Source organism: Mustela nivalis (genome assembly GCF_964662115.1).
Source record: "Mustela nivalis genome assembly, chromosome: 2".
Classification (NCBI taxonomy): Eukaryota; Metazoa; Chordata; class Mammalia; order Carnivora; family Mustelidae; genus Mustela; species Mustela nivalis.
The window spans coordinates 186948693-187018626 of record NC_139021.1 but is presented as its reverse complement, the minus strand read 5'-3'; the positions used below and the strand labels follow the sequence as shown (position 1 = coordinate 187018626).

General features: G+C 52.9%; 5 protein-coding genes across 9 annotated transcripts in view; 2 read left to right on the top strand and 3 right to left on the bottom strand.

The window, feature by feature from the left end:
- Positions 1-20191: 20191 nt before the first annotated feature.
- On the bottom strand, positions 20192-21127 carry LOC309860519 (olfactory receptor 287-like; the record flags this gene model as incomplete). Its single annotated transcript, XM_082722730.1, has 1 exon — positions 20192-21127. The coding sequence occupies one exon, from the start codon at positions 21125-21127 to the stop codon at positions 20192-20194; it is 936 nt and encodes a 311-aa protein (XP_082578856.1).
- A 22329-nt stretch (positions 21128-43456) lies between these two features.
- Positions 43457-46720, top strand: LOC309858936 (olfactory receptor 226-like). Its single transcript, XM_082719259.1, has 2 exons — positions 43457-43909; positions 45136-46720. The coding sequence occupies exon 2, from the start codon at positions 45171-45173 to the stop codon at positions 46086-46088; it is 918 nt and encodes a 305-aa protein (XP_082575385.1). The 5' UTR covers positions 43457-43909; positions 45136-45170; the 3' UTR covers positions 46089-46720.
- Positions 46721-48685: 1965 nt separating this feature from the next.
- On the top strand, positions 48686-52715 carry SPRN (shadow of prion protein). Its single transcript, XM_082721603.1, has 2 exons — positions 48686-48910; positions 49780-52715. The coding sequence occupies exon 2, from the start codon at positions 49795-49797 to the stop codon at positions 50236-50238; it is 444 nt and encodes a 147-aa protein (XP_082577729.1). The 5' UTR covers positions 48686-48910; positions 49780-49794; the 3' UTR covers positions 50239-52715.
- On the bottom strand, positions 52708-67790 carry MTG1 (mitochondrial ribosome associated GTPase 1). Of its 3 annotated transcripts, none has more exons than XM_082721595.1 (11): positions 67556-67790; positions 66376-66440; positions 63700-63804; positions 61445-61525; positions 60870-60926; positions 60440-60530; positions 59032-59093; positions 58392-58488; positions 58070-58151; positions 53750-53862; positions 52708-53364 (listed from the first exon to the last, which is right to left on the bottom strand). In XM_082721595.1, the coding sequence occupies exons 1-11, from the start codon at positions 67665-67667 to the stop codon at positions 53231-53233; spliced, it is 999 nt and encodes a 332-aa protein (XP_082577721.1). In that variant the 5' UTR covers positions 67668-67790; the 3' UTR covers positions 52708-53230. The 3 variants fall into 3 exon arrangements, with proteins under 3 accessions (XP_082577721.1, XP_082577722.1, XP_082577720.1); XM_082721596.1 differs by having other exon boundaries at positions 63516-63804; positions 67556-67773; XM_082721594.1 differs by having other exon boundaries at positions 63694-63804; positions 67556-67760.
- Positions 67791-69896: 2106 nt separating this feature from the next.
- PAOX (polyamine oxidase) overlaps positions 69897-69934 on the bottom strand; it is a 10102-nt gene continuing 10064 nt past the window's right edge. For all 3 annotated transcript variants that reach the window (XM_082721584.1, XM_082721585.1, XM_082721586.1), the window contains one exon: positions 69897-69934. This exon is cut by the window's right edge and continues 359 nt beyond it. The gene's annotated coding sequence lies outside the window, so the exon portion shown is untranslated.

The window sequence follows — 69934 nt, the reverse complement described above, 5'->3', positions numbered from 1 at the left end:
TTCCTTCTCAAGACTGCCATAGCTGTTTGGGGTCTTCCATGCTTCCACATACATTTCAGGGCTACCCCGATGCCGATTCCAAAGACACCACAAGGAAAGAAAAACGCAGGCCAGGATCCCTAGTGAACATAGATGGGAAAACCCTCAACAAAATACTAACCAGCGAAACTCGGTGGCACACGCGGCAGTTCAGACACCAAGACGGAGGGATGGATCCCGTGCAAACACCAGTAAGCCTGAGGCGCCGTGGGCCCAGAAGGAACCACAGAAGTCCTCTCAGCAGCCACCTGCCCTCATCCAGCCCTTCAGAGCTCTGGGTCACAGACGTCTTCAGGACCAGAGAGAGCGGGGCCATCCCCAAGCCCAGGCGAGAGCCCAGCCAGCCCACAGCTATCCTCAGACGCCTCAGGGAGGACTGTGCGGCCACAGCCTCCGGAGGGGCAAGAGAGGGCTTTTGTGTGATCATGGTCTTAAGCCACTGAGGCTTTTAGTCCTGCGTCATCTTTCTTATGGTAAAATCACTCCTGTGAAGCCTGGAACCTGAGGCATGGTGGTGGCCACCAGCGCCCCCAGGCAGACCCACTTCCTTGGGCTAAACGGCCCCGCGGCACTCAGGCTTGCCTCTCCTGGTGATCCACTCCGTAGGCCTGCAGTCCGCACGCCCCTTCACTCCACACATGTGTCTGAGTTCCATCAGGTGTGTATGGTCACCTCTTTCGGCCTGCTCCTGGACGCTGACCCACAGCGTGAATGTCCTCTATGGGACAGACCCGGGGTCACACTCCGTTTGGGACTATCATGAACGACGCTGCTATGAACACACTTAGAATGTCTCCGTGTGGACATGCCGTCCCACTTCTCCTGAGTCACCTCCAGGCGACAGAACTGCTGGGTCACCTGGCAAGTGTATGAGGTGGTCACTCTGTAAGATACTGCTCTGCTGGTTTCTAGACAAGCTGCTGAAGTCCGAGGTGGCTCGTGTGCAGGGCCACTGGAGGACTAAGTGACCGCCACGTCATATGGACGGTATAGAAGCCGGTATCAAAGCAGCAGGAGACAAGCAGGGTTCCCCCCCCCACCTCTCGGGACCCAGCTAGCTGGCGCACCTGTGGCCTGGGGTCCCAGCCACATCGGCGACCCAGCAGCCCAGGGCTCACGGTCTGCTCGCCGAGTAAAGGCGTACTGCACACACACAGGCGCCCTGTTCACATCAGCAGGAATGAATCAGTGACCGTGATCACAGAGACTAAGGTAGAATCATACAGGATGCTTTATGCCAAAAGGAATATTTTCTGAAAGAATTGTACTCAGAGCAGCTCAGTGGTCCTCAGACTAGAAATCGTGGTGGACAGCACCCGCCGCCGCGCCGGAGCACAGAGAGCTCAACAGCTGGTCCGCCCGTGAGCGTCCCACAGAAGACACTCTTGGCCACCGCCATGGTGGCTGCTTCCCTTCCTGGCTGCCAGGCTGAGTGGTTTCACTCAAGAGGGGGAAGGAAGGTGAGCAGAGGCCCACAGTCACGGGTCTGCCATGCGCTCACCCCGTGACCATCAGTCTCTTCAACCAAAGGGGAGTTCTTTCTTTTTTAAAAATTGTTATTGTGTTATGTAAGTCACCATAAAATACATCATTAGTCTCTGATGCAGTGTTCCGAGATTCACTGTTTATGCACCTCACCCCCAGTTCCATGCAACAGGTGCCCTCCTTAGTACCCACCACCAAAGGGGATTCTGTCCCCACTGTGTGCTGCCCATGGGACAAATGAGGGGTGCCCAGTCCCCACTGTGCCACAGGGCAAGTGTGGCGGTCACTCCCACCGTGCACATGGGCATGATGGCAGAGCCACTGCAGGGAGGACCCGTCCCGCTCCCGGCCAAGGCTGTGCTGCCTCAAGTGAACAGTGACGTGCAGCCTCTGGCAGAGAGACACCCGCAGCAGTGCTCTGACCCCACATTGCCTCAGATTTAAGAAAACTTGTGAGCCAACCATGTGCCCTTCAAACAGGGAGGCTTCAGGGGATGTGCTGGGGACAGAGGTGCCGGCCTGGTCAACCACCTCCAAGGTGACACAGGGGTGCACAGCTAGGCTTCCGCAGAAGCGTCTGAACGTAGCCCTGTGGTCCAGTGCGGTAAACGGGTCCCACGGAGGCCCTATCCTGCTCTCTCAAATCCAAGATCAAGAGAGACATGACTCACATCTCCATGGCAAATGAGCATGAAGAAATGCCCAACTTCCTAGTCACCAGGAAATGTAAATTGAAACCATAATGGGATACATCTTCCAGGATGGCTAAAACGAAGACAGACAACACTAAGTGCTAACAAGGTTGCAGAGCACCCCACAGTCCAGAAAGACTGTGGTTGGGACACCAGGGTGACTCAGTCCGTTAAGCATCCACCTCTTCATTTTGGCTCAAGTCATGATTTCGGAGTCATGAGATCGACCCCCACCCTGGGCTCTGCACTCAGCGTGGAGGCTGCTTGAGGTTTTCTCTCCCCACTTCTTCCGCCCCTTCTGCCACTCGTGCTTGCGTGTGTGCTCTCTCTTGCTTTCTAAAATAAATGCATGAATAAATACCTAAAAAGAAAGAAAGCCTGTTGCCTGGTAAAATTGAACAGACACAGACCTATGGCCCAGCAATCCCACTCTTGGATTTATACCCAAAAGAAACGCATGCATATTCTCCCCAAAAGACATGTATGAGAATCGTCAGAGCAGCCTTACTTACAATGACCGAAAGACAGAACCAGCCCAGATGTCCCTCAACAGCCGAGTGGATGAGTCGCGAGAATTCATGAACTGCTGTCGCATACGACATCGTGAGACACGAGAGGACCTAGAGTGAAACACCAAGCACACGAGAGCACATTCTGTGTGATTCCACTTACATACATACTAGAAACAAGCGAAACTAATCTGTGGTGGCAGGTGGTCAGGACCACGGTTACCTTTGGGAGCTGCGGGAGGAAGGGCGTGTGGGGCTGTGGGGTTCTGGCACATCTGGTTCTAGACTGGGCGTTGGTTTCTTTGATGTGTGCCGTTGAAAGAAACCCACCGAACCGTCCACTTCAAATGTGGGCATTTCCGTGTACTCATTGTGTGATTCACAAAAGTCTGCACACCGATGTAAGGCACACTTAATAATACTATGTTTTACGTTTGAGAATTACTATATGTTGGCTAACGAACATAATGAATAATTAATTAATTAAAAAGCAAATTGCTGGGGCACCTGGGTGGTTCAGTGGGTTAAGCCGCTGCCTTCGGCTCAGGTCATGATCCCAGAGTCCTGGGATCGAGTCCCGTGTCGGGCTCTCTGCTCAGCAGGGAGCCTGCTTCCTCCTCTCTCTCTGTCTGCCTCTCCATCTACTTGTGATTTCTCTCTGTCAAATAAATAAATAAAATCTTTAAAAAAAAAAAAAAGAAAATTGCTAAGAGAGTAGATCTTAAAAGTTCTAATCATAAGGGAAAAATTGTAACTATGTGTGGTGACAGACGTCAATTAAATTTATTGTGATCATTTCTCAGTCTATACGGATGTAAGTCATTATGCTGGATGCCTGAAACTAATACAATGTTATGTGTCAATTATATCTCAATATAAAAAATAAACAAACACAAGGACTGTCAAATTTTTGTGTTGTCACATACTTGCTCACAATATATAGCCTACTACAAATCAAAAAAAGTTGACACACCACAAAAAGTCTAATCCCTTTGAAATATAGATAGTGAGAGAATACAGAAATGGTTGAAAACCAACACACTACAAAATGAGAGGTCCAGCAGCCATTTGCCGGCCAGGCTGTGTTCCGGCCACAGGCGGAGGACAGTGGGCCCCCAACGTGATCTGCAGCACACCAGTGTTTACATGTCACGGTCATGCCGTGTGAGGCTCTGGTGCAGCCCACAGACCCCGTCGGAACTGTGCAGGGTCACCAGGCTCCTTGCAGGAAAATTCCACGGAAACCAGGGAATCCAAGATCTGCTGAGGCCAGGAAGCAGTCAGCACACCTCATCTCCCATGGCCCCCCAGTCCCGCTCAAACTCCAGAAGGTGGAAACCTCATGCAGGAGTTTCCCATTCAGCGCCGTCCTGCTCCTGCCTCCTGGCTCCAGCTCCCGTGCGGCCGTCACCACAGCTCTCAGGAGCTTGCCAGCCACATACATAATTGCTTGTTGAAACTAATTGACTCCTCTGAGCTGAGCTCCTCTGAGTGAGTCTGCTGTGGTTCATAACTGGGAGAGACGTCATCACCCCCACGAGGACGCCCTGGAGTCCCGGGTCCAGACTCTCCCTGAGCCTAACGAGCCAGAACCCCCCAGCCTTCTCGTCGCCTGGGGCCTGGCAAGGCACCTCCCCCGGGCGGCTGCTCAGCCTGCCGAAGCCCTGCCTGACCTCCTTTTAATGATTCCCCTGGGAAGGGAGCACTTTGGTCTCCCAGCTCGTAAAACTTCTCCCACCAAAGTTGCCTGCAGTCTTTGTAAACTATCAATTTGATTGGGTGCCATGAGGTTTATGAATTATTCCCCAATTGCCCAAAGAACACAAACTTTTTGTCAGAAACAGGGCTCAAACTAAAATACGTTCCCTTGGGTGAAGTGGGTCAGGGAAGGGCCAGAGGCTGAGCAGGGGCTCAGCTGCAGGAGCTGAGTGGTGTTGGAGAATAGCCCAGGAGGGGCAGAGCCGTCACCACACCTCTGCTCCTTGCAGGTGGAAAACATGCCAAGCCGCTACCTGAAGATGCCTGGCAACTCATAGCCACCAGGAGGCCGAAGTTCCAAAGCATGAAAACCAGCTATGGGCAGAGACTCGGGTGTGTCCGGGGTCCTTGCTTCCAGGGAGGGCCTGGCATCTCCCGGCCCAGCAGGTGCCTCCTGGCCAGCACCCACCTGGGAAGGAAGCTGTGGCCAAACGCCAAGCTCCAGCACCTGCCGAGCTGTTTGCTACGAGTCCCTATTGAGAGTGAGCACAGGATTCCCATGTCTGCAGATCCAGGGTAAACAGGCTACCGCATTTCCACCTGGTCTTCAAGGAATTACTGAAATAGTCCAAAGGTCTCAACTATCTAACCTTCAACCTAGGCCTGGAGCAATGCAGGACACCCCACACAGCCCCTCATTCGATGTCCATTCTCACCCAATAGGAGGTCTCTCCAGCACTCATCTTCTCTTATTCCCGTGACACCGAAATTGCGCTCAGGACTAGACATCACCATCAACAGTGACACTATCTCTGTAGGTTCACTCCACTTCCTCCTCCAGCTGTTGCCACTTCCTGGCCCCTTGATGGGGTATCAATGTGTCCTCTCTGCTCACCCTCTTCCAAGACTCTGTCCCGACCACCTCAGCAAAACTGTTCTGTCACAGTCATGTGGCCTCTGCCATGGTGAAGCGAGCTGAGGATAGGAAGGCGCCATCAGCAGCAGCTGGCTCTCCACCTTCCTGGCGCCTGCCCTTCCCAGTCTCCTGCGCTGGTGCCATCCTGTTCCTGATCTCTTAGCATCAGAGGGCTCGGGCTCATCATCCCCCTTCTCTTTTCTCTCTCTAGCTCTTCCTTTGAGGTCTTAACCAGTCTTGTGACTTCCACAGCAACATTCTCAAGTAAGTGCCACTGCCTAGGTTCTCCCTAACGTCCAGACCTGTGTCCAGCAGCTCACTGACCGACTCCACTCAGATGTCTCCTCACCTCACAGATGTAATGTGTCCAAAGTAGAACCCTTAAATCCCTCCCAACAAAACTTGCTCTATCTATAGCTTTTTCCATCTCTATTAATGGAATCCATCTTCTAGTTGCTCAGGCCAAAACCCTGAGTCATTCTTGCTCCTTCTTTTTTCCTCATATCCCACAGCTGTCCTATTGGATCTACTCTGAGAATGTATCTAGACCCCACTGGCTTCTTCCTTCACGGCTGCCATCACCACCACCTCACACTTGGATTATTGCAATGGCCTCCCAACTGGGCTCCCTGTCGCTACACTGTAGTGTCTCCTCAACACAGCTGCTAAGGGGTCCTTCCAAATGTGAGATGGAGCTCATCACCCCTCCACTCATAATACTTAAAGGTTCCCAACCCTTTCAGATCACAGTTAAGGTCCTCATCAGGACCTGCAAGGCTTTACATAACCTGGGTCTCCTCCACCCTGACGTCATCTTCTCCTGCCATATCTTCCTATCACCTCACTCCAGACACACAAGCTCCACAGCTGTTTCTCAAACACCCCGGAAACGCTCCTTCCCTGTAGAAGAGGAAAGGGTGGAAGAAGAAGGGAAGGACTCAAAACAATGGAAGAGGAGAGCATGGGTGGGTGGACAGATGGATCAACAGGTGGGGGGATGGGTGAAAGGATGAATGTGTGAATGGATGGTGGACATATAGCTGGTGGACAAGTGGGCAGGTGGATGAATGGACGGATGGATGGATGGTAGACGGATGAGTGGATGGAAATAAGGTGGATGGATGGATGGATGGGTAGAAAGTGAGTCATCAGGCTGGTAAATGAGCAGATGAGAGGGTTGATGGTACAGACACAAATAAGAGCCACTGGCCTCTGCCCTCAAGGAGCTCCCAGGAGGAATCAACACTGATAAATAAACACTGTGACTTCCTTTTGCCAGGAAAAGGTGGCTTGAGATGGAGTCAGGAGTCACCCAAAAAGCTTAGAAGAGAGTGGGCTTTAAGCACAGGCTCAGAGACAGCCATCCTAACCAGATGATTCCAGGTCCACAAGACAAGGAGTCCCAACTCAAGACCTGGGTCACCAAGTTGCACTTGGGTAGGGAGTTCCTCAAAAGCCAGTGGAGTTCTGCAGCCACAGGTCAAACCTCAGGGTAGCCTAGAGGCAGGAGGCATGCCATGAGTATGAGTAGCCCTGATGTGGATGAGGAGCAGCTGACCCTGAGGCTTTGGGTCTGCCTTGGGTGCCCAGACAATGGACATGGGGCTCCTGGGAGCACATAGAAGACCACCCAGGAGCTGAACTCTAGAAATGAACATTGAACCTGCACAAGAGGAAATGGTGTCCCTGAGAGTGGGAACAGCACAACAAGAACACAGATCAATGAGAAAATACAAACCAGAGAGGAGCCAGATCTCAGAACAGCCACACCACCATCTGTGTGTCCATACTGACATGGCCAAGGTGATAAGAGAGGATGGGTTTTCAGAATGTTTGGAGCCACCCACCAGCACCCAACCAGTGACCCAAGAACCATCTGGGTCATCCCCTCCTCAGTCTACTTCAGATATGTCCCCACCCCTCAGATCTCCGTCCCAAATGCTTGCACCCAGCCTCACATTGCCACCACACCTTAATGTTCCTCTGATGATGCTGGAGTACCAGTCTGTCCCCAGACCAAGCTTAGAGCAATTTCTAAAATTCAGGTTCCTTTGGACATCACTCACTTCTCCCTCCAGACACAGGAAGCTTCCAGGTGGAGCTGTGAGTTCTGCCCACATTCAGATGCTGCTGGCCAGTCCCCAATGTCATTTGGTCTTCCTGCTGTGATCCCATCACATGGCACTGCAATGGTGCCTGCACCCTATTTGTGGTGAAGTTGGGCACAGACACATGCGGAGGTCATTGGGACGCTCTCAGGACCTACTGGTCATCTGTGCTCCCCCTCCAGCCTCAGCTTGAGTGTCACACTCCCTAGTGTCCCCAGCTGAGATTGGAGTCCCCATGGCAACTTAGCCTTGTCAGTCTTGGTCACCTTCCACAGTCTGTCCTAATGGCCGACAAATCTGTCTCAAAGGGCAAGAGCTGACCTAATGTGTTTCTGGTGTCTCCCCCAGACCCAATCAGCACCTGGAACAGCAAGACACCAAAACATTTTATGAGATAGTGGAGAGTCCCATGCTCCATGGTTGCGGCTATGAGGACTGGAAGTTCAGACGAAGAAACCAGTGTGAGAGAAGAGAGTTACATTTTTGACCTGTGGAATCTGAAATCCAACTGGACATTCCACCAGGTAGCTGGACAAGTAACTCCACAGAAGGGACACTTGGGGACAATCGGTGAACAGAAAGAAGCTGAAAAACCACTAGGGTCAGTGGTAACACTTGAGGAGACAGGTCAGAAGATAAACCCTGCAATATAACTAGACCTCAGAGGCACAGTCTGAACAGGCGAGGTGTGTGTGGGTGCATACAAGGATTCATGCACCAGACAGGACCTGGATGGCCTCTCTCCTCACAAGGGCTTGTCCATCCCTGGGGGTGGAGAGATGAGGGACAGAATAAAGGGGACCCAGGCCTTGGGCAACATGACAACTCACCAGAAAAGCCTTTAGCTGTCTGTGTGGGCTCAGTGGGCATCCAAGATTGGCAGATCAGGGGAAGAGATTCTCCTCTGGGCTTGGCAGAGCTGCAGACAGCGGTGCACCAGGAAAGAGGCGAGGAGAAGCACCAAAGGGAAGGTTTCACTTTCCCCTGTGTTTTCAGTTGTTTGAACTTTAACTAAGTTTGTTTGTTTTCTGGAGGAAGGAGGGATAGTAAGCTAGGTGATGAAGCCTCATGGGGAAGGTCTGGGTGCAACTTTGCAGACTGGCTGGCTGTGCTGGCCTCTGCCTGGTCTTACCTTATGTGCAAAACAAGACGGTAAACTTGCCTGGCCTACTTTTCAGAGAAGCTGTGGGCATGAAATTATCTATAAAATGTAATGACCAGACCACACGTAAGGGGTAACTGCTGCTTACATTCACCAGGTCAGCAGCATAGGAAACAGACCTTCTTATACTGTGGGGTATAAACTGGCACAGCCTCCTGAGGCAACTAGGCAGTAATTTGTCAAAGAATCAAGCAGGAGTCCAAAGAGGCTTGTTCAGGCACATTCTTTGCAGTATTGTCTTATATACCTGGAAATAAGGGGAAAATACTGAGATCCACTAAGTGCCAATTAGTAGGAAGTTGGTGAAACAAATGATGGTATTGATTTACTAGAAAGACAACTAATTAAAAAATAAGACTTAGAACTGTTATTTGTTGATATGAAAATACATATATTCATATATTAAATGGAAATTAAGGTTTCAAACTTTGATATCTTGTGATAATATTTTTATAAGAGTGAGAATATACTTAGAAAAGCATTTCAAATGTGGTTATTTCTTAACTGCCCTTGAGCATATATGCTTTACTAATAAGGGAAAAAAGTAAGGTTATTTGTCCCCTTAAAAAAGTTCATATATCAGGGCGCCTGGGTGGCTCAGTGGATTCAGTCTCTGCCTTCGGCTCAGGTCATGATCTCAGAGTCCTGGGATCAAGCCCCGCATCAGGCTCTCTGCTCAGCAGGAAGCGCCTCTCTCTCCCTCTCTCTCTCTCTCTGCCTGCTTCTCTGCCTACTTATGATCTGTCAAATAAATAAATAAAATCTTTTTTTAAAAAGTTCATATATCTATTAAAGAAAGTGAACCACTAATTAATAACCTTCAAAAAGAAAAAGCTCCAGACCCAGATGGTTTCACTGTTAAGTTCTACCAAACATTTAAGAAGGAAAAAATACTAGCTCTCTAAAGCTCTTCCAGAAACTAGAAGCAGAGGGAGTACTTCCTAACTCATTCTATAAATCGAACATTACCCTAATACCAAAACCAGACAAAGACATTACAGGAAAGAAAAACTATAGATTAAATCTCTTGTGAACACAGATATAAAAATCCTCAAAAATAAAATCCAATAAATCCAACAATTTATTTCAAAAAAATCATACACCACAATCAAGTGGGATTTGTTCCAGGTATATAAGATGAGACCTGTGAAAATCAATTAATGTAATCCATTGCATCTAAGGGCTAAGAAGAAAAATCACATGATCATATCAATAGATACAGAAAAATCATTTGAGAAAATCCAACACCCATTCATGATGAAAACTCAGCAAACTGGGAATGGATAAACTTGATTTTTTTTATTTTCATATTCACTTATTTATTTATTACTTAAATATTCACAAAATATTCACAAGAAGATCTGAAATGGTATTAAAAATTAATAATTAAATTATATTTGTGTATATATAGCATTTATATGTATCATCAGTATTCCAATAACCCAGGAATATTTTTTACGAACTCAAGTCTACATACCCCTGAATTTTTATTCTATGTATACATATGCTTATATATGATATCAAAAAGGCATTTTAAAAATGCAGCCTATTTTAATATTTCCTGATACTCACATTTGCTTATAGCTTTCAAGGTGTGAAACCTTTTATAAAAGTACTTTCAAACTTGATTTTTTAAAAAGTCTACAAAACTTGAGCACCTGCATGGCTCAGTGGGTTAAGCCTCTGCCTTCGGCTCAGGCCATGATCTCAGGGTTCTGGGACCGAGCCTCACATTGGGCTCTCTGCTCAGCAGGGAGCCTGCTTCCTCCTCTCTACCTCTGCCTGCTGCTCTGCCTACTTGTGATCTCTCTCTGTGTGTCAAATAAATAAATAAAATCTTTTTTTGAAAAAAGTCTACAAAACTTGATAAACTTGATAAAGAATAATTTATTTTTAAAAAACCTACAGCTAATGTCTGATGAGAAACTAGATGCTTTCCCTCCTGAGACTGGGAAAAGGCAAGGATAGCCCATCTTGCTACTTACATTCAACATCTCACTGGAAGACTGAGCTAATGTAATAAGACAAGAAAAGGAAATAAAAGTATACACATTGAAAGGGAAGAAAGAAAATTCAAGTTCTCAGATGACATGATTGTCTATGTAGAAAATCCCCCCCAAAAATACAAAGAAACTCCTGTAACATAAGTAATTCCAACAAGGGTACAAAATGTAAGTTCAATGTACAAGTCAGTTGCTTTTATATATTACCAATATCTCAGCAATAAAAAAATAGAATTTAAAACACAATAGCATTTACATTGGCAAAAATTAAATATTAGGTATAAATCAAACAAAATACATGTAAGTTCTACATGAGAAAAGAATAGAAAACTCCAAAGAAAGAAATCAAAGAAAATCTAAATAAACGGAAAGATGTTCCATGCTGGTGCATAGGAAGACTCAGTATTGTTAAGATGTCAATTCATCCCAATTTTATTTATAAATTCAAAGCAATCCCAATCAAAATTCCACCAAGTTAACTTGCAGATATCAACAAACTGATTCTAAAATTTAGCCCTCACAAAAAGGACAAAGTGAGAAGACTGAGACTACGTTACGTCACTTACTGTAAAGTTACAGTCATCAAGCCAGCTTAGCACTGGTGACAGAACAGACTAATTGATCAGTGAAACAGAACAAATCCATGTGAGCACAGGCAACTAATTATTGACAAAGAAGCAAAGACAATACAATGGAGAAAGGAACACTTAAAACTCAACAGTAAGAAAACATCCAGTCAAAAAATGGGCAGAAGACATGAACAGAAACTTCTCCAAAGAAGACATACAAATGGCTAAAAGGCACATGATAAAATGCTCTTTCTTTTTCCCTTTTTTAAAAATTTAAGTTCAATTTAAATAGCATATCGTGTATTGTTCATTTCAGGGGTAGAATTTAGTGATTCATCAATTGCATAGAACACCCAGTGCTCAGTCCATCACGTGCTACTTAATGCCCATCCCCCAGTCACCCCATTCTCCCACCCCCCTCCTTCCAGCAACACTCAGTTTGTTTCCTATGATTAAGAGTGTCTTATGGTTTGCCTCCCTCTCTGACGTTGTCTTATTTTTCCTTCCCTTCCCCTATATTCATCTGGTTTGTTTCTTAAATTGAAAGGACATTCTCTTCATCAAATGCTGCTGGAACACCTGGATGTCCACATGCAAAAAAAAAAAAAAAATTTAGATAGTGACCTTACAACTTTTATCCAAAAAATTAACCCAAAACAAATCCTAGAACTAAATGTAAAGTGCAAAACTACAGAACTTCCGGATGGTAACATAAGAGAAAATCAAGGTGGCCTTGGGTTTGATGATGACTTTTTTAGGCACAACACCAAAAACAAAACCCATGAGAGAAAAAGTCGGCAAGTTGGACTTCATTAAAATTAAAATCTCTGCAAAAGACACATATCAGATAAAAGACTTGTATCCAAACTATTAAAAGGACACTTAAAACTCAACAGTAAGGGACGCCTGGGTGGCTCAGTTGGTTGGACGACTGCCTTCGGCTCAGGTCATGATCCTGGAGTCCTGGGATCGAGTCCCGCATCGGGCTCCCAGCTCCATGGGGAGTCTGCTTCTCTCTCTGACCTTCTCCTCGTTAATGCTCTCTCTCCCTGTCTCTCTCTCGAGTAAATAAATAAAATCTTTAAAAAAAAAAAAAAAACTCAACAGTAAGAAAACATCCAGTCAAAAAATGGGCAGAAGACATGAACAGAAACTTCTCCAAAGAAGACATACAAATGGCTAAAAGACACATGATAAAATGTTCAATGTCACCTGCCATTAGGGAGATACAAATCAAAACCACAATGAGATACCACCTTACGCCAGTTAGTACGGCCAAAATTAACAAAGCAGGAAACAACCAATGTTGGTGAGGATGTGGAGAAAGGGGAATCCTCTTGCCCTGTTGGTAGGAATGCAAGCTGGTACAATCACTCTGGAAAACAGTGTGGAGATTCCTCAAGATGATAAAAATAGAGCTTCCCTATGACCCAGCAATTGCACTTCTAGGTTTGTACACCAAAGATACAGATGTAGTGAAAAGAAGGGTCACATGCACCCCAACGTTCATAGCAACAACATCCACAATAGCCAAACTATGGAAAGAGTTGAGATGTCCATCGACAGATGTTGGATAAAGAAGATGTGGTCCAGGGCGCCTGGGGGGCTCAGTAGGTTAAAGCCTCTGCCTTTGGCTCAGGTCGTGATCCCATGGTCTTGGGATTGAGCCGCGCATCGGGCTCTCTGCTCATCAGGGAGCCTGCTTCCCCCTCTCTCTATATCTGCCTCTCTGCCTATTTGTGATCTCTGTCTGTCAATAAATAAATAAAATCTTTAAAAAAAAGAAGAAGAAGATGTGGTCCATATACACAATGGAATATTACTCCGCCATCAGAAAGGATGAATACCCAACTTTTGCATCAACATGGACGGGACTGGGGAAGATTCTGCTGAGTGAAATAAGTCAAGCAGAGAAAGACAATCATCATATGCTTTTATTCACATGTGGAGCATAAGGATTAGTGTGGAGGACTGCAGGAGAAGGGAGGGAACATTGAAGGGGGGGAAATCAGACAAACCGTGAAATACTCTGGACTCCGAGAAACTATCTGAAGGTTTCAGAGGGGAGGGGGGAGGGGAGGGGGTGACGGGGTGACAGGCATTAAAGAGAACACGTGATGTGAAGAGCACTGGATGTTATATGCAAGTAATGAAATACTGAACACTACATCAAAAAGTAATGAGGTACACACCATTAGCCACATCAGTGGCTAACTGAACACAATTTAAAAAATGAAAAAATAACAATAAAAATATAAATTGGCTATTAAAAAAATAAAACAAGAACCCAATTGAAAATGAGCAGACACCCCACCAAAGAAGAGACACAGATGGAAAATAAGCATATGAAAATGCTTATTAAGGACTGCTAATTAAAACAACTATGAGAGTACTGGCATAAAAACAGACACATAGACCAGTGGAACAGAATAGAGAGCCCAGATATGGACCCTCAACTCTATGGGCAAATAATCTTCAACAAAACAGGAAAAAATATACAGTGGAAAAAAGACAGTCTCTTCAATAAATGGTGCTGGGAAAACTGGGCAGCTATATGTAGAAGAAAAAACTGACCATTCTCTTACACCATACACAAAGATAAACTCAAAATGGATAAAAGACCTCAACATGAGACAGGAATCCATCAGAATCCTAGAGGAGAACATAGGCAGTAATCTCTTCGATATCAGCCACAGCAACTTCTTTCAAGATATGTCTCCAAAGGCAAAGGAAACAAAAGGGAAAATAAACTTTTGGGAATTCATCAACATCAAAAGCTTCTGCACAGCAAAGGAAACAGTCAAGAAAACAAAGAGGCAACCCACAGAATGGGAGAAGATCATTGCAAATGACAGTACAGACAAAAGGTTGATATCCAGGAGTTCATTATGAACTCCTCAAACTCAACACACACAAAACAGACAATCATATCAAAAAATGGGCAGAAGATATGAACAGACACTTCTCCAATGAAGACATGCAAATGGCTATCAGACACATGAAAAAATGTTCATCATCACTAGCCCTCAGGGAGATTCAAATTAAAACCACATTGATATTTTGATGAAGTCCCCAAAGTTTATTTTCGCTTTTGTTTCCTTTGCCTTTGGGGCCATCTGTACCCCAATGTTTATAGCAGTGATGGCCACGGTCGCCAAACTACAGAAAAAACCAAGATGCCCTTCAACGGAAGATGTGGTCCATATACACTATGGAGTATTATGCCTCCATCAGAAAGGATGAATCCCCAACTTTTTTAGCAACATGGACAGGACTGGAAGAGATGATGCTGAGTGAAATAAGTCAATCAGAGAGAGTCAATTATCATATGGTTTCACTTATTTGTGGAGCATAACAAATAGCATGGAGGGGGGTGCCTGGGTGGCTCAGTGGGTTAAGCCGCTGCCTTTGGCTCAGGTCATGATCTCAGGGTCCTGGGATCGAGTTCCACATCGGGCTCTCTGCTCGGCGGGGAGCCTGCTTCCCTTCCTCTCTCTCTCTGCCTGCCTCTCTGTCTACTTGTGATCTCTCTCTGTCAAATAAATAAATAAAAATCTTTAAAAAAAAAAAAAACACAAGTTTAAAAAAAAAAAAAACAAATAGCATGGAGGACATGGGGAGTTAGAGAGGAGAAGGGAGTTGGGGGAAATTGGAAGGGGAGCTGAACCATGAGAGACTATGGACTCTGAAAAACAATCTGAGGGTTTTGAAGGGGCGGAGGGTGGGAGGTTGGGGTACCAGGTGGTGGGTATTATAGAGGGCACGGATTGCATGGAGCACTGGGTGTGGTGCAAAAGTAATGAATACTGTTATGCTGAAAATAAATAAAAATAAATTAAAAAAAAAAAAAAAACCATGAGCTACCATACACACCTCTTAGGATGGTTGACAACAGCAAACGCTGGCAAAGATGCGGGCCGGCAGAGCTCTCACTCACTGCTGGAAGGGACGCAAGACAGCACAGCCACTTTGGAAAACAGTTGGCCGGGCTCTTACATTATTAAACATGGTCTTACCCTACTATCCAGCAATCACACTCCTGGGTACTTACCCAAATAAGTTGAAAACATAAATACACACACAAAACCTACATTTGAATGTTTATAACGGCTTTATTCGTAATTGCTAAAATCTGAAAGCAGCCAAGATGTCCTTCAATAGATGAACAAGTAAATAAACGGTGATCCAACCAGACAATGGAACGTTACTCCGTGATAAAAAAAGCAATGGGCTATCAAGTCACCCAAAAGAGCTGGAGGAAACTTACATGCATGTTGCTTAGGGAAAGAACTCAATCTGGACACGGTCCATACCACACAGCCCAATGATACGTCATAAAACTATAGAGAAGGCAAAAAGATCAGATGTTGCTAGGGTCAGGAAGGAGAGGAGGAGGGATGAGCATGTGGAACCCGGGATTTTTCGGGCAATAAAATGATTCCATAGGATACCGTAATGGTGGATATACTGCATACACGTTTGTCAAAACCCACAGAAGGCATACGAGTCAGAGTGGCCCCTGATGTGAACTACGGACTTTAGCTAATATTAATGTACTGACATTGGCTCATTAAGTGCAACAAAGGTAACCCCACTAATGCAACCTGGTCCTAAGGACAAACCGGGGGAGGGGCAAATGGGAACTCTCCTTTCTGCTCAGTTTTCTATAAGCCTAAAAGTGCTCTTAAAGTCTATCACTTTAAAAATCCTTTAAAATTTTTCCCTTGAAAGGAAAGGATGAAAGAGCAGGAAGTGTTCAAAGCTGGTTCTTTACTGACTTATGGAGGACCGAGGAACCCTCAGAGCCAAGCCGGGCCAGGCTCAGGGGACCTGCAGCTCTGCCCCAGAGAGCCAGGAAGCCCGCGTGGGCCGGGTTCCCAGGTGAGCGTGGGACTCAGACCGAGGCTTACACACGAACATCCTAATGCAAAGAGCACAATGTTCAAACAGAATGTCCCAAGAGCTGCTCTAACTTGTGCTCCCCATCTTTCTGGAAGCCCATTTCAAAACCCAAACTTCCCTAAGGAAGGTCTGTCCAGACCAGGTCCGAGGCAGTCGGTGTGACTTGACGTGTCACAAAAGCAGCACAAGGAGGGAGTTGGGGGGAATCGGAGGGGAGACGAACCATGAGAGACTGTGGACTCTGAGGAACAAACTGAGGGTTTTGGAGGGGACGGGGGAGGGGGATGGGTGAGTCCGGTGGTGGGTATTGTGGAGGGCACGGACTGCATGGAGCCCGCATAAACAATGCATAAACATGCATAAACAATGAATTCTGGAACACTGAAAAGAAATTAAAAAAATAAATTTAAAAATTTTTTAAAAGGCTACACAAGGACCGTTTAACCCTTAATGCTCTGGAGCACCTTGCTGGTGTGAGCCCCACCCACCCAACAGCCAACGAGCCTCCCCACGACCACCACATTGCCCGGGAGGCCCAAAGTTTGACCGAGATGCCCCAGCCAGAGCCCCTCCCCGTCCCCGGTACGCATGCCACACCATCTTCCCGTGGGAAAGCCCTGAAGGACCCCGCACCCTCCCAGGCGGAGGAAGGCAAAGAGCCCCCACCCTGCGACCAGCTACAGTGCGGCCCACACTCACAGTAAACTGTCACAAAAGAGAGCAAGAAAGGAGGGGACAGGTGGCCTTTCCTGCTGGTGGGAACGCAAGCCGGTGCGGCCGCTCTGGAAAATAGCATGGAGGGTCCTCAAAAAGTTAAAAATAGAGTTACCCTAACCCAGCACTTGCACTACTGGGTATTTACCCTAACGATACAAAGGTAGTGATCCGAAGGGGCACGTGCACCCCAATGTTGATAGCAGCAACGTCCACAACAGCCAAACTATGGGAAGAGCCCAGATGTCCATCGACAGATGCTGGAGACAGAAGACATGGTTCGTATATACAATGAAACACTAGTCAGCCACCAAAAAGAATGAACTCTTGCCGTTGGCAAGGACCTGGATGGAACTAGAGGGTGTTGTGTTGAGCAAAATAAGTCAGAGAAAGAAGGTTATCATATGAGCTCTCATATGTGGGGTTTAAGAAACAAAACGGAAGATCATAGGGGAAGGGACGGAAAATAAAATAAAATGAAATCAGAAAGGGAGACAAACCATAAGAAACTCCTAACTCTAGGGGCACCTGGGTGGCTCAGTGGATTAAAGCCTTTGCCTTCAGCTCAGGTCCTGATCCCAGGGTGCTGGGATGGAGCCCCATGTCGGGCTCTCTGCTCGGTGGGGAGCCTGCTTCCTCCTCCCTCTCTGTCTGCTTGTGATCTCTATCTGTCAAATAAATAAATAAAATCTTTAAAAAAGAAAAAAAAAACCTCCTAACTCTAGGGAACAGACTGAGGGTTGCTGGTGGGGGAGGGAGCGGGGGATGGGCATTAAGAGGGGCGCGGGGTGCAGTGAGCACTGGGTGTGATCTAAGACTGACGAGTCACTGACCACCACCCCTGAAACCAATAGTCCACTATGGTAATTGAGTTTAAATAAAATAAAAATTTTTTAATTTAGAATTTTCTGTATCACACTGATTGATCTGTGAATGCTGAACCACACTTGCATTCCAGGGATAAATCCCACCTGGTCAGGGTGGAGAATCTTTTTTCCTTTTTTTTTAAAGATTTATTTATTTATTTGACAGACAGAGATCACAAGTAGGCACAGAGGCAGGCAGAGAGGAGGAAGCAGTCTCCCCGCCGAGCAGAGAGCCCAACGCGGGACTCGATCCCAGGACCCCGGGACCATGACCTGAGCCGAAGGCAGAGTCCCCAACCCACCAAGCCACCCAGGCACCCCATGAATAATCTTTTTTTTTTAATATTTTATTTATTTGAGAGAGAGACAGTGAGAGAGAGCGTGAGTGAGGAGAAGGTCAGAGGGAGAAGCAGACTCCCCGTGGAGCCAGGAACCTGATGCGGGACTCGATCCAGGGACTCCAGGATCATAACCTGAGCTGAAGGCAGTCGCCTAACCAACAGAGCCACCGAGGCAGCCCCCGTGGATAATCTTTTTAATGTTCTGTTGGATCCTGTCAGCTAAGATCTTGATAAGAATACTGGCACCCATACTCAGCAGGGATATTGGTCTGAAATTCTCCTTTACTTAAGAAAGAAAGAGAGCATCCCCCTTTGGCCTTCAGAAGCTACCTAATTCCTCATCTTGAGCTGATGCCCCAGGGCCCTCACCTGGGCCAACGTGGGGACAGGGAAGGCCCATCCTCTACCCCCCTGCGCAGAGGGGCCCCTGGAGAACGATTAGCTGAGGACACGGTGCCCGGGGGGGCAGGGCCCACGCAGGAGCAGGAAGCAAAAGAGTCCGGTGGATCCCCCCACTGGCACCCCTCAGGGTCACCCATCCTGGGACCCCCCCCATGGCCTCAGTCTCCAAAGAGAGGAGTCTACACCGAAGGGTGGAGGAGACGGCCAGGTCACTTCCGAGTCAGCAGCTGGTGGCCCGCCGTGGTTTCTGGCCATGCTGATCCTCATCCACGTGGCCTTGAGGGGTCACGCAGGGTCTCTGGGCCCCGGTGCCACTGAATATAAAGTTACAGGGTCTTTGCCTCCCTCCCTCCCTCCCTGCCCCAGGCCAGCTTCCCCCTGCAGGGGATACCCCAGGTCTATGTCGCTATGAGCTCCAGGGCGACTCGCCATAGTGACATGAGGTATTTCTAATGTCCTCACCCCTCTAGCAAAGCCATGAGCAGATGTCACGTGGACACTTCAATTCACTATCTAGAAAATAACTTCACAAAAGCACAGACTTCAGAAGCGTCGTTAGCTACGGAGGATGGGGTGTACACGTCAGACAGAGAGTATACTGGCCAAGGGGGTCCCACTGGGGGGACATGGCCCCTCAGCCCACTGGGCAGGTGTTGGCCACCTGTGGGCACAGCTCCGCTCTGGGCGCTGGGCTACCATGGAGAGCAAGCACTCACCAGAACCCCTGGGCACGGCATCTGTCGGTTCTGCCTGGCCCGTGTGTGCGGCGGAAAGGGGGCGATGGTCGTGTCTGCTGCATGTGGGCGCGGCAGTAACAGCGCTATCTCCTGAGCACTCGACGGTCTCGTCTGCTGCATGTGGACGCAGCAGTAACAGCGCTATCTCGCGGTATCTCCTGAGCACTCGCTCCCCTCAGACCCTATGCGGAGCACTTTGGCCGCACCGAGTCATGCACCCTCATAGCTCACGACGTGGCAGTCACAGTCTCCATTCGTAGATGAAGACCCAGACGTCAGAGTCATTCCGTGACTTGCCCAAGCCCTGCTGGCAGAGGCTTGGAGCCCAAGTACCAATGGGCTGTGGGGCCAGACCAGGCCTCTCACAGAGGTTCTGAGTGACTACACACTCAGAGGCCAAACCGAGCCCCTCTCCTTCCCTGTGACACCCGTGCTCCCCACAGTGCGGACCCCAGCAGGAGCCTTGGTGGGCATGCTCCGAGGCAAACCCACACACTGACCCCGGGTGGTCCTCAAAGGCTGCCAGGTTTCCTCAGCATTTATCTGAATACTCTCCATGGTCAAACCTCCCCTGCCACCAAGGAGGAAACACTCAGGACACCACAGGTGCTGGCAGTGGGGGGAAACTTCACCCCTCACTTAACAAGACAGCTATCAGCCCCCAAGACCCTGACCAGGCTGGGGGCCCTCGGGCTGGTCTGGTGCCCAGTTCTTGCTGGGTGGTGACTACTGGAAACTTCATGTGGTGCTTCTTCTGGGCGGTGCGTCCCCACTGCCCTTCCAGAATCTGGGTTTGGAACTCCAGGGGCTGAGCGCCCCCAGGCAAGGCCTGTGAGAGGGGTGGGAACCCCCTGAGGCTAGGATGGGATGGGGGCCCTCCACACTGCCACGCACCCAGCCCAAAGCCCCCTGCCACCCCAGAGCCCCTGACCACCCTGTGATATCAGGGTGCTATTCGCAGTCCAGACAGAGACGATGATGCTGAGAACTGGCTCCCACACAGGGGACGGCCAGATGGCCCAGTCCTGCCCCTGGGTTTCCCAGGGGCTCACTTCCCCTGCACCCACCTCCACAGAGCCTCCTTGACGTCCTTGTTCCTCAGGGTGTAAATGAAGGGGTTCAGCACCGGGGTGACCACAGTGTTGAGCACAGTGACCGCCTTGGTCAGGTCCAGCGAGCTCTCCACCGAGGTCCTCACGTGCAGGAAGATGGTGGATCCGTACCAGAGGAGGACCACGGTCAGGTGGGAGGAGCAGGTGGAGAAGGCTCGGCGCCGCCCCGCCGCGGAGGGGATCCCAACGATGGTGACGATGATGCAGGCGTAGGAGACCAGCGTGATGAAGCAGGAGCCCAGGATGACGCAGAAGGCGATGCCGAAGGACACCAGCTCCACGACGCGCGTGTCGCCGCAGGCCAGCACGATCCAGGGCGCGATGTCGCAGAAGAAGTGGTTGATGACGCGGGAGCCGCAGAAGGAGAGGCGCGCGACGAGGGCGGCCGGCGCGCTGATGGCGGAGAAGCCGCCCAGCCAGGAGCCCAGGGCCAGGCGCGCGCAGCGGCCGGGCGTCATGAGGCTGCTGTAGCGCAGCGGCCGGCAGATGGCCAGCGCGCGGTCGTAGGCCATGGCGGCCAGCAGGAAGTACTCGGTGCAGCCCAGCGCGAAGACGAAGTACATCTGCGCCGCGCAGCTGCCCAGGGAGATGGCCGAGCCGCGCCGGGCCAGCGTGGCCAGGGTCTTGGGCGCGCAGGCCGTGGTGAACCAGATCTCCAGGAAGGAGAGGTTGCACAGGAAGAAGTACATGGGCGTCTGCAGGTGCCGGTGCGCGCCGACCAGCGCGATGATGGCCAGGTTCCCGGCCACCGTGAGCGCGTAGGCGACCAGGAAGAGCACGAAGAGTCCCGCGCGCAGGCCCTGTGGCCCCGGGAAGCCCAGCAGGATGAACGGCCCCTGCGCGGAGAGGTTCCGGCCGCCGCCCCAAGCCATCAGCCGCTGTTGGGACACAGGCCGCCACGGGCCAGTGAGAGGGACTTCCCCCGCCCCAGGCCCCCACCGGAGGCCCAGGAACAGAGGGGCCGCCCTGTCCCCCCTCTCCAGGTCTCCTCACCTTGTCTGTGTCCCGGGACTCCAGCCAGGCCTAGGGTCCCAGTGGGTGCCAGCGAGTAGACCAGGGACCTTGCCCTTTTGGGGGAAGTGGCTCAGGACACTGGACCCAGGTTATCAGTTGCTGGCCAGCTGGGGAGGGGGGACATCTCCTCATTCTAGACTCTGTTGCCTGGGGGTGGGGGTGGTCCTTATTCTAGATTCTGTCATGGGGGGCACTTCCTCATTCTAGACTCTGTCACCTGGGGAGGGGGGTCCTTACTCTAGACTCAAGAATTGTCAAGTTTTCACAAATGAAATTGTGTATGGCCCAATTTTTAACATTTTCTTCCAACAAACAGATTGATTCCTAGTGGAATATGGTTACCTACCCACTCCTCGCCCCACACCCAACACAACTGACGCAGGAAGCCCATGGGGGCCCTGCTCCCCTTGCCTGGGGCTGTCACCCTGGATTGTGAACTGGAAACCAGCCCGTTGGCCCTGAAGTGTGAAACTGCCAACAGTCACATGAGCAGTGCCCCCTCCTGGCTGGAAGCTGGGGATGGCACTGTTGCCGGGCGGGGTGAGGGGGGGGACCTGCTGGAGGAGAGGGTGCTGGAGGGTGGCTGTCTATAGAGGAGGGGGAGGGGCTGTGGCACCAGTGAGGATGGGGGTTAGTGGGAGCTGAGCTCGGTTCCCTAGAGCCCAGCCCCTCCCAACCAGGGCTGGATCCTGCCCACTGGCCACTCTGGGCCAACAAGCACCCGAGGAGGGTCCGAGGGGTAGCTGGACAGAGGCCGGCAGTGACCCCACGAGCACGGAGCCCAGAGCTGGCAGCAAGACGGGAGGGGCCCAACCGGAGGCGGCTTCTCCCACAGTGTCCAGACACTGGACCCACTCCAGGAGGGTTGCCCTCAGGAGCCGCGGAACCCTGTGCACTTTTCTGCCTGCGCCCATCCTGCCCCCTGCCAAGCACAGGTGCACACATCACACACAGTCACACGCCACTCACACCACACACACACATACATATGCCTTCCACACAACACACACAGAGTTACACGCTGGTGCACACACCACACACATACATGGGCACAGCATGCACACTCAGCCTGGGCTCACCTGTGTGTGCGCACTCACTACCTGAACGAGCCCCAGGAACACTCATCCTGGTTCCTGATGGGCTGGGGGTCCCTGGGCCGAGCCCCTTCCCGCAGTGCAGTCAGCAAAGCAACCCCTAACAGCGCCGGCCAGTAACAAAGTAAGCCACGCTCTAGCCACACCTGCTCTGAGCCCCGGCCTTGTGTGGCCATGTGCCATGCAGTGGCCTTCAGGCAGAAAGCAAAGCCCCAGCAGGGGAGACAGACCAGTCCCCTGCCTGTCCCAGGTCCTAGGAGTGGGGCCGCTGTGAGCCACGGCTGGCCTGGAAGAAGCAGGCTTTCGAGCAGGGTCCCCATGACTCTGCTTCCGGGGGGCAGAATGCCCTTCAGCTGCAGCCTTCAGATTTACCAGGACCCAGACCACTTCCCGGGCTGCACTGGGTCCCGAGTCCACGGCATCGCCCATGAGCACTGGCCCCTGCCAGTCTAGCGCTCTGCCTGGGTTGTTGGGTCCTGACCCAGGGAACTGGGGCTCTTTTTCTTAGCCTTGACTCCAGGACGAGCCTCATTTAGAAAACCATTTTCACTGTTGAAGATGACTGTTACGAAAACGAAGAAGAGGCCTCCGCAAGCCCTGCCCTGTCCAGCTTTCTCCCAGTTCTGCAGTCCTGAGTGTCCCCTTCCTCCCATGTGCCTGGAGATGAAGACGGCTGGCCTGCTTCCCCTGTGCCTGGTGTGGAGGAACAGCAGAGCCCAGCTGTGCAGGGTGAGGACCGCCCAGATCCTACAGAATCCTGCACACCTTGCAAGGCGTCCCGTAATGAGGTCATGTTGAGGCCCCCCCCAGGTGGTCCGACTCCTCGTGGGGGACAACAGGGGTGGGGGAACCAACCTGTCTCAGGAGAATCCACTTACCCAGGTCAGCTTGGGGGACATAGCACGGTTGGGGTCACTCACCGAAGGGGTCTGAGCAGGTTCCAGGACGCCCCCCTAAAGCAGCCAGGAAAGCGGGAGGGTGAGCGTGGGATGAGCCCAAGGACCCGCCAGGTGGGGCTGTGTCGCTGGGAGGGGGCACTCCCTGTGGCCAGCTGACCCTGTGACTTGTCAGTGAGGGACTCCTGTGGGCCAAACCGCTTGTTTCCCACTGCCGAGTTCCTGGAGACACAGCAACAGCAGGAGTGGGGGTCATGAGCCGCGGGGGACCTGCTCGAGCACTGGCCAGGAGGCAGGTTTTGGCTGGCCCAGGAAGACGGCTTCGTCATCCAGCACTAGACCCGAATGCAATCCCCAGCCCCAAGTGCGCACGACTGCTCTGCCCAGGTGACCCGGACTCTGGTCATTCAGAGTGGCCAGCACTGGCCAGTCCAGCACAGACCCCAGAGCACAGGCATGGATGCTGCCCCAGCCCCCCTACCATGGGAAGGGGCTCAGCGGCACCTCTGCCATCGTCCTGTGCCTCTGGCTGCTGCCCTTGCCTCCGACTGTGGTCAGGCAGTGCTCTCTACCCCCTCTGTCCCAGGACAGTGTCCACCAAGCCCTGCTAGCCATCAGGTAGCGTGCGGCCCCTGGCACTCCAGCTCACAACCCAGGCAGCAGGTGCCCCTGGTACAGGGCAGCGAGGGGGGTCCGGCACCCGGCATAGCTCCCCTCCCCCACCTGCCCACCCACCAGGGAGGAGAGCAGACGGTGAGCCCGTGGCCCCGCAGGCAGCCCTCTGACACGCAGGTTCCTTCTGCCCTCACACAGTCCCCCTCGGGCTCAGCCCTGCAAGGACCCTCTTGTTAATTATGCATCTGGCTCTAGGGGCTGGTGAGGGCCCCCAGGCTGGTCCTGGGCAGCGACCAGCACCCTAAGTGGGTCCTCTTGCCCTTACGCTGTGCCTGGCAGCTGTTTCTCACCCACAGCTCAAGGGCATCTTCTCCAGGGCCCAGCCCCCCCACCCCAGGCCCGTCTCCTGGGGCCATGCCTGACACAGAGTGCCCGCCCCTCGAGAGCACCTGGGGCAGTGGCGCCCCGTGCACCCCAGGGCAGGTTCTGGCTGCACACTGGGTTTTCTTGGCAGGCGCCCTGTGCCTCAGTTTCCCCCTCTGTAAATAGGGGGTTTGCTACAGGTCAATAGGCAAAGTGCAGGCTGTCCCACTCCCCGCCCCCTCCAAGCTTTCTGGAAATAGCCCAGCTGCGGCCGTTTGCTGCTGCTGCTTCCCTAGCTGGGCCTCCAGCCGGTGAGGACAGGAGGAAGATGTGCCACGGGGGGGCGGGGGGGGAGCAGCGGTCGGCAAGGCGGCTTTGAGCAGAACCCTAACCTCCGGACTCTGCCAGCATCAACCTCGGGGACCTCGAGACCTGTGGGGTGCATCCGGGGTTTGTGGAATTGGGCTCCTGGCCACGGGCCGGGCTGCATGCCGGTGGTCCCTCAGGGCCTGGGCCTCCGTGGCAGGGCCTCAGCTGCCCGGGGCTGGCATCCGGGAGGCGGAGGGAGTGTGCTCCCCATAAACCTCAGCCTGTTTCCCTCATCACATTGGCCAGAGCGGATCCTGCCAAGGCCCCAGGGACAAGGGGCACCGTGGCAGGCACACAGTGTGCGGACCCCTGCCGGCCTGCTCCAGCCTCGAGTGCTACCCTGCCCTGGGGCTCCAGCACCACCGTGGGGCCACTGCCACACAGGTGTCTGGGCTGGGCTGCCCCTAATTGGGAGCTCGTTAAAAGTTGGTGGAGGGTCTCCCCTGAGGCAGGACTGTTGCCTTGTCAATTAACTCCCCAATCAGGGGCTGCTGTGGATCTGGGAAAACACAGGCATCTGTTTCATTACATAAACACTATTTTTCCAAATATAACTTCCAAATATAGGAATTTGGAAGATATAGAAGAAAAACTGTCAAAGCACAGATCCGCGCAGAGACCTGCTGTGCTCTCCGCTCTCGGCGGTGTGTCTCCCCTGGCACGCTTGTGAGCTCCTGTTTCTGCTTCATCACCAAAGTGTGGCTGAAATACAACACACACACAGTACGCACCTTCATGGGTCTCAAGACGTGCGTACAGCCCTGCCACAGTCACCAGAAATGCCACCGTCACCTCTGAAAGCTGCCCTCCCACAGGAGAGCCCCCTGGCGGGCACCACACACCAGTGTCGCACGGAGATGCAGGAGACGCAGACCCCCCCCCCCCCCCCCGCTTCTCTTACAAACCTGTGCTGACCCACAGCTTTTTTCAAATTTCTGACGATTTCCTCACAGCAGAGGAAGGGCAGTTCAAATGTTACTCCTCATGGACAAGACCACTCTAGAGGAGACAAGGCCCAGGGGCTTGTGCCCAGAAAGGCAGAACCAGACCGCGAGCTGGGGACTCTCTCTCGGACCCCTTTCTCTGTGAAGGTGCGATGGGCTCCTCCAGCTTCCTCTGCCGGGATCAAATGGGATAATGGGCGCCACGGGCTCGTGAGAAGGGGTTGATTCTGGGTTCCTCAGGGGCAGACATGGATGCCCTCACAGACTGAAAACCTGAACATGGCATTAAAACGGGGCTTGTCCTGACTCCATTCCAACTGAGCCAATGCAGGGACAGAAATCAGATACCAGGCCGAAGCCCCAGAATGAACGCAGATTTCCAGCTGATGTGGGGAACCCAGTCTGCTAACGGGCCTTCTGCCCAGCTGCAGCGTCGGTCAAGGGGAAGAAAGAGACCCCAGTGTCGAGTTCGTGCAGACATTTCTTTGAAGACGGAGGGGTCAGCCTCCAGTTGCTTCCTTTAAGCCAAGAGCTGCCATGGGCATCCCGGAGTGGGGGCTTGGGGGGCGCTGTGCCTTCTCCTGCAGGCCCCCGAGCAGCCTCCGGGTCAGGAAAGGGAGGGTGGCTGTCCAGGGGTCTGGCGGCCCCAGGTTCCCAGGGGTCTGGCGGCCCCAGGTTCACCAGGGAGGGAGGATGGCAGCCCCACCGGGCAGAGTCAGCAGCGGGACCACAAGGACCGTCGGGGCGGACGGTGGCTGTAGTGCACAGGGGGCTCCCACCAGTCCCACAGCCTTCCCCGACACCCCACCTGACCCCAGAGCTCAAGGGGCCACAGCAGGTCCTGAGTGGAGCAGGAGGAAGTCAGGCAGCATAGGAGTCTGCTGCGGCTGCTGGAACAAATCTCCACAAATAGAGTGGGTGACAGAATGACACAAATGTATTATCTTCCGTGTAGGTTAGAAGCTGGATATAGGGCTCTCTGAACTGAAGGCAAGGTGTGGGCAGGACTGGCTCCTCCCGGACGCTCTAGGAGACACTGTTTTCTTGCCTGTCCCCGTCTCTGGGGGCACCTGCTGTCCCTGGCCCATGGGCCCTTCCTCCATCTCCAAAGCCAGCCATGCAGCAGCTCCAGGACACTGCTCTTGGGTCCCATCTCCTTTGAAAGACCTGCCTGCCTTCTTCTCCCACCTCCGAGGACCCTAGGATGACACTGGACCCGCCTGGGCAGCCTAGCTAGTCCCCCGACCTTGGCAGCCACCGGTCATGTAAATCCCCCTTCCCATAGAACACGGCACTTTCACAGGTCCCAAGGATTATGTCATGGATATATTCTGCGGAGGGGGTGTCCTTTTTTGCCTACTACAGACGGGAAGTAGGAAGAAAGCCCCCGCACCATGCGCCACGGGGAGAAGGGCCCACCTGGTGGGGGTCTCCTCCCAACATGCCGAGTCCCAAGATGGTCTGTGTTCTGTGGCTCGATTCTCTGAGAGTTGTCAGAAATGCCAACAACTTGAAAATAAGTCTCCTGGCCAAACACATTGTAAAGGAACAGTTAGAGACAAAACAGAGCCATGTTTCAACTACAGCAGGCAGTTGTGATGAAAACACTATTTTTAAGCAGTCATGCAAAAAATACTCTTCTCTCGCAATCAGGAGCATGTGCCCAGGTCCTGCCCCTGGACTGCCTCGACCCACAGCTGCTGCACCAAGACCACCCCTGGATCCCACGGCAGAGGCGTGGGCTGCCTCTGACCTGTCTGTCTGTTCTGAGGATGCTGTGCCTGCCCCTTCAGGAAGCCACATGAGATGTGGAATTTGGGGGTCAGAATAATGATACCACCTCTTACCCTTTGAAAACTCTGCAACACAGTATTTCCTTCCAATTTTAACCTCTTAATAAGGTAGAGCAGTGAAGACCACACCCTTTTGTTCTCATGGTCAAATCCACAATCTTTCCAGAAGGACTAAGTATGGGGTGTGGGGAGCAGGCCAGGGTGTGCATCCGAAAGGCAAAGTCAGATGCAGCAGAACAGGGAGCGAGGCGAGGGGCTGTGTGCCTGCAAACACTGCAGCCACCCGTGAGAAGCACAGAGGTTGGCAGAGAGCGCCAAGTCCTCAAAGTACCGGACAGCCTGCAAATCTGGAATAGCCACCAGTAGGACGCCGACCATCCCAAGCTTGCAGGCACCACTGACCCACAAGACACACACCCTTCAGGCAAATGTAAGTAGATTAACCCTTAAGATTCCCTGAAGCAGGCAAAATAGCGGGAGAACACTTAAGACACTTGTTGAAACTCCATCTCCACTGAAATGATACATAACTTGTGACAGTATCATTCCTAGGTTATCACTCATGGGGTATGCTGATTGCAAGAATATCTTGTTTGGACAAATATAATTTAGGTGAGTTTGTTTGTGTATGTATGTATTTCAGCTTTAGTTTGTTATAGGGAAATTCTTTTTACTTTTCTTTTTTTTTTTTTTTTTTTTTTTAAGAGAGAGAGTGTGCAAGCAGGGGAGGAGCAGAGGGAGAGACAGACCCCACCCTGAGCACAGAGCCTGACAAGGGCTGGCTTTCATGACCTTGAGATCACGGACTGAGCTGAAAAGTGGGACACTTAAGTCCCTGAGCCACCCAGGTGCCCCAGAAGAAGATTCATTTTAAGTGAAGTGATGTGTGGCTAATGCAGCGCTGTCGGGGTTTGTGAGGTTGTGTCTCCATAACGGTGCCTTGACCCAGCCCATCATGGTTCTGTAGGTGGCTCTGTGTGTCTCTGTTTCCATGTCTGTACTTACAAGTCTCGGCATCAGACCCATGCATGTTAGTGAGTGACAGAGAGAGCAGGGTGCCCATCTTAAAGAATCAGTTCTTGCCGGCCCTGGCAGCCAGTGCCCTGTCAGGAGAAGCCATAGTCCTAGTGTGGGGTGACACTGTCCAGGGTGCTGGTGGTTCTGCTGACCAGACTCTGCAAAGCCCACCTTCAAGACCCACTTCCAGGTCACTGAGGACTGGGCTCCTGTGGCCTGGCTCACACCAGGGACCAGGATCAAGGGTGCCCCAAACCTTCCTTCTCATCTTCTGAGCCTGATCCTGACAGAACCCCCTTCTGGCCCAGCCCACCTTCTCTGTGAACCTCCTGCCTGAGAACCTCATCCTGTGTCACCCACTGCCTGCACCAAGATGTCCCCCCTGAGAAGCTGCGTGGTTGACAGAGTGACGCTGGGAGACCTGGTTCCTTCCAGGCTGGATGGTCCTGGGCCTCCCCACCCCAGCACCCATCAAAGAAGGACAGGGGTGCCCTGCTGCCAGCACATGTCCCCATCTTTGCGAACTACCATATAGTAAAGACAAAATCTGAGATCAGGCAGGGGTCTGACGGATGGAGAAGATGGGGAACCATATCATTGAGAAGCCTCAACCTGGGAAAACCACAAGTTTTACAAAGAAGTAAAAAGCTAAAGACAAAACCTGACTACAATTTGTGACAAAAAGTGTGCCTGGGAGTAAGGAGAGTCCATTCCTCACAAGCACCATCTCTAAAACACAATTTCTGGAAACAGCAAACTCTACGATGGATGACAGAGGGTCGCAGCAGACGCAGGAAGACCAGTACACAAAGGAAAACATAAGTGTTCACACCTACATTTGTAAAGGAAGGAAAATCTCAAGCCAATAAAGTAAAAACACCTTTGGGAATTTGGAAAATAAGAGCAAACTCAACTCAAAGCCAGTGGAAAAGAGGAAGCATTGAAACTAGATACAGAAAAGAACTCCGTCAACATGATTAAAGGTAATTATGGAAAACTGACAGATGTCATCATTCTCCACAGTGAGGCACTGACAGCTTCCCTGCTGGGAACAGAACAAGAATAGCAGCTTTCAGGTGTTATTCAACATCACACTGGAAGTTCTAGCCAGAGTGATTAGGCAAGAAAAAAAAAAAATAATGAAGGCATCCAGATGGAAAGGGTGAAGTAAAATTATCTCTATTTCCAGATGGCATGATCCTTTATACAGAAAATCCTGAAGAATCTATACCCAAAAAATAACTAGAATTAATAAGTGCCTTCAGCAAAGTTCCAGAGTACAAGGTCAACACACGAAACCAGTTGTGTTTCTGAACTGTGCTAGCAATGAACAATTCAAAATGTGAATTAAGAAAACAATTCCAGGGACACCTCGGTGGCTCAGTTGGTTAGACAGCTGCCTTCGGCTCAGGTCATGATCCCAGCGTCTTGGGATCGAGTCCCACATCGGGCTCCTTGCTCGACAGGGAGCCTGCTTCTCACTCTGCCTCTGCCTGCCATTCTGTCTGCCTGTGCTCTCTCTCTCTCTCTCTCTAATAAATAAATAAAATCTTAAAAAAAAAAAAAGAAAAGAAAACAATTCCATTTACAAAAGTACCATAACAGAATAAAATATATAGGGATAAATTTAACCAAGGAAGTAAAAGACCTCTACACTAAGAACTACAAAACCCTATGGCAAAAAATTAATAAAGGCCTAAATACAGGGGTGCCTGGGTAAAGCATTGGAGTTTTGGTTTCGGGTCAAGTTGTGCTCTCACGGTCCTGGGGTCAAGCCCCTCACAGGGCTCCATGCTCAGCATGGGCTTTGCTGGGCCTTCTCTAAGCCTCTCCTGCTCCTTCCCCTGAAAGCTCTCTCTATCTCTAAAATAAATAAATACATCTTTAAAAATTGCATGGAATACTAGGTGTGGTACATAAACAATGAATTCTGGTACACTGAAAAGAAATTTTTTTAAAAAAGACATAAATACATGGAAAGAAAACCATATTCCTGGATCAGATGAGTTGAGACTGTCAACTGCATAATGCTGCCCAAGGACCTACTGACTCTGTGCAATCCCCTCACAAGAACATCTTCACTTTTATCCATTTCAAGTTTATCTTTGTGTATGGTGTAAGAGAATGGTCGAGTTTCATTACCTTGCCTCAATGTGAGACAGGAATCCATCAGAATCCTAGAGGAGAACATAGGCAGTAACCTCTTCAATATCAGCCACAGCAACTTCTTTCAAGATATGTCTCCAAAGGCAAAGGAAACAAAAGGGAAAATAAACTTTTGGGAATTCATCAACATCAAAAGCTTCTGCACAGCAAAGGAAACAGTCAAGAAAACAAAGAGGCAACCCACAGAATGGGAGAAGATATTTGCAAAGGACAGTACAGACAAAGGTTGATATCCAGGATCTATGAAGAACCCCTCAAACTCAACACACACAAAACAGACAATCATATCAAAAAATGGGCAGAAGATATGAACAGACACTTCTCCAATGAAGACATACAAATGGCTATCAGACACATGAAAAAATGTTCATCATCACTAGCCCTCAGGGAGATTCAAATTAAAACCACATTGAGATATCACCTTACACCAGTTAGAATGGCCAAAATTAGCAAGATAGGAAACAACATGTGTTGGAGAGGATGTGGAGAAAGGGGAACCGTCTTCCACTGTTGGTGGGAATGCAAGTTGGTGCAGCCTCTTTGAACAGTGTGGAGGATCCTCAAGAAATTAAAAATAGAGCTTCCCTATGACCCTGCAATTGCACTGCTGGGTATTTACCCCAAAGATACAGATGTAGTGAAAAGAAGGGCCATCTGTACTCCAATGTTTATAGCAGCAATGGCCACGGTCGCCAAACTGTGGAAAGAACCAAGATGCCCTTCAGCGGACGAATGGATAAGGAAGATGTGGTCCATATACACTATGGAGTATTATGTCTCCATCAGAAAGGATGAATACCCAACTTTTGTAGCAACATGGATGGGACTGGAAGAGATTATGCTGAGTGAAATAAGTCAAGCATAGAGAGTCAATTATCATATGGTTTCACTTATTTGTGGAGTATAACAAATAGCATGGAGGACAAGGGGAGATGGAGAGGAGAAGGGAGTTGAGGGAAATTGGAATGGGAGGTGAACCATGAGAGACTATGGACTCTGAAAAACAACCTGAGGGTCTTGAAGGGGCGAGGGTGGGAGGTTGGTGGAACAAGGTGGTGGATATTAGGGAGGGCACATTTTGCATGGAGCACTGGGTGTGGTGCAAAAACAATTAATACTGTTACGCTGAAAAGAAATTTTAAAAAATTTTTAAAAAGGAACATCTTCACTTTTGTTTCCCTTGCCTTTGGAGACGTGTCTAACAAGAAGTTTCTGCAGCCTCGATCAAAAGTGTTGCTGCCTGTGCTGTCCTCTAGGGAAGATGTAAAATAGTAGCCCAAGGGTTGCTTGTTATCTGATTGCTGAGGCCAGGATTTCCAGTGCTATGTTGAACAATGGTGATGAGAGTGGCCATCCCTGCCATGTTCCTGACCTCAGAGGGAAAGCCCTCAGTGTTTCCCCATTTAGCATGATATTACTATGGGCTTTTTGTATATGACTTCTATGATATTGAGGTATGTTCTCTCTCTCCCTACACTGCAGAGTTTTATCAAGAAAGGATGCTGTACTTTGTCAAATGCTTTTCCTGCATCTATTGAGAGGATCCTATGGTTCTTGTCCTTTCTTTTATTAATGTATTATATCACACTGATTGATTTGTGGTTTTTGAACCAACCTTGCAGCCCAGGAATAAATCCATCTTGGTCATGGTGAATAATCCTTTTAATGGACTGTTGGATCCTATTGGCTAGTATCTTGTTGAGTATTTTGTTGTCCGTGTTCATCAGGGATATTGGTCTATAACAGTCCTTTTTAGTGGAGTCTTTTTCTGGTTTTGGAACTTCATCAAGATAAACAGCTTTTAATCAATGAAACTAGGAGCTGGTTCTTTGAAATAATTAATAAGATTGACAAACCCCTGGCCAGAATTATCAAAAAGAAAAGAGAAAGGACCCAAATAAACAAAACCATGAATGAAAGAGGAGAGATCACAACCAACACCAAAGAAATACACCCAATTATAAGAACATACTATGAGCAAATCTACACCAACAAATTCGACAATCTGGAAGAAATGGATACATTTCTAGAGACATATAAACTACCACAACTGAACCAGGAAGAAATAGAAAATCTGAACAGACCCATAACCAGTGAGGAGATTGAAACAGTCATCAAAAATCTCCAAACAAACAAAAGTCCAGGCCCAGATGGCTTCCCAGGGGAATTCTACCAAACATTTAAAGAAAATTAATTCCAATTCTCCTGAAACTGTTCCAAAAAATAGAAATGGAAGGTAACCTTCCAAACTCATTTTATGGGGCCAGCATCACCTTGATCCCAAAACCAGACAAGGATCCCATCAAAAAAAATTACAGACCAATATCGTTGTTGAACACAGATGCGAAAATTCTCACCAAAATACTGGCCAATAGGATCCAACAGTACATTAAAAGGATTATTCACCACGACCAAGTGGGATTTATTCCAGGGCTGCAAGGTTGGTTCAACATCCACAAATCAATCAATGTGATACAACACATTAATAAAAGAAAGAACAAGAACCATATGATACTCTCAATAGATGCTGAAAAAGCATTTGACAAAGTGCAGTATCCCTTCCTGATTAAAACTCTTCAAAGTGTAGGGATAAGGGCACATACCTCAATATTATCCAAGCCATCTGTGAAAAACCCACTGCAAATATCATTCTCAATGGAGAAAAACTGAAAGCTTTTCCGCTAAGGTCAGGAACATGGCAGGGATGTCCATTATCACCACTGCTATTCAACATAGTACTAGAAGTCCTAGCCTCAGCAATCAGACAACAAAAAGAAATTAAAGGCATCTAAATCAGCAAAGAAGAAGTCAAACTATCATTCCTCTCAGATGATATGATACTGTATGTGGAAAACCCAAAAGGCTCCACTCCAAAACTGCTAGAACTTGTACAGGAATTCAGTAAAGTGTCAGGATATAAAGTCAATGCACAGAAATCAGTTGCATTTCTCTACACCAACAGCAAGACAGAAGAAAGAGAAATTAAGGAGTCAATCCTATTTACAATTGCACCCAAAACCATAAGATACCTAGGAATAAACCTAACCAAAGAGGCAAAGAATCTATACTCAGAAAACTACAAAGTACTCATGAAAGAAACTGAGGAAGACACAAAGAAATGGAAAAATGTTCCATGCTTATGGCTTGGAAGAACAAATATTATGAAAATGTCTATTCTACCTAAAGCAATCTACACATTTAATGCAATCCCTATCAAAATCCCATCCTTTTTTTTTTCAAAGAAATATAACAAATAATCCTAGAATTTATATGGAATCAGAAAAGACCTCGAATAGCCAAAGGAATATTGAAAAAGAAAGCCAACGTTGGTGGCATCACAATTCCGGACTTCAAACTCTATTACAAAGCTGTCATCATCAAGAGAGTATGGTACTGGCACAAAAACAGACACATATATCAATGGAACAGAATAGAGAGCCCAGAAATAGACCCTCAACTCTATGGTCAACTAATCTTTGACAAAGCAGGAAGGAATGTCCAATGGAAAAAAGACAGTTTCTTCAACAAATGGTGCTGGGAAAATTGGATAGCCACATGCAGAAAAATGAAATTGGACTATTTCCTTATACCACACATGAAAATAGACTCAAAATGGATGAAAGACCTCAATGTGAGAAAGGAATCCATCAAAATCCTTGAGGAGAACACAAGCCGCAACCTCTTTGACCTCAACCGCAGCAACTTCTTCCTAGGAACATTGCCAAAGGCAAGGGAAGCAAGGGCAAAAATGAACTATTGGGATTTCATCAAGATCAAAAGCTTTTGCGCAGGAAAGGAAACAGTTAATAAAACCAAAAGACAACTGACAGAATGGGAGAAGATATTTGCAAATGACATATCAGATAAAGGACTATGTCCAAAATCTATAAAGAGCTTAGCAAACTCAACACCCAAAGAACAAATAATCCAATCAGGAAATGGGCAGAGGACATGAACAGACATTTCTGCAAAGAAGACATCCAGATGGCCAACAGACACATGAAAAAGTGCTCCATATCACTCGGCATCAGGGAAATAAAAATCAAAACCACAATGAGATTCCACCTCACACCAGTCAGAATGGCTAAAATCAACAAGTCAGGAAATGACAGATGCTGGCGAGGATGCGGAGAAAGGGGAACCCTCCTACACTGTTGATGGGAATGCAAGCTGGTGCAGCCATTCTGGAAAACAGCATGGAGGTTCCTCAAAATGTTGAAAATAGAACTGCCCTACGACCCAGCAATCGCACTACTGGGTATTTACCCTAAAGATACAAACGTGGTGCTCCAAAGGGGCACGTGCACCCGAATGTTTATAGCAGCAATGTCCACAATAGCCAAACTATGTAAAGAACCTAGATGTCCATCAACAGATGAATGGATAAAGAAGATGTGGTATATATACACAATGGAATACTATGCAGCCATCAAAAGAAATGAAATCTGGGACGCCTGGGTGGCTCAGTTGGTTAAGCAGCTGCCTTCGGCTCAGGTCATGATCCCAGCGTCCTGGGATCGAGTCCCACATCGGGCTCCTTGCTCGGCAGGGAGCCTGCTTCTCCCTCTGCCTCTGTCTACCATTCTGTCTGCCTGTGCTCGCTTTCTCCCTCTCTCTCTCTGATAAATAAATAAAATCTTAAAAAAAAAAAAAAAGAAATGAAATCTTGCCATTTGTGACAACATGGATGGAACTAGAGGGTATCATGCTTAGCGAAATAAGTCAATCAGAGAAAGTCAACTATCATATGATCTCCCTGATATGAGGAAGTGGAGATGCAATGTGGAGGGTTTAGGGGGTAGGAGAAGAAAAAATGAAAGAAGATGGGATGGGGAGGGAGACAAACCATAAAAGACTCAATCTCAAAAAAAAGACTGAGGGTTGGGACGCCTGGGTGGCTCAGTTGGTTAAGCAGCTGCCTTCGGCTCAGGTCATGGTCCCGGCGCCCTGGGATCGAGTCCCACATCGGGCTCCTTGCTCAGCAGGGAGCCTGCTTCTCCCCCTGCCTCTGCCTGCCATTCTGTCTGCCTGTGCTCGCTCTCTCCCCCTCTTTCCCTCTGATAAATAAATAAAAAAAAAAAAATCTTAAAAAAAAAATAAAAAAAAAAAAAGACTGAGGGTTGCTGGGGGGAGGGGGATGGGAGAGGGTGGTGGGGCATGGACATTGGGGAGGGTGTGTGAAATGTGTAAACCTGGTGATTCACTGGCGATTCATTGTACCCCTGGGGATAAAAATACATTCTATGTTTATTAAAAATTTTTAAAATTAAATTTTAAAAAAAGATAAACAGCTTTTGCAAAGGAAAGGAAACATTCAACAAAACTAAATGCATCCTATGGAATGGGAGATGATATTTACAAATCTCTTATCAGATGAAGTTAGTATCCAAAATCTATAAAAAACTTATCAAACTCAGCACTCAAATAATCCAGCCAAGGGGCACCTGGGTGGCTCAGCAGGTTAAGCCTCTGCCTTCAGCTCAGGTCATGATCTCAGGGTCCTGGGATCGAGCCCCACATCGGGCTCCCCTCCCTGCTCAGCGGGGACCCTGCTTCCCCCCTCCATCTTCCTGCCTCTCTGCCTACTTGTGATTTCTGTCTGTCAAATAAATCAATAAAATCTTTTAAAAAGAAGAAGACCTGGGGTGTGTGTGAGAGAGAGAGAGAGAGATGTATATACATATATATATGATGGAATATTACCCAACCATCAAAAAAATGAAATGTTGCCATTGCAATAAGGTGGCTAGAACTACAGAGAATTGTCTAAGTAAAATAAGTCAGAGAAAGACAAATCCATACGATTTTACTCATGTGGAATTTAAGAAACAAAACAGATGAAAAGGAAAGGAAGGAAAAATAAAATAGAATGAAAACAAAGAGGAAGACAAACCACAAGAGACTGAGGGTTGCTGGATGGGAGGGGTAGAGGGATGAGGTAACTGATGACGGGCATTAGGGAGGACACGTGACGGAACGAGCTCGGGGTGTCACCCGCAACTAATGAATCCCTCAGTTCTACCCCTGAAACTAATAATACAGTATACGTGAACTAAACTGAATTTAAATAAAGAAGTTTTTAAAAGAATAACAATGTGTCTGTTAGCCATTTGTATGTCTTCTTTGGAAAAGTGTCTGTTCATGTCTTCTGTCCATTTTTTGACACAATTATCTGGTTTTTGGGTGTTGAGCTTGAGGAGTTCTTTATAGCTCTGAGAAACAAACTGAAGATTTTGGAGGGGATGGGGTGGGTGGATGGGGGAGCCTGGTGGTGGGTGCTAAGGAGGCACATACTGCATGGAGCACTGGGTGTGGTGCATAAACAATGAATCTTGGAACACTCAAAAAATAAAATAAAATTTAAATAAATAAATAAAGTAAATAAAAGAATAATGACATATTTCCTTTTCTTGCAAAATTGAGAAAAATGATTTTCAAATCAATATAGATTAGCAATGAACCCAGAATAACCAAAACAATCTTGAAAAAGAGCAAAATTGTAGGACTCACACCTCTTGATTTCAAAACTTACTACAAAGCTATAGTAATCAAAAGAGTGTGGTGCTGGCATAAGGGTAGACCTACAGACCATTGGAATAGATTAGAGAGTCAAGAAATTAGCCCATATCTAGGATGAACTTTTTGACCAAAGTACCAAGACCATTCCACAGGGAAAGAACAGTCTCTCCAACAAACAGGCTGGCACGACTGGACATCCATCTGCAGGAGACTGAGGCTGGGGCCCTACCTCATGCCATATGCCAAAATTAACTCAAAATGGATCAACAGTGAAAATATATTAGTTAAAACTATAAAACTCATTAAAGAAAATACAAGATCAAATCTTTATGACCTTGGACTTGGGAAAGGATCCTTGGATATGACACCAAGAGCTACAAAATGAAGAAGAGATGAATCAGCATTCATAAAAATTTAAAACTTTTGTGCATCAGAGAAGAGTACTGAGAAATTAAAATGATAACTCACAAAATGGGGTAAAGTATTTGCAAATCTTATGTTAACAAGGGTCTAGTATCCAGAACATATTTTTTTAAAAAACACATCTCAACAACTAAAGGACAATCTAACTTTAAAATGGGCAAAGGACTCGAATAAATATTTCTCCAAAGAAGACATACAAATGGCCAACAAGAACATGAAAAGATGCTCAGTGTCATTAGTCATCAGGGAAATGTAAATCAAAACCATGAGATACCACTTCACACCCACCGTAATGCCTATAATTTCTGTAATGGAAAAGGACAAATGTTGGTGAGAATATACAGAAATTAAGATCTTTGTTTACTGCTGGTGGGAATGTAAAATGGTGCAGCCTCTGTGAAAAACTGCAATAATCCCTCAGAAAGTTAAACATAGAATTATTATATGACCCAGAAATCCCACTCATAGGTATATATCCAAGAGAACTGAAAACCAATATGCAAACAAATACCTGTACATGAATGTTCAGAGCAGTACCACTCACCGTGGCCCAAAGTAGAAACAGCCCTAACGCTCATCAACAGATGAGTGGAGAGGTAAAATGTGGTAAATCCTTACAGTGGAATGTATTCAGTCATAAAAAGGAATGACGTCCTGGCCATGCTGCAACATGGACGAACCTTGAAAACATGGTTAATGGGAAGAAGCTAGACACAAAACCCTCCGTACTGCATGATCCCATTACAATAGGTATTTCCCAGACAGAAAGCAAACCGGTGACTGCCAGTGCTGCAGGGGGAGGAATAAAGAATGCGGCACGAGCTTCCTCTTGGGGCGAAGAGAACACGCTGAACCCAGACCAAGACCACAAGGGCACAACATCACTAAATCCCGCTGAAAAGCTCTCACTAGTTCATGTTATGTTGTGTGAATTTCACTTCAGGAAAAAAAAAAGGAAAATGAAAAAATGCCTAAAAGAAGGAAATCTTAAAACATATCCATGAATATTATAGATGCATATTATTCTGACCTCAGAGTAGCCAAGAATTTCCTTTAGAAAATGTGAATCATAAAAGAAAATTTTTAAATTTCTGATAAATTGTTAAAATTAAGACCTTTAAGGGCGCCTGAGTGGCTCACTTAGCTAAGTGTCTGACTCTTGATATTGGCTCAGGTCATGGTCTCGGGGTCTTGAGACCAAGCCCCATGTCAGGTTCTGTGCTGGGCACGGAGTCTGCTTAAGATTCCCTCCCCCTCCCCCTCCTCACCCCTCTCCCTCTGCCCCTCTCTCTGCCCCTCCCCCTGCCCCTGCCCCTCCCCCTGCCCCGGCCCCTCCTCTCCACGCCCTCACTCTCTTCAGTCCACTCCACCAAAAAGACACCGCTAACATCGGACCAAAGAAGATGTACATATGGAAAATAAGCATACGGAATGAAAAGTTGTCAACAAAATATGTTACTAGAAAATTGCAAATTAACACGAGATACTACTACTTGCCTATAAGAATGGCTAAATCTCGAAAACCTGACAATGCAAAATGGTGGTTCGGGTGCGGAGCAACATTGCTAGTCAGAAAGTGAAACGATAAGTTCACTCTGGAGGATAGCTTGGCAGCTTCTGATACAACTAAACATACTCTTGCACGTGATCCAACCATCACACTCTTAGGTATTTACCCAACTGATCTGAACACTTATGACCACACAAGAAAAGTGCACAGGAATGTTGTTACCAGCTTTACCCAAAGTGACTCAAAACTAGAAGCAACCGATACATCCTTTAATAGATGAATGGATGGATGAAGTCTGGAAAGCCTGCATACAGTATGATTCCAGTTATATGACATTCTGGGAACGTCAAAACTACGGAGACAGTAAAATGATCAGTTCAGAGGAGAGGAGAGGGTTTAGAAGGTAAATCTCAGAGGACTTTTAGGGCAGGGAAACTATCCTGTAGGATCGTGTAATGATGGAGACATGATACTTGTTGAAACCCATGGAACTTTACCACACAAGACGTGAATTCCAATGTGTGCAAATTTCTAAAAAGTCCCTCAGAACATCTGGGGATCTGGGATGGAATGCAGAAAGTGGCAAACAATCTGACCACAGGAGTGGGGTGTGAGGGTGCTGATCTGAATAACCCTGGAAATGAGTGGAGTCTGTAAGACCCACAGCAAGAGAAACCACGCGAGCATTGCACCCCAGCTGACAAGTCAACCATCCTGTTGCCACCAGGCATGTACACTGGAGTTGAAGAGTCAAGTAGGCAGATGTTGGGTGTACAGACCTGTAAGGGCAAGAGGCTGGAATGACCACACAGTGGTGGATTAGAGGTGGGTTAGAGGAGATGTAGGTAAGATCTTGTGCTCAACGTAACATGGGTACAGGCGGCTCCGTACAGAAGTGGCTGCAGATGTGTGCACTGACTGGACAAATATTCGCACATAACCCTCTCTTCTCTGTCTGCTGGGAGGGCCTGGAAGACACAACACTCGGGAGCAATGGGTTACCTAGTGGGGGCCCAGGTGTCCGTGTCTAGTACAAAGCACCGGATATCCTTGGGGAAACAGCTGAATCTACAGCTGGGAAAGGAAGAGTGCAGGATGAGCCTGGCACATCGCCTCGTGCCAGAAATGTAGTAAGTGTTCGGAAAGACAAAAACACAACGGTGGGGTATGTCAAAGTTTGTCAACACAAACTTTCAGCCTGGGAAACAGCTGAGTGCTCTCGCCAGCCAAAGCTAGGCCAACAACAAAAGAAGCACAGTAGTACTGGAACATAACCCAAGGTATGAGACAGCTATCCATGAGTCTCTAATGATATAAACTGATATAAATGGAAAGAACAGACAAACGTCCCACAGGAAGAATTCCAAATAGTCTGTGTACATGTTCCTCTCTCCAGGAGGGAGAACACAACTTCCCACCCCTTCAACACGGGCTGTGCACAGCGACCTCCTTCCAAAGAGGGCAGGATAGAGGGGGTGTGGGTAACCTGACAGTGAAGAAACCCGACACATGGCCTCAGCCCGGGACCAGCCATGGCCATCCGTGCAGATAACATGCGCCCTTGATATGGTGTACTGGGAATGCCCCTCTCGTCCATGGTATTCCTCTGAAGATTCACAATCCTTATCTAGTCATGTGAAAGACATGAGACTCACCCCAGCTGAGCGACACTGTACAAAACAGATGACCAGAACGCCTCAAAATTGTCAAGTTCAGGGCGCCCGGGGGGCTCAGGCATTGGGCAGCTGCCTTCGGCTCAGGTCATGATCTCGGGGTCCTGGGATCGAGTCCCACATCGGGCTCTCTGCTCAGCAGGGAGCCTGCTTCCCTCTCTCTCTCTGCCTGCCTCTCTGCGTACTTGTGATCTCTCTGTGTGTCAAATAAATAAATAAAATATTTTTTTTTAAATTGTCAAGTTCATAAAAAATAAAAATAAAAATAAGGGAAGTTTGAGAAACCCACAGCCAAGAGGAGCCTAACGAGATATGACAACTGAATGTAACACAGGATCCTCTATTGGATCCTGGGACCCAAAAAAAAGGACATTGGATAGAAACTAAGGCAATCCAAACAAAATGGAGGGCATCTGTGATGAGCCCCACGTGTTGTATGTAAGTAATGAATCACTGAATTCTACTCCTGAAACCAACATTGCACTGTATGTCAAGTAACTAGAGCTTAAATAAAAAATTAAAATAAAAATGGGAAATGGAAATTAATACCTAACTGAAAAAGGAAATCCAAATAAAGTATAAATTTTAATTGATAAGAACATATCAATATCAGTTCATTAATTCAAGAAATGTACCATGCTAATTAATGTAAGTTACTAGCACTAGAGGAAACTGGTTGTTGTGTGTATGAGAACTGTTTGTAATACCTTTACAACTTTTTCATAAATCTAAAACTGTTCTAAAGTAATTTTGAAAACTGTTCATCAAAACACATCCTATGGGGCGCCTGGGTGGCTCAGTGGGTTAAAGCCTCTGCCTTCAGCTCAGGTCCTGATCCCAGGGTCCTGGGATCGAGCCCTGCATCGGGCTTTCTGCTTAGCGAGAAGCCTGCTTCCTCCTCTCTCTCTCTCTGTCTGCCTCTCTGTCTAATTGTGATCTCTATCTGTCAAATAAATAAATAAAATCTTTTAAAAAACAAACAAACAAAAAAACCCACATCCTAAAGGAACTAAAAAAGAGTTCCTATAACCTGAAGAAAGATAGTTGCAAAAGATGCTAAAACTTATAAACCACTCATGAAAGGAATCAAAGATACCATAATTACATAGAGAAATGTACCATGTTCATGGATTGGAGAATATTGTAAACACGCTAATGTTCCCAACCTAACCTATAGATTCAAAAAAATTCTGGCAGAACAAACAAGCTGAGTCTAAAATTCATGGAAGAGAAAGGAGCTAAAAGAGCCAAAGCTATTTGGAAAAAAGAACAAAGTCAGAGAAGCTACAGTACCTCAACCCAGTTGCAAGGCCCATGAAGCTGTAGTAATCAGTGTGGTATTAGGGAGAGATAAACATGTAGAAGTGGAATGGGCTAGAGAATCTAGAAATGACACCCACATGAAGATGAAAGGTAATTCAATTTTCAACACACAGTGCCAGGAAAAATCAGCTATCCATATGCAAAAAATGAACTTCGCTCTGGAACCCACACTCAAAATGGACCAATGACCTAAGTATGAAGCCTTAGACATATGGAGAAAATGTTCATACAGCAAAAACTTCTTCAATACAACATTAAAAACACAATCCGTAGAAGAAAAAAGTACAACTGATTTCATCAACTGCAGAACTTCTGATCTTTGAAAGACTATTGGTGGAGTCGAAAGACGAGCCGTGATTGGGAGGGTGGCGGAGGGGGCGGATTTACAAATCAAATCCCTGATGGAATATCTGTGCTCAGAATTTAGAATTCTTGAACTTGAAAGGTAAAGAAACGGACTGAATAAGCGAGTGGGTGTAAGAGCTGAACGGGCATTTCACCGAAGACTGGGTAGTGAGCACACAGTGAACAGCAGGAGTCAGCGGGAAATGCTGGGAAAACCGTTCGGAGCGGCACCTGGCTAGCTCAGTCCAGCGTGCGATCCTTGATCTCTGGGTTGTGAGTTTGAGCCCCACACTGTTTTCAAAAATCTTTTAAAAGATTTTTTTAAATCTTTTTTAAAAACCCAACACCACAAGGAGTTACCCCTACAAACTTTTTAGAGTGACAGTTTTTCAAACTCTATACCAAAGGCAAAGTGGCATAGCCACTCTGGGCAACAGGTCAGCAGCTCCTTCCACAGTGATACTGCATGTGTTTAACAGCTGTTTCTGGATGTTGGACAAGAGGCAGTGCAGGACCGTGTCCTTAGGGGGCGGGTAAAGGGACAGGAGTTCCGGGTGTCACGCGTGGTTTGGGAGCCACAGGGAGAAGACACACCCTGGAGCCGGGGGACACTGAGGCAGGTGTCATGCAAGGGATGACTGCACTTGGACCCCCACGTCTAGCCAAGGTGGGATACAGAAACTGGATTTACCGTCCCACCTGGAAGGAAACAGACAAAATTGTGAAAGAAAAGGGAAAAACGTGGTTTTCAAGACCCGGAACGTGAGGCAATAAAAGATAGTGACCCTGAGAGAAGGGAAGCAAAGACACGGTTTCAGCTCTCCCGGCTCTCTGCGACACTCTCCAGCCAGCAGACAGGGACAGGGGCCAGGCAGAAGGAGCCAGAGCCCCCCAGCTGCCCAGACGGGCGGACCCCAGGCAAATGCAGCTGCCAAGAACAGCAAGATCTCAGTGACAGGAAAAGGCAAGACCTGAAGGACAACATAGAGCAGGACGCCCTTCCGTGCAGGCCGAACACAGGCGGCACTAAAAGATCGTGTCCTAACGAGAGCACTTGAAGCAGCAGCGGAACCCCAGAGCGTGGGCCCTGGGAGAAGGAAGCCCAGGGTCGGGGAGGAGAGGAGCTGAGGTTTACAGGTGGTTGGTTAGCTGCGTTACTTTGTAACCAGATGAGTAAAGGGCGCGCCTGAAAAAGAAGCAACTGAGCGTCCGCGGAAGGGCCCTGAGCCCGGGGCGGGTCTGCGGACCGGCCTCCCCCGCGCCTGGCCGCCTGGAGGGCAGGCGACCTGCAAAGACCTATTTGCCACTGAGGAGAAAGGGGGCAGGTCGGACCCATCCCTCCGGGGACCCCGCCGCGCCCCTTCACAAGCTGCTCGGAGAGTCCCGAGGGTCCCGCGCCCGTGGGACTTTGCAGCGGGTGCTCCCGACCTGGCGCCGCGCACCTGGGAGGGAGGCAGGGCCGCGAGCGAGCCCGATAAAAGCCACCTGGGTCCAGAGGCAGCGGGGCCGAGGGAGACGCGGCGAGCCTTCCCCAGACCCTCGGAGACCTGCGGAGACCCGCGGAGGCCGCGCATCTTGTGCGGGGGCAAGGTTGTGCTTGAGGCAGGGGCCTGGGGGAGGCGAGGCGGCCGGTTCCGGGAGGGTCTCCAACACCCTCCGTCCGCCTGGGCGGCACAGAGCGCGGGGCAGGAGCTCCTGGACCCCGGACCCCGGCGGCCTCAGCCCGCGGGTCCAAGAGGGTCCCAGCGACCGAGGCCCCACCCTCTGTCCTGCAGACGCTTCGCCGAGAATTTGGGGGGCGGTCCTCATCGCTCCGCACCGGGGCCTGTGCCCCCACCCGCTCAGAGCGGCCTGCGCAGCCCACCCTCCGTCAGCCAGCTCCCCGCAGGGCTGAGCGGGTCGCGGGGGGCGAGGGTGTGGGGGGCACAGCTGAACCAGCGCGGTCCCTCCCGGGGTGAGCAGGAGCTGCCGGCTCCCCCTCCTCCCGGAGCGGCGGGAAAGCCTGGAGGAGCCCCTGGGCCGCAGGTGACCGGTGGGGACGGTCACCCTCTCCCTGAGATACGGCTGTCCTTCAGACACCTAACTTCAGTCCCAAACACCACAGCCCCTTAGCGGCTCTGAGAGGACCGCTCTGTCGACCCCCTAAATAGCCATTTTGCTCCTCAGAAAACACAGGTTAAAGGCCTCAGGCTGGCTCAGGCATGGTCTACTTGAGGACATTAGAGCTGGGGATGACCCCCCCTCCCTTCCGCAAACCCCCTGGCAGCTTGGCTCGGCCCTAGAGAGCTCACTGGTGGTCAGACGGAAGTGGTGTCCTTCCCCAGGAAGGAGCATTCTTCTGGAAGGAGACCTGGGTGAGGCCAGGAAAGTGCCCGGGGACACAGCCCGAAAAGACACAGTGGGCAGAATGGGTCTTGTCTCTTGCTGTGTGTGTTGTGCACACCTAGGGGGGGTGTGTGTGGAAGTATGTATGCACCTGCAGAGGAGATGTGGAGGGGGGTGCACACCTGGGGAGTGTGTAAGAAGTGCACACCCGGGGGGTGTGGGTGCGCCTGGAAGGATGGGCATTTGTGCATACGTGTGCACATGCATGCACACACACCTGGCCCTGCACTGGCGGGGGGGGGGGCAGGTGCAGGAAGAGCCGACGCCTGCGGCTTCTATAGGAAATCAGGAGTAAGAGTGTTTGCACCCAAGGCCCCTCTGCCGGTGCTAGATCTGGGAAACTGCATGTTGGACTGGGGGTTGGGGTGACAGGTCAGTAGGGCAACCTTGGAGAGCGGACATAGCACACCTGCCTCTCTCTGCTGTTCCAGGGTGCTCAGAAGAGACCTCCCCACCAGGGAGGGCGATGAACGACTCCACTGAGACCCTGGTAACAGAATTCATCTTGCTGGGCTTCCCAGAGCTGTGCCATCTTCAGGGACTGCTTTCCGGGTTATTCCTCACAATCTACCTGGTGACCATCCTGGAGAACCTGGTCATCGTGCTGACCATCCGAGCCAGCCAGCAACTGCACACACCCATGTACTTCTTCTTGGCCAACCTGTCCGTGCTGGAGACCCTCTACACCTCAGTCACCGTCCCCAAGCTGCTGGCTGGCCTCCTGGCACGGGTGAGGACCATCTCCTTCTCAGGATGCCTCAGCCAACTGTTTCTCTTCCTCTCGCTCGGCTCCTCCGAGTGCTTCCTCCTAGCCACCATGGCCTGTGACCGGTACCTGGCCATCTGTCGCCCACTGCACTACCCAGCCATCATGAACTGGCAGCTCTGTCTGCGCCTGGCCCTCAGCGCCTGGCTGGGCGGCTTCCTGGCCTCTTTCGTGTCCATGGCTCTCATCTCCCGCCTCAGGTTCTGTGGCCCCAATGTCCTCAACCACTTCTTCTGCGACATCTCACCCCTGCTGCAGCTCTCCTGCTCTGACACCACTACCATCGAAATTCTGGACTTCGTGGCAGCCCTGGCTGTGCTCGCAACCTCCCTGCTGGTGACCATGGTCTCCTATGCACACATCCTGGTCACGGTGCTGAGGATCCCGGGCTGGGCCGGCCGCCGGAGAGCCTTCTCCACCTGTGCCTCCCACCTGGTGGTGGTGGCCACCTTCTACACCACCACCATTTTCATGTATGCCCGGCCTCATGCTGCCAGCTCCTTCGACATCAACAAGCTGGTGTCCGTGATCTACTCAGTTGTGACGCCACTGCTCAACCCCATCATCTACTGCCTGCGGAATCGAGACATCAGGGAGGCTCTGACCAAACTCCTCTGAGCCCCTGGTCCCTCCTGAGCACCATCTGCAGGAGGCCAGCCCCACTTCCCGGCCCTCCTGGGTCCTACCTGCCCTGTTCCTGAGCCCATGTGGATGGCCTCCATTGCCTAAGCAACCAACCTCAGCTGGCCAGACTGTGAATGAAGTGTGTGGGCAAGGCCAGACGGTGCCACAGGCCACACACTTGCCGCTTTTCCTCAGAAACAGGACTGTCATTTGACTTAAAACTTGATGGGTCTAGTGAGTCGACAGCATGCCCATACTTGGCTTTTCTGCCTTTTCTTTGTTCTCTGGCACTTAGTGGCAGAAATTGGGTTGATTCAACACCTTCCTTCTTACTGGGCTGCTGTCCCTGGTCAGGGCGAGTGGTTCTGACTCGAACCCATTGCTTCCCACACCCCAAGCCCTCCCCTGCCCTGGCCCTGGGCGGGATGTGTTTGGTGTGCGCCCTGGGACAGTACGCGTGTATCTGCAGGCGTGTCGGCTTGCTTGGCATTGAGAGTTTTGAATTCATGGGAATGGTTTGGTGCTGTAAATATTCTCTTACTGTGCTGCTTGATTATTTTGAGGTTATGTCATTAAGTACATGAAATTTAGAACTGTGTTGTCATCTTCCTAAATTTAACCTCTTTTCATTAAGAAGTATTACTTTGTCTTCAGTGACACTTCTGCCTTCCTCCGTCAAGCTTCAAGTTCACTCAGTCTGATGGCAGCAGAACTGTCAGCCTCCCTTCCGTTCGTGGCTGCTTGTGTGACACTTTCTGCGCCTCTTGGCTTCGGACCACTGCTGTCCTCGGCTCTGTAAACCACACTTCTGGGTTGTCAGCTGCTCCCTACATCTGTGGAGAAGTCAGTTTGTTTTTACTCCTTTTAGGTAATTGGGTTTCCCCTACTTCTGAAAGCTTTCAAGGTCTTCCGACAAGAAGTGTGGTGCCTGGTCCCCAGGGTGTGCTTTTCTCTGTCTTTCTCGTGTCTGGAGTGTGTGATGTTTCCAGAATTGCGCCTTGCCTCATCAGTTTTGAAAATGTCCGGCATGTGCCCCTCAACACTGCCTCTGCCCCAGCCCTTCGCTGCTCTCCTTTGGTTCCCCACGTCCACATGGGGTCCCCATGGGGTCTCCATGGCGGGCCTGCGGCAGCCTCCCCTGTGCGCCGCAGCCTGTTGTTTTGCTTTCTCCCCGGGCTTGCTTCTGGGCGTCTCCTCATCTTCCAGGTCACTAACCCTCCCCGGCCAAATCTAACCTGCGCTTTTAAGTGTATCTTTTCAGTTCTAGAATTTCCACTTGGTTCTTTCCGTTTCCCACTCTCTGTCCCCTCCTCCGTGTTGTTCTATTCCTGTAGGTACGTGTGCATTCCTCCGTGAGTCTGTTAGCGATCCTGGTTTGCCTGCGCGGCTGTTTCTTGCCCAGACTAGTAGTCTTATTGCCCTGACCTTTTATAGCGTCTTAATATCTGACAGGGTGTCCTTCTTCTTTGATCTTGTTTTTCAAAATGACTTCTATGAGTACTTCTTTCACTTTTCCATATGGACTTTAGAAACCCTCAGGTTCTCTATGACTTTCCCCAGGCTGCCGTAACAGAGTGCCATAGTTGGGATGGCTTAACACTAGAAACTCATTTTCTCATGGTTCTGGAGGCTGGAAGTCTGGGACAGCGTGTGTGCAGGGCTGGTTCCTTCTGAGGCCTCTCACCTTGGCTCACAGATGACTGCCTTCTCCCTGTGTCCTCACGTAGCTGTCCCTGTGCTTGTCTGATGTCCTCTTCTTGTAAGGACAGCAGTCAGATTTGATCAGGGCCTGCCCTCCTAATCTCATTCTACCTTAATTACCTCTGTAAAAACCCTGTGTCCAAATACAGTCCCATTCTGAGGTCCTAGGGGTCAGGCCTTCAATACAGGAATTGGGTGGCCAGGACTGTGCGTGGAGCAGCAGTTCAGAGCCTCTGGGAATCGAGGGGTCTGATGGAAGCTAAGAGAGGTCACATCACACCAACAAACTGGTCCCGTCAGGTCACCTTTGAGGAGGTCCTGCAGTCCACCCCTAGAGCCATCAGGAGAGCTGGGTGTCCCCAGGCGGAGTGGCTGGGTGAGGCACCCACAACGGTGGAGAGCAAGATGGCACCATGTCACGGAGTCCCAGGGTCCTATCCAGCAGGGACTGGGAAGGCTGGCTGGCTGGGGCACCTTGCTGGGCAGTGGCCACCGGGAGGGCTCCCTGAGGGGTCTGAGCAGTGGCACTGCAGAATGGTTAGAAGGTCGCCCATTTCCTCCTTTCTGGATACCAGAGGGATAACCCGGCACCTCCCAGTGAAGGGCACTGGACACCAGGATCTAGGGCTCTGGGGCTGCCCTAGCATTCTGTGGCCCGTGTCTGGGACACCGCCTGGGGCAGGGATGAAGATGGGGTGGGGAGGGTGGGACAGGGGTGGGGTGTGTGAGGGAGGGGGGAGGAGGGGTGGCGTGAGGATGGGGGTTGCTGGGTGCAGGAGAATCGGGATGGGGTTTTGTGCTCACTGGGTGGTGGGGACAGAGTGGCGCGGACGCGCGTGGAATCAGGGGGTGGGGTGGGGGCAGGAGTTAGGCCGGGTGCGGCGAGGATGAGGTGAGGCCCAGCTCCTCTCTGCCGGCCTCTTTCTCCGCCCTTCCCGTCTCCCGGGGGATGAGCCTCCGCGTCTGCCCGCCCCCATCCTAGGGCGGAGGCCTCGCGCACGGCCCAGACTCGGCGCTCGGGTGCGGGGTCTTCGCCGCCGCCCGCTCCCTCCCGCCCTGCCGCGGCCCCTGGGGCAGCCGCTCCGGCCCGCGGTTCCGACAGAAGCCCGCGGCGGGTAAGGCCGGGCGACGGGATCCGGGCGCACCGGAAGGCTGGGGCGGGCACCCGCGGGGCTGGGGATGGAGGCGCCGCGTGATGATCGGAGGCCCCGGGAGGAGGGTCGAGCCGCTACCCGGGTCCCCCGCGCCCGGATTCGGCCCTGCGTCGCGTCCCGGTCCCCCGGCCCAGCGGCTCTGCCGAGCGGTCGGGGGTGGGGGATGGAGCGTGGTGCGGGGGCGGGGCGGGAGGGAACTGTGCAGTGGGTCCCGGCCTGCGGGGGCGGGGTCTGCCCTGTGTCGCGGCCGCGAGTCCCTGCGCCGGCCCGCGCCCGCGGTGAGGCCAGGACCCCCGCTCTGGGTCTGCGCGCTATGCGCGCTGCCCCCAAGGGCCGGAAGAGCCTGACAGAGGCTCACGCTTGGTCCTTTCTGCAGACGGTGATCTGGGTCCCTGGGGACCCTCGGTCCCTGAGACTGTGTCCTTCAGGTACATCCCCCACCCCAGTGTGGCCTCTTGTCCCAAGCCGTGGAGGTCGTCCCACGGCCTGGCCCCTCCCCCAGGCCTCAGCGCCCGACCGCAGGGAGTTCACCACCCTCCAGCCCCGGCACAGAATAACCCCGAGGTGCTCAACCCTCTCACCCTCCAGGTCGCCCCTTCCTGGTTCCCGAACAAGACTCCCACCCTCGGTCGAGGCCTGAACGCCGCCCCTCCCAGCCCACCCTGGCCCTGAGCCAGTCGTCCGCCGGATGCTGAGGGCTCCCTGTACTGCCAAATGCCGAGTCTCCTGTCCCCAAGCCCTGGGCCCGCTGATCCCTAAGCCCCTGGCCCCAAGGCCCCTGGTTCCCTGACCCTCGCAGAAGCTGAGGTCCTTTCCCCGTTCTGCCGCAGGTTTGCTCCACAACGATGAACTGGACGGCCGCGACGTGCTGGGCTCTGCTGCTAGCCGCCACCTTCCTCTGCGACAGCGGTGCGGCCAAGGGAGGCCGTGGAGGGGCTCGCGGCAGCGCCAGGGGAGGGTTGCGCGGAAGCGCGCGCGGGGCCCCGAGGGTGCGCGTGAGGCCGGTGCCCCGCTACGGAGGCTCCTCCCTGCGCGTGGCGGCAGCGGGGGCGGCGGCCGGGGCTGCCGGGGCGGCCGCAGGCCTGGCAGCGGGCTCCAGCTGGAGAAGAGCCCCGGGCCCGGGGGAACACGACCTGGAGGACGAGGACGCGGGACCAGGTGGCAACAGAACGGGCCAAGGCGTCTACAGCTACCGGGCATGGACTTCAGGCGCGGGGCCCACCAGCAGCCCCCACCTCTGCCTGCTGCTGGGCGGCGCTCTTGGCACCCTGGGGCTCCTGCGGCCCTAGGCCCTGCGCGCTCGGGCGAGATCTGGCCCCCAACCAGTGCCCTCTGGCAGGCCTCTCCAACCTGTCCCAGAGACCTCCAGCTGCTGAGCACCCCCTTCCCACCGCTGCCCACTGCCTCTGAACCAGGGAGCCCAGTTCCACCTCTCACCCAGAGGCGGCCTCCTGCTCACAGCCCTCCACAGCCTCCCCAGCTTCCCCATTTCTCACCCTACCAGAGGCCCAGGGCCCATCAGCTCCAGGATGCCCCACCTACCACCAGGTCAGGGTCCTCCCCAGCCAGAAACGTGGTGCCTGCGCTGCCGTGACCAGCAGACCAGCAGCTCTCCCCAGCTGCCCAGAGAGATGTGCCAAACCAGGATGTTCAAGCCATCCCAGCTCCCCTGACCCCATCCTGGACCCTGGAGGGGTGTGGACAGTGTTGACCACCAAGCCAAGAGGTGGGCCCTGAGGACACTGTGGCCCTCCCCCACAGCAGCAGCCAGTACAGACTGAAGGCCTAGTGGCTCTGGGGAAGAAGAGGTTTCTCTCACAGGTTCTCGTGTGCCTACCACCTGTCCGCAAAAGGCAGTCTGGGGATTTCGGGGCCCACACGTGCCCATCATGGGTTTCTGGATAATTCCCAGGGCACCCCTGCCACAGCAGCTGCCCCAGAGCCTTGCCAGCCCACCCTTGGGCCCAGAGGCATGCCCCCTCCCTGGACACTCTCAAGACCATGGACCCATTGGGGCCACTTTGCTCCCACGTGGAACAAGTCACTCAACTCTTCTTGGGACCTATTTTAGGGGAGAAAAAAACACATTGTTTAACTTTCAAGAGCTTTTCCTTTTCTTTAAGGTTTAGGTTCACATTCTGGAATCAGTGCTCGCTGGTCCTCAGAGACCGCACGGCCGCTCCCATTGAAGAGCTCTCCCAGGACAGCCAGCCCTGTTTTGGGCACATCAGCAGCAGGCAGCCCCCCCGCCCCCGGGGAAGGGGGGTGTGAATACGGCCGGCCGATCTCAAATCGGAACCAGCAATCAGCATGGCCACGAGGCAGGTCCCTGGAGGCGGACGGCGGCCAGGCCCAGCACCCGGCAGGCACAGCCAGACGCGAGTGTGCTTGGGCTCAGCAAAGCAAGCCCCCCCCACGCCCGGAAGCCGAACCCCCGCCAACACCTGTCTGAGCATCTGAGACCGTGCTGGGGCCAGGACAGACTCCCCGAGAGGACTCTGAGGAAGCGCCAGGTGGGCCCAGCAAGGGTTTGCCTCTGGCGCCCCAGTACCCTCCGCAGAAAGCCGGTCCTTTGGTTCTCAGGCGCCCAGAGGCCCGTTTCCCTCAAGCCTCAGGCCTGGGTCCCGGTCCACAAGCCCTGGGGGTCTAGGCTCTTTACCACTTCCTCCACCCCATGTCCCACAGCAGGACAACCTCCCAGGCCTAGACCCTCTGGATCGCCCCGTCCTTCGGTGCTCACTGAAAGCCTCACCTGCCACTGGGCTGCCCCCCAGAATATGCCCTCACACCCGCCCCTGGACCATGGGGCCTTTGGACTCAGCTGACCGATGCCAGCACCTCCCATGGGGGAGGGGGCGGGAGGGCCTGCCCGCTCTGCTTTCCCGCAGCTGACACACAGGTCTGGTTAGGGTGAGGGTCTCCAAGCTACCAGCAGAACCCTGGACCAAGCATCGCTCTCCAAAGGCCAGGACCCAGAGCTGCAGGACACAGCTCTGCCTGTACCCACAGCGCCAGCCTTCTGGGGGCACAGCAGGCCCCGACGCCACGCCATCCATTCTGGATCACACCTGCCGCGACCAAAGACCAGCACGGCGGAGCCCTGCCTGGGGCCTCAGGAGCCGTGCGACCAGCCTGCCGCCGCACCCTTCGGGCAGGACAGCCTTGCACAGGGACTCAGCTCTATCTGAGGGGCCAGGAGCGGGGGCCCAGCCTGCCCAGCACCACGTGGTGGAGGCGGTGTAAACGGGACGCCCGAGTCAAGAGCTTCCACACCAGCCTGACTCCAGGAGTGTGTCCGGCATTCGGCACCGCCGCACGCTGGCGTGCTTCCCGCGCTACTGGTCAGGGTTCCAGCGGGAAGCAGACAGTGCCCAGGGCCGGTCCCCTCAGGAGAGGCCAGTGTGTGCGCTCCGGGAGTGGGCACCTGCAGGAGGGGAGGTGCCCCACGGACACTCTGGTGTTTCCAGGAAGGCCACACCCCCACGGGACACCAGGTCCGCCCGGCCCCCTCCTTCCTCTGCCCTTTGCTGGAATGCAGGCTGGTAGCTCCAGGTCCCTGAGGAAGAGTCCCACCGACCTGTTGGCTTGAAGGTGCTCGGAGGCAGCAGGAAAGCTCTCGAGTCTCCACCGACCACACCAGCGACCATCGCAGCCCGTACGCAGCTGGGGACAGACCGTCCGTGGGTTCTGCCACGGATCCTGGAACCTCTGTCCGTTTTGTGTGCACATTTTAGTCGTGTTGTGAAATAAACACTCTGTTGGCAAACAGACCCGTCTTTATTGCAGGACCCAGGGCGTTAGGAGGACCTAACACGAGAGCCCCGACAGCATGGCTCACATCCTGACTGCTCTGGCTGAGACACGGGCCTTAACGCGTGGGCCCACGGTGCTACTGCGCACAACAGACGCGCCGCCAGCAGAGACAGGCCTTCTAAAACATTTAACTGCAGACTGCACTTTCAGCTCCGGAGAAAACGTCAGCTTCTCCCTAAGAGATACTCAGCAGGTGTGCGCCGCACAGGGACAGCTCCGGCATGTCAGCAGTCCCAATGTCCAGACCCCGGGCACCGTGCCCTGTGACCAGCAGCTGGCCAGGCTGTGCGGTGGCGGCAGGGACAGGCTCCTTCCTAGAGACAAGACCCGAGTACCGTACGGGGACCAGCATGGGGATTCTAGGAAAGGGAGTCCCAGCGTCAGCTTCTTGGGTGTGAGGGCCTGGGATATCCCAATCTCCGGTGTCGAGGGCCAGGCTGGGGTGAGGCCCCTGCCAACTGGACCCACTCAGGGGGCTGCCAAGGGGAGGCTCTGCAGGACGTCCCTGTCCAGCATCACTGGGCCGAGCAGCCCGCTGCGGAAGGTCCGGAGGAAGTCTCGGGCTGCCGCGGGGTAGTTGGGCTGGATGACGTTCACGTCCCCTGGGGGAAACAAGACGGTCTGGGAAGGAAGGCCCCTCTGTGCAAGGCAGGCCCGGGATTCAGACGCACCCCTCCCTGCCCATCCTCAGGGACTGGCGGTGGGAACCGGTGGAGCTTGGGCCCCAGGGCATATTCAGAAAGAAACCGGAGTCCGGGCCATGGCACCCGGACCTCAGAGGCTCCCAAGGGGTAGGACACAGGATGTACCCAGCACGAGGCAGGGCCACCCTGCCCTCCTCTCCAGGCTGGACCCCGAGCCCCACCCTTGCAGCACCTTGGTTTCCAAAACAGCCACGTGTGCCCGCCATGCCCTCCCCAAGAGCCGCAGCCGCTCCACAGGCTGGCTGTCCACGCCCAGCCCGGGGCTGAGGCCTCCGCATCTCACCTGTGCCTGTGAACACCTTCACCTTCTGCGTCTTCCCCAGCCTCACAGCCACCCGCTTCAGCACACTGGTGACGTCATCACAGGCCCCATCCAGGCCGTAGTGCTGCACGTACCTACACACACACCCACAGTCAGGGAGGGACAGCCAGAGCTGACCTGTGCTGGGCCATGCCCAGCTCTAGCAAAGACCCCTCCCACGGTCCCCACCCTTGGCCGGCCATGGCCAGGTGCCCTGAGGCCAGCTTCCCCGCAGGAGCCCGTGGCTGCAACATCCACCCCATTCCTAAGCAGGCCCGGGGCCTGGAGCCCTGGGTCAGCATAGCCAGCCACCAGAGGCAGCCGCATGAGGTCAGGAGCACCAGGGTCACCAGCACTCTCTCCAGTGGAGAAGGAAGAGGTGTGCCTGGCGTTTTCGGCAGCCCGCGGACCAGCAGACAGCGCCCACCACTTCTGAGAACCGCCCAGTGGCCCCCGTGAGCTCCCTGTCCCACCCAACTCCGGCTCTGGGCCCGATGCGGGAGGCCAGCATGGGGCCGGCACGGCCTACCCTGAAGGGCTGAAGGAGAAAAACCTCACCCACAGCCAAGCACCTGCCGAACCCCAGGGTCCGGGAAACTCTAGCCTGGACGGCCCCACAGGCAGAGGAGACAGTGGATCTGCCCCACGGTCCGCAGTGGGGAGCGGGGCTCAGGCACGAGCAAAGTAAGACACGGACCCAGCCCCCATGTGGGCATCAGAGTGTCCATCTCAGAGGGGGTCTGAACCCTGAGAACACAGGTCCCAAGTCCAGCTTCGGAGGGCGGCAGCCCCACAAGGCCTTCTGTCCTGACGATCTTGAGAGCCATCCCCGGAAAGCTCTGTCACTCACACAGCCGGGAGTGGCCACCCGCAGGGACTCTGACGATCGTGAGAGCCGTCCCCGGAAAGCTCTCTCACTCACACAGCCGGGAGTGGCCACCCGCAGGCCACCCGCAGTGGCCACTCTGGAAATGCTCTAGAAGCGCTGCAGGGCTGCAGACGCCCAAACAGACGCCCACCCAAATGAGGCAAAAAGATTAATTTGAAATTCTACCTCCATGCAAAAGAGAGTAACAGGAACTGGATTTACCTCCCCTGAAACAACCAAAGACACACAAAACGGTTTTCAAAGCACCAGACATCAAGCTATGAACATAAACAGGGACCCGGCGCTGTCCTGCTTGGCACCTCAGGACCCCACGGGGCCCAGGGGGCTGCTGGAGCACAGACGCCACCAGCAGAACCAGAGAGAGCAGAGCTGCCCACAGAGGGAGTGCCGAATGCCGCCAGCCTCCGTAGTTAGCAGATGAGGGCTCAGCACACGCGAGAAAGGGAATCCTCCGCAGCCAGAGGCCGGGTGAGACCCCCAGCAGGGCAGAGGGACACTGGCCCACGCTCACAGAGCCAGGAGCAGGTGGAGGGGACACAGGGCAGGGGAGGGCCCCGTCCCATGCAGGGCAATGGCTCCAGACCCACAGGCCTGGAAGGAACTGCTTCCGGACAATCGTCCCAAGCGAAACTCAAGGATTCGTGCAGAACTGGTAGACGCCCGTCACCCAAAGAGACAGAAGTCCAAACGCCCAGCAGCCAGGCGTCCACCACGACGCACGGACAGTGGGGAACAGACTCATCATGAGGAGAAAAGCCGAAACCGCCCCAGACGTCAGGGTTAGCAGAGACGGCAGAGCGGTTTGTGTGACCACGGTCCACGTGTCACGAACTCAAGAACACAAACCATGTGACACGCGCTGTGAGACACACACTGGGGGCGCGAGCAGCGGGTCAGACATGCAGGGGCACAGGCGCGTGGCCAACCCACGGGCACCAAGTCCTGACGACAGGAGAAGGCAGACGCTGAAATCACAGGAAGAAACGGTGGTCGAAAATCCGAGAAAAGCTACAAAGCCACAGATCGAGAGCACCACAAACTCTCAGCTCAAGAAAGGAGAAGAAAGCCGCGGTCATAAAACCAGCTGTTGGAACAGAGACAGACATGACCCGCTACTCATCAGAAACAGGGGTGAGAATGGGGTGGGCCAACCTCTTTCCAGTCCTGGAAACAGCTGTCCATCGAGCCTATCACGCTCAGTGCAAGTATCTTTCCAAAATGAATGTGAAAGAAAGACGTCTCTGAACAACCAAAATCTGACCGTTCAGCAGCAGCACAGGCGCTGCAAGAGGCTACGGGAAACCCTCCAACCTACGCCAGGCAGCGTGCGGCACCGCGAAACACCAAGCATCGGATCAACAGCTAAGGTCTGTTTCTTACGCTTGAAGTCTCCGTAAAAGCCAGACAGTGCAGCTCAGGGTGACAAGACACATCCCAGTAAGACACAGAACAGCAAAAGCCACAGATCCAGCGAGGAACGGAGACGCGCCGGCGTACGGAGCCTGCACTCGAGACACACTCTGGTGTCGCTCAGAGCTGCTCCTCAAACACCCGGGCAACCCCTCCAGGAGTTACAGGCGACAGGCTGACGGAGGGGACAGAGGGACATGGTAACGTCCAATGCATCCAAGAGAGGGCAGAGGGAGGGAGGGAGGCAGACGGATGCCCAGCAAGAGGAAAGGCAAAGACGGACAGACGGAACAGACAGCGAGACAAGAGATTTGGGTTTTTTTAAGATTTTATTTATTTGAGGGGCACTTGGGTGGCTCAGTCATCAGGAGTCTGCCTTCATCTCAGGTCATGATCCCAGGATTCTGGGATCGAGCCCCGCATCAGGCTCCCTGCTTGGTGGGAGCCTACTTCTCTCTCTCCCTCTGCCCGTTTGTATTCCCGCTCTCACTGTCTGTCATAAATAAATAAAATCTTTTTTTAAAAATAAAAGGTTTTATTTATCTGAGAGAGTGTGAAAGAGAGCAAAGCAGTGGGAGCAGCAGCAGAAACAGAGGCGGAAGCAGGCCTTCCGCCGAGCAGGGAGCCCCATGCAGGGCTTGATCCCAGGACCCCGGGATCATGATCTGAGCCAAAGCCAGATGCTTAACAACTGAGCCACCAGGTGCCCCTATAAGATGACAAGTTTAACCCGACAACAATAATCACATTACATGTGAACAGTGCAAAAACTTAAAATGAAAAACAGGGGGCGCCTGGGTGGCTCAGCGGGTGAAGCCTCTGCCTTCGGCTCAGGTCATGATCTCAGGGTCCTGGGATGGAGCCCCACGTCAGGCTCTCGGCTCAGCGGGGAGCCTGCTTCCTCCTCTCTCTCTGCCTACCTCACTGCCTACCTGTGATCTCTGCCTGTCAAATAAATAAATAAAATCTTTAAAAAATAAATAAATAAATAAAATGAAAAACAGAAATGGTCAGACTGGAGAAGAAACTAGCCCTCACTGTACGCAGCCTGCGAGAAACACATTTTTAACAAAAAGACACAATTAAAGCGAAAAGTGGGAGAAGAAAAGGCCACTGCGTTGACACCAAGAGTGGCCACCACGTCCTTGCCAGAGGAGGCAGATGTCCGAGCAGCGAGAACTGCCAGGACCAAGGCGGCCCTTCTGAGCGACGAGGGCATCAAATCGGGACACGAAGAGCCGCAGACCGTCCCCTGCACCTCCCGGCACAGCCTCGGAGTGCGTGAAGCAAACACACAGATCCGCAAGGACAGACAGACCAGCCACAGGCAGAGACTTCAGTACCGTCTCGCGGCACCTGGTGGCAGAAACAGAAGAAAGCCGGCAAGGCAGAAAGAGGGAAACAGGAAAGACCGAACGGTGACCAATGAACTAGAAGACAGAAAGACAATGCAGAAAGTCACTGTGACCGAAAGCTCTTGGTAGAAATCAGTAGAACTGACAAGCGTCCGGGGCACTGAGGTCCTCAACGCGACACAGGACGTGCGGGAACTCCCCGCTCCCCGCACACTCCCCGCACACTCCCCGCAAGAACAAACGGGTGCGTCCGTCTGTACCACGGAACACGGTGCGGCGGCCGCCAGGAAGGAGCGACACGCCGCGCAACACGGAGCAGTCTGGGAGCTATCTTGTCAAGCGCAGGGAACCACACCGTGGGACTCCATTCCTAGGACATTCGAGGACACGACAGAAGGCAGATGGCCGCCAGCTGTGGCACCGGGGTCAGGAGACCGTCTATAAAATGGGAGCAGGAGGGTAGGGAGGAGCCGTCCCCAAAGAGCGCAAGAAATTGGGGGTTTTCCTGACTGTGTAAGAGTCAAGCGTGTCACACTGCACAGAATGTGCGGAGTTTACCTAAGAACACGTGAATGCTGCTGTTTTCCTTAATGATGTCTGTCCAGGATGAGACAGGACGGCCCGCCCAGCCCCCGACCCCGCACTCACCCAAAGAGCCGGTGCCTGTTGAGGGTGTAGAGAAGGTAGTCGGCCAGGGTCTCCTCCCCCACCAGGTGGTCCAGCACGGTTCCTGGAACCAGAAGGCCAGGCTGAGCCCCGCACATGCGCCCGGCATCGGCACTCAAGCGACCGCTCCCTGCTCAGCCTGAGACACTGCGGCTCCCGGCAGCCCTGCCTCGGCGGTAAGCTCTCCAGGCCTCGGTCTGCAGGGTGAGCGCAGGGGCTGGCCCGCCTCAGCTGGCCCACTTAGAGCAGGCCCAACCCGTCAGGCCCGGCGGCAGGAGGGGGCGCTAAGGGGGCCCTGACTCACCGCACAGGGCCAGCTTCAGGCCCATCTCCACACTTTCAATCCGTGGGGACAGCACCCCAGGAGTGTCCAGCAGGAACATCAGTGGCCGGTCACACACCTGTAGACACAGAGGGCGGTCAGGCCAACCGCCCCCTCCAGGTGCTCTGCTGGGTGGCCCCCAGAGGCAGGCTGCTAGGTTCTGAGGCTCTGAGGAGGTTCTGGGGCCCCGTCCCAAAGGGTTCGTGCTCTTCAGGAAGCTCTCCGCTTCCCCACACCATCAGTTCCCACTGAGTTTGGGATATAAATCTGGGCCTCGGGTTCTCCTCCCAGGGCATAAAGGGCGCATGTAGACAGGCCGAGCTACCCGGGGAGAACAGGCCACCGAGTGACCTTGGGCAGGTGCTCGGCTCCCTCCTCCATGAAACGGGGGTGACAGCGTGCCCTCCCCCGGGTTTGATGTAAGGGCCCCCAGTGTGTGGCACATGGCGAGCACTCGGGGGGAGCACAGTGGAGAAGACAGGCCACCCCACAGCCCTCGGGTGTGTGGCACATGGCGAGCACTCGGGGGGAGCACAGTGGAGAAGACAGGCCACCCCACAGCCCTCGGGAAGCACCAGGCCTGTGCGTGCGGCACTCGAGACCCGGCAGCCGAGCCCCCTACCTGAATCCTGGACATCACAGCTCTGGTGATCCCGGGCTCACCACCGACCCTGGTAGCTTTTCCTGCAGGATGGAAACGGGCTGTCAAAGGTAGCCACACACAAGGCCTGGCATAGAGGCTACAGGGTAAGAAATGATACACACAGAACCCTACGAAGGCCCACAGGGGCTTGGGCTCGAGTCAACTCCAAACCCGCTCACAGCAGTGACTCTTCCACCAAAACTTCTTCCCAACACCTGCCCAGGGACCAGCAGGCAAGCACCTGACCATGAAGGTCCCAAAAGAGCTCTCGTGGTAGCACGCCAGCTGCTGCCTCCAGGACCTGACCCCATGTCTGATACCAACCCTGCACCCTGCAAGTCCGTCCCCACAGCGCTGCCCGCGACAGGCCTGTGAGCTGAGTTCCTGTTCAAGGGGCCCAGACAGCTCCAGAGTAAAGAGATCCACCTATTTGCCAGGCGTGCGTGGAAAACCAATTGTGGTCCAGAAACCCAACAGAGTATGACTCAGCCTTGGAAAGAAGGCAGTCCTGCAGCAGCCGCAGGACGGACCCGAGGACATTACGCTGACCACTAGCGCTGACTGCACACATGTGAGGTCCAGAGAGAAAGAACATTACTGGTGCCCAGGGCTGGTTAGGGTTTGTTTAAAGGCGTCCAGCTGGAGACAATGGAAAAGCCTAGAATAGTGGGATGGACGGACAGCACTGAATATACTTCATGCCACAGCATTTTTAAAAAGCTATAATTTTAAAAAAATAAACTTAAAAGAATAGACGGTTTGCCGAGTCTACAATGAGGACCAAAAATGCCACCTGCAGACTCGCAGTTCAGCTGCACCGGGCTGGGGTCCGCGCACGGCAGCCCGCTCATCACGGCTCTGGAGAACAAGGCTAGCACGGCTCTGGCGCGAACCCTGAAAACCCTGAGTGCCACAGAAGCACGGCGGGCAGGCGAGCGTAATGGGCGCGTCTGCGCAACCCTGACACCGGGCGAGCACAGTCGGGAGGTGCCCAGGAGCTCCCGGAGGCCACTCCCAAGCCGGGAGGAGGCAGATTTCCAGCTGGAGAGGGGGCCCTCACCAAATGTCTCCTGCCTGACATCAGGTCCCACGTGTGCAGTGGCGGCCTGAGACCTCGGTGAGGACAAGACCGCCGCAGAGCAGAGAAGTCATCCCCGCGTCAAACACCAACATCCCACGTTCAGGAAAGAAAATACATTCAGTATAAAACGGGTAAGGAGGACTCTGTGTCACCCCTTAACCTCACATCGGACACTTCAGTGGGTCCTTTCAGGGCAGAGACAACCCCGAGGGGCCGTGAGGCTCCGGCTCCGGCCGTGTTGTCTGTGGTCAGGACTGAGGCAACTGCTCACGGGGAGATGAAGGGCCACAGCAGCAAAGAAAGGACCTTTCCCGAGGTGCTGTCTCCTGAGTGCGTTGATGAGTGAGGACTTGCCCACGTTGGGGATCCCAATCACCATGGCACAGTACTCCAGGTTCTGCCAAGGCACAAGAGCAGGGAGTCAGGGGTCTACCCAGACCACCCTCGGCCTCCTGTGGCCCATGCTGGGGAACCCGCAAGCCGAGGTTTGTGATCAGAGGGAGGAAGACCAGGGTGGAGGCCCCGCCTGGCTCAGCAGGGCCGCCCCACCCTTCCTGCCTGGAGAAAAAGAACACGCAGGGCAGCTGCCCCGACCCCCAGGCACCTGCAGCAGCAGAGAGAGAACGCCAAGGGGTCGTGGCCCAGCACAAGGACTGCTCAGCCACTGCTAGCCACTGAGCCTTGACCCCTCAGCAGGAGGCACCAGCCCACGGCCAGCCCGGGCACCACAACCAACCTCTCCTCGATGATAGCGGTAGCTGCCCTCAACCAGTCCTCTGACCAGCGGTATGACCTGCAAAGCACAAACAGCAGACACTGGCCTTTTCTGGACTTCCGGGGTGGCGTCTGCCCAGGTCCAGCATCAGGGAAGCAGGGCTGTCCCCATCAGGATTTAGAGTGTGCTGGGGCCCGGAGATGGGGGGAGGCAGTGACCTGTGGCCCATCCTGTCCCTCCACCATCAGTGAGTGGGTCCGTCCCCCAGAGGGCGACAGCTCTGACTGCAGCCACTCCAGCCACGCCGCCTATCAGCCAGTGAAATGATCCTCTAAATACGGCTGCAGACACGAGGCCCCAGACCCTCCAGAAGCCTGTGGGAGCCACAGCCCCGAGTGCACGCAACAGCCCACTGCACTCCTCAGACCGTCACAGGCTGCCCAGAGCCCACTTGCTCTCGCCCAGAGAGGAGCGTGCCCATGGGCCCCCAGCAAACCCTGGACTGTCTCGAAATTCTGCTTCTTATAATAACATGAGCTGTGGGATTTCTTCAACGTATCTAAGCGAACGCACTGGGTGTGAAACAGAGTGTGCACCTGCTTGATGTTCTCCTCCTTCACGCAGTTGGTAAAAACAACATTTTTTAGGCCTTCTCCTTCTAAGTGTTGTATGATTTTCTGAAAGAGAATATTTCCATTTCATACAGTCAATGCAAATACGGGTGGTATACTGTGCTAAAATCCAAGGATATGAGACTGACCCCACCCCCACCCCGCCACAGGCCAGGCTGTTCCCTGGCTTGGAGCCACCAGCAGGGTCTGGAGACGAGGCAGGCTGCGGGGGGGCAGCGGTGCAGGCGCGGGGGCCCCTGGGAGGGGGAGTGAGGGTTAGGGTTAGGGTTCGGAGGCCCTGGGAGGGCAGGAGGGACGTGTCCCAGTCAGGGGCCTTGTACTCCGGGCTCCAGCGGGGACGAGGGTTCAGCACAAACGTCACCTGCCTCTCGGGACTCAGGGCCTCCGTGTGCAAGGGGCCACTTCCAGCAGCAAACAGCCTGTTACACCCGAGTGTTCTGCCCAGCCCCCCTGTAAACTGAGGCATGACCCAAATCCAATCACAGAACATATCTGATGTTCTAAAAGCCCAAAGGTAACCTAAGGTTAATACGAAGTTACCGGTCTCAGCATTAAGCAAAAGCAGTGTAGGAACCCTGGTTTTTAAACCAGTATGATGACTTTCGATCTGCTACCGACCTAAACATATGGTTGATGCCTAAATAAACAAAAGGTCACTCACTTGTTCGGGTTTATATTTTAGTTATTTGTTGGGTGATGCAGGTTAAGAGACAGGCCACAGCAGACACATCTGAAGCCACGCTTTGAAGTACATAAATTCACAACGGTGCTGACCCAGCACTCGAGGTCGACACGAGGGGCGTCCACTCGGGGCTCCACCCCTCCTCTCCAGGACCTCTGCCACAGTAGCACCTAAGAACAGCTCCCAGCCTGGGGAGACCCCACTGTGGTCTTACAGTAGGTCACATCAGTGCCCAGCACTCTACAAAAATTAGCATTTAAGGGCAGAAGCAATCACTGATTAAGACTCAAACCTCAACCAATAAAAGCAAAGCTTGTGATTAAATGACTACATGTGCACATGTACTGAGACCCACAGACACCCAGCTCCTGGAGGGCCTGAGCTGCCCGATCTGCACAGGGGGAAGGCTTGAAATGACCCCAGCTGCTTGCACCTGGCTGAGAGGTCGCTGCTGCTTGGATTTTCAATGAACAGAACTCTGGTGGCTTCCGTGTTGGATGTCTCCCTGGAAACCTTGACACAGAGTCTTGTGGCTGGGGCTTACGTGACTCAAACATGCCACGATCAACGAGGAAACCTGAACCAAGGGGCGCCTGGGGGTCTCGGTCTGTTGAGCGTCTGACTCTTGGTTTTGGCTCAGGTCATGATCTCAGGGTCCTGGGATCGAGTCCCTCATCGGCTTCTTCCTCAATGGGAAACCTGCTTCTCCCTCTGCTTCTCCACCCCCAATCCCGCTTGTGACCTCTGTCTCTCTCAAATAAGTAAACAAAAGGAAAGAAAAAAGAAACAATCCTTTTTAAAAACAAGAAAAGAAACCTAAATGACATTCTGGAAACAAAGAGCGAACTGCACCACTGACACCCTGACGGCAGCCGGGCTGCAACCCACAAGGCTTTGGTGCAGCCCTTTGGGCAGGAAGAGCAGAGGAGAGTGCTTGAAAACATGTCCAGACCTCCATGTTTCTGAACTTCTGCAACACATGGGAAAGCCCTGTCCTCGGTCACCTGGTGCCTCGTGTCCCCGATCCTGCCTTTGAAGAAGTTCCTTGGGGCCTCCCCACGCTTCTAGTTTCCAGCTCAGTGGCTATGCAGGACTGGCCGGCTGGTGCGGGTGCCTGGGGCAAGCGTGGCTGTCACGGGAGACCTCTAGGTCAGTACCTGTGGCCTGAGCCTGTGGCCACTGGCCTCACACAGCCACTGAAATGTAGCTCACCAAAACGATGTAAACTGTGAACGTCGCGGCTGCAACAGGAGCCACATGTCAAGTGCTCCCTGCCAGATAGGCCAGAGGCCACACGGTGGGCCGCGGGACTCCAGCCCCACAGCCTGGCCATGTCCCATGGGAGAGGCTCACCTTGGTCTTTTGGACCGTAGACATAGAGGGAGGCTTGTCATTCTGAGAAATCGCGTGCGAATACCTCTGCAAACAAAGTGCTGTTTGCCGAAGCAAGCCCGTCCGGGGGAACCAACCCCGCATGCGTCTGCAATCCCAGACGCAGGAGCCCTGACGCGGACCGCGCCCTGACGGGCACCTTCACCTGCTGCTGCTTCAGATCCGCCAAGTCCATTTTGTTGAGGACCAGCACGTGCGGCTTAAGCCCAAGAGTTTCCTGAAACAGAGGATTGCGGCCTGAAAGTGGAATGTGAGAAAATTAAGGAAAAACCCCATCAGTGCTGTCCCGGCCCATTAACTGACCTCGTCCACCGTGTCACCCAACTGACGCCACCTTCAGAAGGAAATCTGTTGAAGGGACTGAGCAGAGCAGGAAGCCCGGTCTCAGCCCGGCCAGCCAGCCCAGCCCCACACTCCTCACACTCCCCGCCGGCTGGAGAGGACACCTCGTCGCCGCCACGGTCCCACAGCAGACATGCAGGACAGCGGCTCCCGCGCACCTTCCCAAACAGGAACAGAAGGCAAAGCTCAGTGGGAGGCTTCAGAACTGGCTCTTTGTTCAGCTGCCAAGGTGCAGGAGTCCAGAATGAATGACGTGATCGCCCTACAGTGCGGCCAGTACTGCCCTAACCAGTCTATGTCCCACCACTGCCACCCTCTGGTGACCGCCAAGGAGATGAGGGTCCCCCGTGGAAACCATCCCTGAAGGTTCTGCCTCCTCGCCAGCACTGTCGGGCCCTTCCGCCCTCAGCCAGGGACCCTTAGGGAATCAGGACAGGTCCCACCTCATGGGACCCGAACACAGGCAGAAGGACGGCCCCTAGTTATCCTCTGAACACTAAGCCACTACCGCTGCTCCGTCTCCTACTGAGTCCCCAAGGCCTCCAGCGCACCCTGGGTCTGGACACCTGTTAAGGGCTGTACCCTCACCCACACAAAAGGACTTTCCACAAATCTCACTTTTTGCTCAAGGGTTAAGCAATACCAAAAGCCCAGACTCCATGCCAGGGTCCCTAACGCAGCCTAGGTCTCCTTGCCATGTCCTGGGGAAAATGACAGAGGTCTAGAAACCAAAAGGACAGATGTCCACTCACTGCACAATAACAACTATAGCTTTGCTGTTTTTGCTAATCAAACACAGGACTGCCCAGCGTGGGCTATCCTGTAAACTGACATAGCCTACAGTAAATAAACTTGACATCTTGTTACACAAGTTCCAGAGTCTGAAATAGTGAACACGGTCCCTCATCTGACATCCCTGGGCTGGTAACAACTCTCACAGCAACACCTTCATCACATAAAGAGAATCCAGACACACTCAAATACAGGAAAAACAAGGTCTGAAAAGTACATTCGTTACTGAACAAGATCACTGGATCTTGCCAATGCACACCTCAGGCCCGGAGGAAAACCCCACTGGCCAGCACGCTTACGTGAAGCTTGCATACCTCACCTAGAGAACCCACTGCTGGACTGGACTGGAAGGTCTGGCTGTGCCAGGCAGAGGTCAGAGCAAAGATGCTGCCCTACACACCAATGCAGAGTGTCAAAAGACACAGGCCTGGACCCCACGCCAGAGAGGCTGGTTAACTGGTCTGGAAAGGGGCCCAGACCAGGATTTTTTAAAGCCTGCTGGAGAAACCCTAGTGTGTAATAAGAGCGGAGAGCCACTGCTTCAAGTGCCAGTAACTGAGAGGCGAGGGCACCAGCCTGGTACAGCAGACCAGAGCAGAGACCGGAAGAGGAGGTAGACACAGACCAGGTAACATCAGGAATGTCTCCTGCTGCCTGAGCGCCACGCAACCCAGGACGAAGGGTCCTGGGTCCTCTTCCCACTAGGGTGCCGCACCCAGGTCTGGGAGAGTTGGGAGCAAGAGGGCTCACGACAGAAGCAACTCTGTGACACCAGCTGCATGTCCTATAATTCCACTCAACTCTAACACGATCTACATGGATAAAGAGTCAGATCCCACAGGCTAAGGGCTCAGTCCCCACATGCCCCCAAGGTACCTACCACAGTCCAGGCCATCACCTGTGCTTCTGACCCACGACCCCTCCTTGGATTCAGTGAGTTTGCCAGAGTGGCTCACGGAACTCAGAGAAAACTTTACATACGAGATTCCTGGCTCGTTATAAAATGACGACTCAGGAATAGCCAGATTCGGCCACATACATATAAGTGCTGTGTAGGATGGAGCACAGAGTCTCCGTGCTCTTCCTGTGCCCCTCGGGCTCAGTCAGTTAAGCATCCAACTCTCGATTTCAGCTCAGGTCGTGAGATCAAGCCCCATATCAGGCTCAGCACTGAGTGCAGAGGCGGCTTGAAATTCCCTCTCCCGCTCCCAGCCCTGTACTTGCTTGTGTGCCACACCCCCCTTCTAAATAAAATCTTTTTTTTTTTTTTAATAATAAACATGCCCCTCTTCCTCTATATCCATGTTTGCCAACCCAGAAGATCTCCAAACCTTGTCTTTTTAGGTCTTAATTGAGGCTTCGTTATACAGGGCTGATTAATTAAATCATTGGCCATCAGCAATCAATCCAACCTCCAGCCCCACACCCTCCCAAAGGTCAGTGAGTCCAGGGGGTGGAACCAAAATCTCCACTCCTCCAACCGCAGGACTGTTCCACCGGCAACCAACCCTCAAACCTAGGTGACTTAGTGGCTTTCCAAGTCACCCCATCGACAGACACCTTTATCTGGCTCATCACCTGGGAAATACCCAGGGCTTTAAGAGCTCTGTGCCAGGAACAGGGACAAAGACCCAACATACACATATTTCTTTTTACACGTCACAGGATCACAACCACGGAAGGATATCCGGGCGTCATGGACCTCGATGATACAGTCCACCAGCTTCAGGCTGCTCTGCATCTTCTTCAGCCCTGGAAAACAGAAGAAACCTAATGGGTTTAAACAGGACAGGTTTACGGGGCGCGTGGTGGCTCCGTGGGTTGAGCGACTGCCTTCGGCTCAGGTCATGATCCCGGAGTCCCAGGATCGAGTCCCGCATCGGGCTCCCACCCCATGGGGAGTCTGCTTCTCCCTCGGACCTTCTCCCGCTCACGCTCTCTCACTCTCTCTCAAATAAATAAACAAAATCTTTAAAAAACAATAATAAACAGGATAGCTTTAATGACCCGCCACCACAAACCATCTGCGGGACCTGCCCGACAGGTGCCCGCTGAGCGCCTCCTTCCCGTTCACAGCGGGGCCTCCGGAAAGGGACAGGCCAGCCAGAGGGGCAGCAGCGCGTCCGGGCCCCACTCCCGGGGCAGTTAACCCCCGCGGCGCCGGTCTCAGCTACCGAAGCGGCGCCCCCGCCCCCGCGACGCGCTGGGCACCCCACGCTGCACCGCGGAGCTGCTGCCCAGGGACCCCGCGGCCCCTCCCGCGGCCCCAGCCCCCGCTCAGGGGCCACACACGGAAAGCAGCAGCGACCGCACCGCTCACCGCTCAGGCCCCCACGCCGCCTCGCCGGGGCCCCGAGGGCGCCCTGGAGCACCGCACAGCCCCACCCGCGCGCACCGCGGGAGCCGGAGCCGGAGCCGGAGCCCGCCGCGGGACACCGACGTGCGCGGCCCCGGCCCCGCCGGCCCCGAGCGCGAAGGGAGCGGCGCAGGGGCGGCCTCCGCGGCCGGACGCCGAGCGCTCCCCGACGGGCCGGTAGACCAGGAAGGGCCTCCTCGGGCGGTCTGGCGGGACAGCGAGGCCCCTGCGCGGTACACGTGCTGCGGGGACCACGCGGCTCGGAGGGGACCCGCCGCGGCCACGGCGCCTCGTCCCCAACGTCCGAGCCGGGACGCGTCCCCGGGTGTCGGCGAAGGGACCTGCGGGGACCCGGGCCACCCCAGGGCACCCTGCCGTGCCCCGCCGCCGCCCGCCCCACGCGCCGTCAGCCCGCCGAGCCAACGCGGCCGGGGACGCCGGGGCCGGACGCCGGGGCCGGACGCCGGGGGCGCACTCGCGGGCAGACGGACCCCGCGCCGCCCCGCCTCACCCTTGGCCATGTGTCCCGGGAACCAGCGCGCCACGTCCCGACCGCGCAGGGGGAAGCTCTCCCGCCAGGCGGCCCCCGCGGCGCCGCAGAGCGCGTGCAAGGCCACCCGCATGGCGCCGCGTCCCAGGCACAGCGCGGCGTGGGGGACCCGCTCCCGCGACGGACCTCCCCGCCCGCCCCGCGACCCGGCCCTGCAGTTCCGGCGCTTCAGGGGCCGCTCAGCGACTCGCGCAGGAGCACTACGGTGCCTTGGGCGGCGCCTGGAGCCCGGGGGCGGAGCCGCGGGGGGCGGAGCCGCGGGGGCGGGGCGGCGGGGCGGGGCTACCAGCCAACCTGGGACCTTGTGCAGGCCAGGGACTTCCCAGGGGTTCTCAGTTTATGGAAATTTTTTTTTTTTTTAAGATTTTATTTACTTGTTTGTTAGACAGAGATCACAAGTAGGCAGAGAGGCAGGCGGGGGCTGGGGGTGGTGGGGAGCAGGCTCCCCGCTGAGCAGAGAGCCCGATGCGGGGCTCGATCCCAGGACCCCGAGATCATGACCTGAGCCGAAGGCAGCAGCTTAACCCACTGAGCCACCCAGGCGCCCCCATGGAATTTTTTTTTTAAGGAATTCATAGATATATTAACGTTAACTACATTTTAAAATTTCTAGTTCCTCCTCGACTGTATTCAGAGCATAACTGTGATGCAACTCAGCAGCCCCTTTTTACAAATTGGTTACAATGTTCAAATACTTTAAGTGTAGTCTATGTATGTAATATCCCCCTTTTCTTTTTCAAATACGCCACGTTTTAAACAAAGCCTTCGGAAACGCTGAGGCGGTCCCGCTCCGCGGTCAACACACGGAGACAGGACTCCCGCGGTCCCCTGCTCTGCGCAGCGTCAGGTTTTAGCTTTAGTTCTGAGTCCCAGCAACTCCCCCACACACGGTGAGTACAAGAGTGTTACTCTAATGGAGTTTCCGGGAAAAGCTGCTAAAATCCCAAACACGCTTGAATTCTCAGCACAAAAATGTCACCACAGTCCCGGGACTGTGGGAGGTGAGCCCTCCCAGGCGGCTCCCAGACCAAGATGATGGAGTCAGGGGTGGAGTCAGACACCAGATGAGAATGAGGAGGAGGTTGCAGCCCCCAGCCCGCCTCACATAGCAGCCGTCCCACCAAGAGGGCAGCAGGTGCCCTGCTCACCTTTGTCCCCTGGGGTACAAAAAATGTCTCCCCAAGGCACGCGGCTTGAAGAAACCTGAGAGGTCAACAACACAGAGGGAAGCAGCATCTCTCAGAGCCCTGGGACCACAAACCTGAAACAAAACCCTGTCGCATTCCGGTTTCCCACAGCTGACTGGCAGGTGTCCCACACAAAACACTCGAGTGACAGAGCAGTGGACACACATGCAGAACTCTGGGACAGCAGCAGGGAAGCCCCCTTGGAGGGGCCATCTGACCCAGGAGGGGAAGAAAGAGATGGGCCCGTGCAGGGCGTGCTGGGGCCAACTTGGGACTGGAGAAGAGCCCAGGCAGGCATGGCCCCAAGACCTCTCCCCCAAACACACATACACGCTTGCTCATGCCTGTAGCCAGGGTCCTCCCCGCCGCCCCCACCAGAGCCCATCACAGGCTGCAGACTGAGGCACGAGTGGAGGCAGGAGCCACTGGCTTCAGGGTGGGTGCAAGGCCATAAGCCCCACCGCCTGCAGCTCCCGCACCTTCCTCCCAAGTGCCACTGACCACAGCACCAGCCTCCCTGGGCCTGTCCTGGGAAGAAGACCAAGCTCTGCGGGGGCAGCCCTGAGGCTGACCTTGACTTCCAGACTTTCTGTCCCCTCCTCAACTGGGAAGTGGCAGCACTTTGACCCGTTCCTGGGACACTTTGAGAATGCAGCAAGGTATGATGGGGTCCACTGAGCCGAGCACCCCGGCATCCCGACACACTCACCCCAACACTGCCCACTACACTGACATGCCCCCCACTCGCCCTGACTCCGCAACCACCCCCTCCTCTGCACTCTGGAGGGATTTTTTATTCACTTCCTCTGGAAAACCTCTGGCCCCAGGTCAGGATGGGGTGCCCTGTGTACTCCTGTGTCCGCACTCTCTGGCCCTTCCCCAGCGCCGCATACCTGGTGTCCACTAAGTATCTGTCACCGTGGTCCTGGGACCAGCAGTGAGAGCTCGGGAATGTCTGAAGGCGCCAGGGACAAGGGGCAACCACAGCACCCAATGTCCAGGGAACTCAAGGGAGGGGGCACCTGGCCCTGCAATGGCCCAGGCCTGGGGCCTGGCGAGGACAGGTGTGACGGGCGCCGCAGGCCTGAGCTGCAAGAACGAGGAGACACGGAGGTGTTAACAGACTTTATGTGGCTGCCCCAGCAGCAGTGGC

Bases quoted from the DNA above. Each gene is read 5' to 3' on its own strand.
- LOC309858936 (XM_082719259.1), top strand. From the start codon at position 45,171: ATGAACGACTCCACTGAGACCCTGGTAACAGAATTCATCTTGCTGGGC.
- SPRN (XM_082721603.1), top strand. From the start codon at position 49,795: ATGAACTGGACGGCCGCGACGTGCTGGGCTCTGCTGCTAGCCGCCACC.
- MTG1 (XM_082721594.1), bottom strand. From the start codon at position 67,667: ATGCGGGTGGCCTTGCACGCGCTCTGCGGCGCCGCGGGGGCCGCCTGG. The intron at 66,441-67,555 runs GTGAGGCGGGGC...TCTGTTTTCCAG, and splicing joins CCCGGGACACATGGCCAAGG to GGCTGAAGAAGATGCAGAGC. The intron at 63,805-66,375 runs ATATCCTTCCGT...TAATTTTCTCAC, and splicing joins TCGAGGTCCATGACGCCCGG to ATTCCACTTTCAGGCCGCAA.